Source organism: Pinus tabuliformis, chromosome 5_1 (assembly GCF_031772625.1).
Source record: "Pinus tabuliformis cultivar Carrire ecotype Pingquan chromosome 5_1, CPIR1, whole genome shotgun sequence".
Lineage (NCBI taxonomy): Eukaryota > Viridiplantae > Streptophyta > Pinopsida > Pinales > Pinaceae > Pinus > Pinus tabuliformis.
The window spans coordinates 862,507,012-862,579,100 of NC_142305.1; positions in this window are offsets into that span (position 1 = coordinate 862,507,012).

Consider the following 72,089-nt stretch of genomic DNA (forward strand, 5'->3'; position numbering starts at 1 on the left):
TCCTGAAACCCTCAGCAGAGTTTCAGGAGCTAAACTCTGGTGGAGGTGGATCAAGGAATCGGCAACTCCCTAGGCTAATATTTGGAAACAAAAATATGCCAAGAATTGGCAGGAGAAGGATCATATTAGAATTTCAGGGCATATTAAGGGCTTCCGCACATTTGGAACCTTGCCTGGGAAAATAAAGATATTGTTCAGCAACATATTTTTTGAGATATTCACGCTGGGAACTTAGCATGATTTTGGGAGGATAACTGGCAACAAGAACCCAACTTGTATAAGGATGAATTAGCAGCTCTCAAGAATGACATAGACAACAAAGGTCTACTTATGGTAAATGACTTCTGGGACCAGGTAAGGAACAATGGAAAATGGAGAATTTGGAAGGATCTAGGCCACAGTGAAGAGAGCCCTCTGAAGGCCTAGGCAGACTCTCTTGCTCAGGATCTAGAGCATAGGAGGATTCTGGTATCCTCCTTGCCTGACCAACTAAGATGGGGAAAGAACACCAAAGGAAACTTTAACCTCAAAGAAGCTAAACAGGTAGTAACAGGATTTAACTACCTAAACCCTGATCAAGTTTGGAAGAATCTTTGGCAGAGCCCCCACTACATGAAAATAAAGTTATCTATTTAGCTAGTTCATCAAAGTAAAATTTTAACTTGGGAGAATCTCCTGAAAAGAGGCTTCACTAGACCATCCAAATGTTACTTTTGTGTCTCACAAGAGGAGACGATGGATCACCTTCTCAACCTCTGCCCTTTCACCTCTACCATGTGGGAATGGGTGGCCTCAATCTTTAGGCACATTGATAGGGATAGACACAACATCTCCAACACTTTGAAGAATTGGAGGAAAAACTTCTTAGGGAATGAAATCATTAATAAAGCCTGGACTCTGGTTCTAGGCTTTGTCATCTGAAATGTTTGGAAAGAACACAATAGTCGGATCTTTAAGAACAAAGAAAGCAAGCCCCAACACATAATTGACCAAATTTTAAGGCAGCTCAAAGACACAGTTAGAAGCTTGTTGAGGAAAATTTCTAAGGACCCTCCTCTGCCCCAAGATGCGTATATTCTACTGCATTTGGGTCTCCAATCTATAAGCCCACAGAGCATAATCAAGGGTGTGAGCCAAACAAATGCACATATAAATATTTGGAAGCCTCCTCCACATGGTTTCTTAAAGGTCAATATAGACAGAGCATCTAAGGGCAACCTAGGGTTAGCTGGTTTTGGGGGTGTTATAAGAGATGAACATGGTCAAATAAAGGAGATATTTCATGGCCACTTGGGGAAGGCCACTAATAACATGGTGGAACTCATGGCCTTAGAGCAATGCTTGGAAATCTTGGTGGATTTAAATTCACATGATGTCATCATTGAAGAAGATTTAGATTTCATTATTAGAGCGGCCAAGAAAATATGCAATGGTACATCACCGGATAAAGTGTCGAAACACTGGAGGCTATCGCAGGTCTTTCACTGTATCTATACCCACCTGCAAACCTTAAAAACTGTAAGATTTGTCCATGTGAAAAGAAAAGCTAACATGTTAGCTGATCGTCTGGCGAATGAAGGAGTGATTAATAAGGAAAGGGAAACTCGACACATTTGGGAGTTGTTACCCCCAGGCAAACTGTTAGAAGATTGTCTTTTTCAGGCTACCAAAGATAGGGATCAATGGATTGACAAGATGGATCGAAGAGGCTCAGGAGACAGGCGAGAGGATAGGGAAGCCTAAACTGTTTGCTTGTTGTTTGGCAGCAGTCCGCAGATTGTATTGGCATTAGTATTCCATTGGATTTGAGCGGATGGTTGAGATCAGCGGAGGAAGACCAAGGATGCAATGGCGTGAGGACTGATTCTGGACCTATAGATCTCAGTTGAGATAGATCTATGGTGTTTGGGCGAGGAAGTTACCCAACAGTTAACGAGTAGAAGCGGATTGGAGAAAACCACAAGTGGATTTTGGGTGGAGGAAAGGTCGTAAACGGTATTTCCCTGTTGGCTCCGATTCCACTCACACAGTGACAAGTAGCAGCGAGGTGAGAGAGGGAAACCACTTTTTTTGGGCGGACTTAGAGTGCGCAAGTTAAACGTGTGAAATATGTGTGAGCCATTAGATCTGGGGGAGCGAGATCAACGGTTGACAAATGAGGAAAGTCTCGAAGACGAGAAGTGTTGGGATCGTTGGATCTTGAATAGATCAACGATGGAGAAGTGCCGATGTTTCTTCGGTGGGGCAGATTTCAAACTTTGTTGAGAACTGTGGTTGGTGTTTTCGTCAGGTCTGGGTTGGTAGTAGTGGGTTGGAGAAACCCACGAGTGGATTTCGGGCGGAGGAAAGGCAGTAAGTGGTAATTCCCCATTGGCTCCAATTCCACTCACACAGTGACACGTAGCAGCGAGGTGAGAGAGGGAAACCACTTTTCGGGCGGATTTGGGGTGTGCAAGTTAACCGTGCGAAAAACGTGTGAGTCGTTAGATCTGGTGGACCAAGATCGACGGTTGATAGAAGAGGGCAAGTTTCGAAGTCGAGAAGTGATGGGACCGTTGGATCTTGAAAAGATCAACAACGTAGAAAAGTCGACTTTTTTTAAGAAGGGTGGACTTCAAACTTTTTAACTGAGGTTTGTGTTACCATCGGGTCCGGAGCAATGGTCTAGAGCTTAGCGGATGCCCTTCAGTTGTCTGTGGATGACAGAGAGCCCTTGGGAGTTTACACTCCTTCATGTTTAATAGGTTTTGAAAGTCTGAGGGATTTAGTTTGTTTCTTGTTGTTGGCATTCCCACAACAGGCTATTTCTTGTTTTGGTCTCTGCACTTGCATAGACGTGTAACATATATAATGTACTATTTTGGTTAATAGAAGGCTCCATTCTTACTTGACCAAAAAAAAAGAATTAAAAAACTAAAAAGAAAAATTAAAATTATAAAAAAATAACTAATAAGAAAAAGCATATTTTAAAAAAAATGGAAAAATAAAATTATCTTGTAAACCATAAAAAAATTTGGCAAAAAAAAAAGAAAAAAAAAATATGGAAAAGAATTTATTTTTTTTAAATAAACTATAAAATTTAGTCGGTAAAAATAGAAAATTAAAAAAAAACATTAACAGAAAAAACAAAAAAAAAATTAAAAACTAATAAAATTAAGATTAATTTTTTTTTAAAAACCCTAAAAAAACAAAAATATACTCAAATTAAAAAAAAAAACAATTAAAAAGTAAAAAATATATATGTATTTTCAAATTAAAAAAAAAAAAAAACATTTAAATTTAAAACAAAATATATATTTTTATTAAAAAATAAAAACATTTAAAATTTTTATTTAAAAAAGAAACAATTTAAAAAGCAATATTTTTTTTATTTAAAAAAAAATAATCTATTAACCCTAAATTTTTAAATAAAATTTTAAACTTTTTTGTTTAGAAACAAAAAAATAAATAAATTATTAAGCGTATTTAAAAACAAAAAAATTAAAAATTAATTAAATTTAAACATTTTTTTTTTTTTTTTTTTAAACAATTGACCCTGCCGCTGCCCAGTGGTGGCGCGGCCCTGGGCAGAGGGGTCTACTCGGAATCGCCTCTCCATCGCTTGGTCGCCCGTGGTGGTGCTGCCCTGGGCGGAGAGGTCTACATGTAGACCCCTCCACCCAGGGCCCCGCCACCACTGGCAACCGGGCGACGGAGCATGCAACCCCTCCGCCCAGGGCAGTGCCACCACAGGCGACCAGGCGGCAGTGGGGGTCAAATTTTTATTTTTCTTAAATAAAAAATAATTGTTTAAAAAAAAGTTTAAAAGTTTTTAATTTTAATTTTTTTGTGTTTAAATAAAAAATCTAGGGCCTAATAAAAAATAATTTAAAAAAAAATCAAAAATACATTTCTTTTTTTAACTTTAAATGTTTTTTTATTTTTTATTTTTTTTAATTGGAAAAGATATATATATTTTTAAAATTTTCATATTTTTTGGTTCTTTTTTTTATAATTTGAGTTTATTTTTGGTATTTTAGTTTTTTTTAAATGTTTTTAATATTAATTTTACTAGTTTTTTTATTTTTTATTTTTGTTAGTTTTCTTCTTCTTTTTTTTTTTAAATCTAGTTTGTTTTTAATTTTTTTTTTCTAGTTTTTGTTAATGTTTTTTTAAATTTTTCTATTTTTACTTAATTTTATATTTTTATTTATTTTTTTATTTATTTTTTTAAATTTTGTTTTTTTTTTTTGCCAAATTCTTTTATGGTTTATGAGATAATTTTTATTTTTATTTTTGTCTTTTTTATATATATTTTTTTAAGTAATCAACATTTAAAAAAAGAAAAATAAAACAACTTGAAAATTCGTTAAGTAATCATAATTTCAAAAAAAAATGGACATAATAAATTTTAAAGTGTGAAAAATAAGTCTTTTAAGAAAAAGGTATGCTACATCAACACATTGCATCAACATGTTTCAAAATCAACATGAAAATCACTAACATTTAAAAACAAATATTTATATTTGATATATAAGAAAATTTAAAGTGTCAAACATATGCTCTAAAAAAAGAAGTGTATTCTGCATCACCACTTTTCAAAATCAGGTCACTTTTTTACTACCCCTATGAAACGGGTAATCGTATCGGTTATTTAAAGTGCCAAAAACTATTCTCTAAAAAAATATGTGTGTTCTGCATCGCCCCTTTTCAAAATCGGGTCACTTTTTTACTATCTCTATGAAATGGGTAACAGTATCAGTTCCCGTTTGAAAGTTTACGTTGTTCATCATGTTGTAGCGCAGTGTGGATACTTCGTGCAACCTGTTTTGCCAATGTTCCAATTCTTCATCTGAATCCAAGGTACAGGAACTTTCGCGGTCCCATGCAATCTGTCCATCAGCCATTGGGTTAACCCAATCTTGGTCTCGCGTTGTAATTTTGTAGATTTGATCCAAATCATCGTCACTTTCCTCATAGTCGTGGACTGGTTCGGTATAGCGTGGTCCTTCTGCAGGGTCCAATGGTACTACAACGCAGAGCGATTTTCTTTCAAATGACATCATTTGCTTCTTCAAGTTGATGACCCCATTCATATCAATAGCCCAATCTGTTCCGAGCGTGGGGTGTGAATTGTTTTCATCAACAATTTCTATCACTTCAAAATCAGCCAGCATGCTTGCACCTTTTATATCTATGGTAACTCCTTGCAATTGTCTCATAGGGATAATATTCTGTTGGTTCTCCATCCTCAATTGAATCAGAGACCACTGAAGTGTAGGTATCCCCATTCTCTCCCAGGTCTACTTAGGCAATATGTTCACATCAGACCACAAATTAAAAACCAATTGGTCCAGCTCATAGTCACCTATTTGTGCAGTAAGCCTCATCTCACACCCTATTCTCACTCTATGCTTACCAATATTTTTGACTACGTGGGGTCTATCAGGAGCATTATCCTTACCGGCACACTTGTTTATAAACTCCTGTAGTCCTTTCACAACCTTTCTATCATGCAGTAGTTTCATACAAGTCTCCAAGAAGGTGGTAAGCACAGAGGGGTCAACCTCTGTAGGCACACTGGTGTCTAGCAGTTTGTTCTGACTCCCTGAGGTAGAGGCTTCAACAAAGCTTTTCTTCACTTCCATGAATGTTTCCTTCGCATGCTCCAGATCGAAATAGCCTCCTTTTCTAGGGCCTTGCGGACCCATCCACCTTCTTCAAGCTATTTTCCCTTATTGTCACCAATCGTGATCCCACTTCCCATCACGATATTCACATTCGTGTCCTCTTCGCAGGGCTTAGCCCTTATCATCTCTAAGTTCTGGGTAGGATGTTGAGGCTGCGCCTTCTTCTCCTACATCTTGGCCATTAGCACATGACATTCTTCGATTTTGTGGTCAAACTGAATGTAATTACATGACAAGCGTGTTTGATTCATACACTCCTGTGCATAGTGTCCTAGTATTCTGCAATTGTAGTAATGACCTGCCCACACCCCTTACTAGGTCCTCCTCCTCCTCGGCCTTGTCTGCATCCTTGACATCCTTTGTGTGCTCCCCCGGCACTGTGATCAAGAGGCCAAGTTTCCACTTGCATTCGATACGTAGGTGTCCTCTCCATCATTAATTCATAGCTTCGACAGTTGCACTCATCATGGCCAACTGATTTGCAGAAATCACAGAACAATTGTTGTGGTGTTTGTACAAACTTTTGTAACAAATGACAATTATCTGTGACATGCTTTCTGACCACTTGACAAATAATGCACCATAGTGCAGGCCCCATAACTTGGTCTTGCTAGAGTTTCTTGCCTTAAGGGCATGCCCCCCCCCTGTAATATAGTTTGCAAAGGCAGGGAAATGATCCTTATCATGCCCCTAGCTCTTACACATGAGGCACCAGACTTCTTTGTGCACGTTTGTCCTGGCCTCATTTTATTTTTTCAAGTTCTGCAATTCCAAATAGAGGTTTTGCAATTGTGAGTGAATTTGTTGGACTCCCCAAGACGTGTCCTGAATAGGTGTCTCATGTAATCTCATTGCGATTTCCAGAGCTTCTGCTTGAGTTCCCATATTTTGCTGTGATAAAGAAATCCTTAGGTGGGGCAGGAGCGCGACTATAAACCAATCATGGTGCTAACTATCTGTGAGATTCATATTAGCTTCGCAGATCTCGCACTTTAGTATTTGATCTAGCTCCGAGGGCAGTTCATCGGGCCTCATCATGATTTCCTTAAATCCAATTACTGATTACGAAGTAGACTTAGGCTTACTGAATTCTTTGTTCAAAGAGGTCTAAGTATTGGCTAATGATGCCAATGGATTATCAGTGCAGTACTTAACGTACCATATCAGCGCGTGATCCTACAGAGCGGTAACTAACTATGCCTTCTTTATGTTATCATCTGTAATCTGTTGTGTTGTCCACACAGCCTTCGCAACAAACCAAAACTGATATGGATCCTCACTTCCTAAGCCCTTGAAAACTGGAAACTTCATTGTATTTGACATGTTGACCAGTGGCGGCGGTGGTAGCGATGTGGGCAAAGGTGTATGTTGTGGAGGTGAAGGTGGAGGTGGCATGGATGGATGAGGTATTCGCAGAAAACCCTGCCTTATCAACTGGACAACACTTTGCGGTGAAGCCTATGCTTCTCCCTCGTCGTCACTCACAGGAGGTTCAATCAACAGGCTATATACAGAACCTGTTCTTCCCTTATCCCTCAAGAACTTCCCACTTCAGATAGCTCTAAACATCAAGGAAGTGGCATAACCCATTTCTCACACAACAACATCTTAATCCAAGTATTCAAAGACCTTAGATACTTACCTTGTGGTCCTTTGAAGAAACAGTGCTTTGCTTCATTATAACGGACTGAGGTGTCGACTGTGAACTCTGTAACAAATCCTCCTATAACCCGATCAAGCCAATGGTCAATAGTGCATGCAATCTTATCTTCAGAAGCTTCTAGCCTTCACACTAATTCTGGATTCCACACTATTGGACCATCAAGCTTCCACCTTCCTTGGCCATATGCTAATTTAGTTATCCACTCGTATAGTTCAATCGGGAAGTTACAAAAGAAAATTTCGTGTATTTTTGTGTACAAATATCTGTCCAACCACTATTGTTTTGTCAGGCATGGATTCCTATTTTCATGCACCATGAATTCGTGGATTTTCTATCCAACCACTTCTCAATTTCCTTCTTGGTCGGATTCCAATGATGCAACATCACACATCTCTTTATGCAGATCTCGGTCCCGGCAACAGAACCATTTGTTGGCTTAGGGGGTCTTGACCTAGGTTCAGAGTTAGTTGTGCCAAACAAATCCCTACACTACTGGCCCTTTCAACATCAATCCGCAGTGCATAGACTAAAGTCTTACCCAAAGTAGTATGGGGGGATGCTGGAACCAAGTTTCGACACCCAAAGATTAGTGTGATGCCTTTTTATGACCTAGATGTGCCTTCGTGCAAAGCTCTAAGCCTTTATGGCTTATCATTGTAACCTCCTTTAATCGGCCTCTAGACCTCTGCGAAGGTCTATGACTAGCTTTTTCGGACCCTGAACAGGCCAATTAGTTGTTTACGCTCACCCTAGATTACGCTTAGATCAGTATTTACTCAGATCTACTTAAGCATTTAATAACTTTAACAAAGCGTGTCAGGATCTTCACGTAATCACTTAACATTAATTGCATTCAGATAATAATATGGATAAATTAAAATCGCACATAAATGCATCATTATTTCATAAAGACATCATTCATCACAACATATATCGCAATCATACATAACATAAGTAAAGAGATAAAACACAGGAATTTCTGTAACAATCTTCTTTATTGATCTTCAATATAAGTTTATAGACTCAATATTTCCCTACGCATTCAGTTGCAGGGGTCCGTGCACTCAACTGCGGACACTACTCAAGGCCTCTGCACACTCAACTGCAAAGCTTTTTTCCCCTCTAAGAATTCTATCTCTGCGCTAGGCTTGTTCACTCATACCCATAGACAAACTTAGACTACTACCTTAGACTCTCTAAGACACACCTATTTATACAATCCCATGGTCCACGGACCATGGGTAGATATTCAAAAACTGACTCAAACTTACATAAAGGAGGGTAAAACCCTTTTTGACTCTTAACTAGCTACGCGATCCGCGACCACAATTTGTGGAAACTTTTCATCTTTTTACATCAAAACTTGGGATTTTTTTTCCAAAATTGACCCCACCCCATCCCAACACCTCAGATGTCATGCAGTGAACTGATTTAGTAATTCTTGCACAACACCTTGTAGATACTTCGTGTAGCCTGTTATTCCGATTCTCCAATTCTTCTTCTAAGTCTGATGCACAAGAACTATCATGCTCCCAATTTAACTTGCCTTTTGTAGTAGGGTTAACAAATTCCTATTCCTTTGCTATAAATTGATAGATATTATCTATAATAGCTTCGCAGTACTCTCACTTTGTATACCTTTCTCCTTATGATGGATACAAGGGAACAATTACCTCATATTATTCCCTTCGAATATCGTTTGTCTTTTATTTAGATTAATTATACCCATGTTATCAAATTCCAAATCAAGTATAAGAAATGCAGGATAAGGGTTATTATCATCCACAATTTCTATTACTTCAAAGTCAACAATAGTGCAAACTCCTTCAATGTCCAATATCACACCTGACAGTCTTCCTAAGGGGAAGATCTTCTGCTGATTTGTCATTCTTAGCTGAATACATGACCACTGTAACTTTGGCTTACCCATTAACTCCCATGTCTCATTCGTTACAACATTAACCTGAAATACCAGATCTAAAATAATGTGATCCATCTCATAGTCTCCTATATATGCACTAAGCCTCATTTCTCTTCATGTTCTCTTATGCTGATGCAAATCGTTAACTGCGTGCAACTCACTTCGCTCTATTTCTTTAGATGCACATGAATCTATCAATTACTGAAGTCCTTCTACAACCTTTCGATATCTTAATAAATTCATACAATTTTGCAAAAAAGACTTTAAAATACCTTCTAGGTTTGCTAAATCTTTATCTTGTGTCAAATCTTGTTTCTATGTTGAAGTCGATGCTATGTCATAGTTACTTTTCTGTTTCGGTTGTGCACTAGATGTTGAAGCTCCAACATCCATAAAGCTTTGCTTGGATTCCATAAACACTTCTTTTTCCTTCTAAATATCAAAGACGAGTTTTTTCAATAGTCTTTCCAACCCATGCAGCCTTATATTCCTTCTTTTCATTTAATTTGTCATCACCGGTTGCAGCTCCACTTCTAGTAACAATATTGATTTGAGGATCATCGGTTCTTCTTTCGGAAGTCATCATCTGGATATTCTATGTCGGCTGTTGGTTTCTATTTTCTTGCATTTTTTCCATAAGTACCAGGCATTCTTTAATTACATGGTCAAGATCTTTATCATACTTACATGTCGTAGTGGGATTCTGAAAATTTCTCACAAAGTGTCCTGACTGGCCGCAGTTATAGCAAATGAATTATCCACGTCCTCGACCATCTCTTCCACCTCGACCTATTCCTTGATAAACACCTTGACTACTATGTTATCCATTATCCTCATGTCCATATTCTTCCACTTGCATTATATAAATGTTAGCACCATGCTCCATCATTAGTTCATAAGCTCGACAATGGTTCTCATCATGTGCTATTGATTTACATAACTTGCAATATAAGTTCCTAGGAGTCTGCACATACTTTTGCAATAAATAACAATCTTCTAATCAATGTTCACCTCTATTTTTACATATCTTTCACCATAAGCTGGATCTTACATTTAAAGGATTCATTGCTCTGCCAGTCATGTAATTTCTGAAGAGAGGGCATTGTTCTTTAGAGTGGCCTTCTGATTTTCACTTTGCGCACCACACTTCTTCTCTAAATTCTTTACTTTTCTTCATATCTTGTAATTGCAGAGTGAAATTTGTCTGCTGATTCTGAATTTGTTCCATACCTACATTGGTATCTCCTATAGGCGAAGCTTCTAATTTCATCACCAACTCTAGAGCTTCAGCTTGAGTTTCTATCTTCTATTGTATTAAAGAAAATCTGATATGTGGTAGCAACACAACTATCAACCATTCCTTATGTTGCTGCGGAGCTATGTCGAAGCTCACCTAGTCTAATAATAGCTTGAAGCTCTAGTTAAATTCCCAAACAGACTCAGTAGACCTTTGTTTGATTTCTTTTAACTTTGTGGTACACTGCGATTCAGAGTTTGGCTTTTTAAATTCTTTTACTAGCATTATTTTAATATTTGCGAATGATCTGATCTGATTTCTTGAATATTGCATGTATCATGTCAACGCTATATCTTAGAATGTCATGACAAGTTGCACCTTCTTCATATTTTCATCATGGACCTTCTTCACTGTCCATACTGCTTCGCATAAAAACCAAAATTGTTCTGGATCTTCCGATCTAGTTCCTTTAAAAGCAGGTAGCTTTATATCATCGTCCATATTTTTTCTTGGAGGGGGAGGAGGATGGGGGGTAGGAGGGATAGGGGGATGGGGAAAACCAAAATTACCCTGACTATTACTAGATTCTAGCTTCAACAAACTTTCAAGCTAAAAAGGTGAATATTGTAGAGTTACTTCGGGGTTTTCAATGAGGCTTTCTTCACTTTCAGATTTACTCAAAAGAGGGCTATAGTCAGTTTGTATGAAAGTCTTCAGGTATTGGCCATGAGATCTCTTTCTAGTGTCTAGTTTATATCTTTTTCCACTTCGCGTTGTTCTAGTCTCTTCTTCAGATCTTCTCACAAACATAAGTAAACTAATAATCTGACTACATTCGTAAAATTCCCTTTTCACACAAAAGAATCTTAATCCAGAGTTTTAGAGATCTGAAGTACTTACCTCACGGTCCTTTGAAAAATTGTTTTTCTACTTCACTATAGGCAGGGAAAATTTCAAGGATGAAAATTTGTCTTAAAATTTAGAAAGCTTGGAGAATCTTACTAGTCCCCAAATTCCAAATTATAAAATGTTTGTTGATATATTTGTAAAAACATTCAAATTTATAATAGTTTTATATATAATATTTATACAATTTTGGAAATTTTTAAGGTAAAATAATTTTATACTATAAAATTTGGGCGAATCATTTTTTGAAAAAAAATGGAAATTAACGAATATTTTTTTTGGAAAATCCATGGAAAATTAGCCCACTTGCGAATATTAGCCCCTAAAATTTTCCATGGCTATAGGACATAGTAAGTCTATTGCGAAATCAATAGTGAATCCTCCCAAGATGCTATCAATCCAGAAATAAATAGCTCTTGAAATCCTATTGTCAGTGTTCTTGAGTCGCTATATCAGTTCAAGGGTCCACTCAGGTTCGTGTCCTTTAAAACAATCTTTTCTTTAGGTCAACCTTGATATGCACTTGTAGAACTTGACATGAAATGAACCGAAGAAAATTTCGTATTGATCTTCGAAAATATACTTTTGTAACCACCTTTCAGATGATAGACGAGGGCTTCTATTCTCTTAATCTGCAAATTCTCATTCCTTATGTTTTACCCAATCTTGAATTTCCTTCTTCGACAAATGCCACATAAACATATCTCTCAAACAGATCCCTCTCCCAACAATGAAACCATTTGTTGGCTTTATGTTTGGCTGACCCAGGTTCAAATTTTTTAATGTGCACCAATAAAACCCTCAATCACTGGCCCTTTCAGCAATGACCTGCAAGCAAATCACAGTCTCACCCAAAGTGACTATGGGAGGATGAAGAACCAGGTTTCTGTAGCCTTATGGGATGATGCGATGTGGTACTTTTATGTTTTCTAATACTTAGCATGCACAGATTACTTCGCATTCATACATTACTTCACCACATTACATTCATCACTTTGAAACATATCATATAAACCCTTAATCCATACTGCATTGTAATAAAATGCAATTGTAATAAAACTGCTATGCTACAAAAGATAATAAGAAAAGATACACATGAAGACAGATTTTACTGTGGTTCATCTCAATGTGAGACTACGTTGACAAGAACTGTTTCTTGTAATAGAGAATTTGTACAACAAATAGTTCTTAGCATGCACATTCAGTTGCAGGAAGTCTGTGCACTCAGCTGTAGAATCAGAGCTCTGTGCACTCAGCTGCAGAGCCTTGCCTTCCTTCCAAAGTACATATCAACAAGATACAATCATGACATAGATTTGGATCATAAGATGATGATTCTTGTCTTTATTATTTTACCCTATTATATACTATTACATCGAGGGTCCATCATTACAATACCATGGTCCATATACCATGGAATCCCCTAATACAAGCTACTATGGTAAAAAACCATTCAAAATTTACAAAATAGTATTCTTTTACAAAAAGGGAGGGGCTTCGACCTTCTCCAAAGCCCATATATTGCATGTTATATCTACTGCATAGTCCATTTTGGTGCTCTGTTACTCTACTGCGCAGTCCACTTCATGCTCCATTGCATCTTTTACTTCGCATTCTGCTCCCCAAAATGTGGAGTATTCATCAAAATCTAAGCCAAATTGGGTTGCGACCAACATACGCTGTTGCTCGGAGTTTTTCTACCTCTTGCCTGGTAGACTACAATTTTTGTGCCAGTTGCTCATTCTTAGCTGTCAAATACTGAACATTTGATATTGTTGCTATTGCATAAGCCAAGTTGGCTTCGACAATGGAATTTGGATGCTTCCTATTGTTCGAAAATATCACCCTTTCTCTAATGAATTCAAGTGATGCATGATCATCTGGAAAGTGTTGTCTTTGTGCTTATACAATCCTCTTTTGAAACTCATCGAATGGTAGATTTTACATATCCATGTCTAGATCATCATCAAGGAAAACAAAATCTTCTTTCTCACTCGAGGTTGGTTCTGTTGTTGGGGGTGGTGGAGATTGAGGGATGATCTATGGTTCTCTCAGCATCAAGTCAACATCTTCATGTTGCAGCTCCTATTCAAGCTCCATGTCTATCATTTCAATCAGTTGCTCAATCTGTTGAGAAAGATCCTAATCTAGCATTTTTTCCCTTTCCTCCTTGACTATTAGTTATTCATGTTCCTTCTCTTCAACCTATATTGGATTTGTTTCCTATATCATTGCACCTTGCCTTTAGTCTTCTTTCTGCTTTAGATTCTCTTCTCGCTCTCTCCTTCTTAACTCTTGTTCTCCCTTCAACTTCTTATATTACTCCTGCATCTTCAATTATGCTTCCTGAAACTTACACTTTTCTCTCTTCCTATGCTCTGCTATCTGTATCCTTTGCTTTCTCTTTGCTTTTGCTACCAAAGCTTCCTTCATGAGAAGAGGATCTACTTTCATCTTGTAGTTTTATTCTCCCTCTGGATTATCAACAATCTTCCTCTTTCCATTTTCTTTCATGGGATTATTTCCTTCTACTATTTTTGCTTCTAGAGTTGTTGTTGTCTATGGAGAAGACTATTAATTCCTTTATAAACTAACAGGCTCATTGAGTCTAGAGGCATTGTAGCAGTACCTCCAAGGATCCTCCTCTGGCCAAATGCCCTGCCAATCCACAGAAAGTAAACTATCGTACATTGGTCCTTGAGAATACCATGGGGATCATATGGATTAAAGTCCCTAGTTCCAAATTAAAATTTCACTATCTCCTTAGCCTCGATATTTGTGACTTTCAATCTCTTTATCTCGTATAATCCAATATGCAAAGGAGGAGTGGGCCATGGTTCTTTCTTCTTCCTGTGCAACGCTGTTGACAACCCTGTAGCGAGATGGTATGGTACTTCTTGCATGATCCGTTTATCAGTGGCATACCATGGTAAGACATGCAGAGGCTTCTCTTCGCAAAACACTCTAATGAAGGTGCCACCTGGTGAGGCATACCAATCAATGATGTCTGTTATTATTGGAAATACTGAGAGGGGGAGGGTGAATCAGTGTTCCTTTCAATTAGTATTATTATTAATCTTTCAGAGCATTAGTTAATCTTCAATTATTATCAGTGTTTGTACAATGATAACAATAAACAAAAGGAATTCAAATGCACATAGTTTTTAAGATGGAAACCCCCTCTGAGACAAAAACCACCTAAACTATTTTTTAATAATTCTTTAATCTTCAAATCCAATTGAAAAGAAAGCTCCAACTTACTCGAATCTAGAAAAGCATTCTTCTCCAGCTCCCACTAGATGGACGCTCCAACACTTGAGATTCTTCAGTAGTCAACTGAATGGATGCCCCAACACCTAATCAGCTACAATTCACCCTAGCACCACCCTATCACCCTAAATTTTTCACAGGCTTGAACCTATTGGTGACTTCACGCACCAGCCTAGCACCACCCTACCACCCTATAGAATAATAAAAGAACAATGGAATCCTGTACATATCAGAAAATTATATATTACAGAGCAATGGAACACAAAATATATTGCAGAAATAAAAAACTCAAAAAATGCATAAAACAAGAGAGACACAAATATACGTGGTTCACCCAATTTGGGATATGTCCACAGAGAAACAACCAATCCTTCCTTTTACATTATCCAGCAAAATGAAGAGATACAACCTATAGTAGATCCACTGTAATTCCTTCTTTGCTCTCACACAATCTCCTCTCTCTTTCTCGCTCAAAATACAGATCTACATAGACGCACTACAATTCCCTCATATATAGCGAGGGGTTTCCTTCTAGGGAAAAAAACCATAAATTAAACATAACTTCTAGTGTCAGATATTATGGTAGAAAAAACCCCCCTTGCAGTGCAAATATTACAGGCGGCGTTTCTACCACATTACGAATTGGGGTCCAATGCAGTGATACCTTTGAATAAAGAAGATAATCAAGCTCTACACCCAACAGTACCAGGGAAAATGGTCCACTTTACAATGATATAGAATGATGTAGAAGAAAGAAACACACTAGACCATAACCCCAACTATGACACAACCACCTAATGATGATCCTAGACCTCCTAACACTGCCTCTCTTGGCAGATAGACACTTTTTGTTGGGAGCGAGATCCCCCAAGGGCAGTTTTGGGGCTAAAAGCCCATGTTTGAGTTAAATTTTGTAATAAAATAGTAAAGTATCCGCATTTTGTGGTCACGGAATGCAAAGGTGTTATGTGTCATAAAGGGTAGTCTACCTTTAGTTTTGTAAAGTAAAGTCGACTGTAAGAGTCTACCCATGGTCCATGGACCATGGGATTGTATAAAAAGAGCTAAGCTATAAGTAGTTTTAGGGACACAACATGTAAGAGAGTCATAGCTCTGGAGTAAGAAGTCTAAGTCTTGGGTTGTAGTGTAGGTAGACGCTCTACAGCTGAGTGTGCAGAGGCCTAGGGTAGAAGTCTGCAACTGAGTGTACGAAACTTTGCAGTTGTGTACGTAAGGTGGACAGAGTGTGTAAACACTTGGAAGATATTAATAAGAAAGATATTTTGCAATTCCTGTGTCTTTGTTCTGTTATTGCATTTGATATGTTACATATGAATTTCCTTTATTATGCTTATGTGATGCATGAATGAATGCAATTACGTTCAATAATTGAACACAATTACGAATATTTGTTTACACGGTGTTAACTATAATTGTTTGATAAGATAAGCAAGTCACTCAGATTAATTGGGGAATCTGCACAGCACGCTACAATGGTAGCGCGAATGTACCTAAGGAGCAGGCTAGGGTTGTGCAAAGGTTGATCGTACCTTTTCGCGGAGGTATTAAAGGACAGGATAAGGGGCTCAGCTTGCAAGCGCTAGAGCGAAGCGACGTGCGCGAAGGTAGGGATAGAGCGAATCAAACGATATCACAACCATCTCAGGGTGCAAAAACTTGGTTCCAGCATCCCCCCATATTGCTTTGGGTGAGACTTTGCTCTGCGCTCCGTAGGCTGATGTAGAAAGGGCCAGTAGTGTAGAGATTTGTTTGGCTAATTAACGCTGAACTTGGGTCAGGCCCCTTCAAGCCAACAAATGGTTCTGTTGCTGGGACCGGAATCTGCATAAGGGATGTGTGATGTCATATCACTGGAATCCAACTAAAAAGGAGATCAGAGACTGGTTGGATAGGAAGATCCATGAATTCGTGGCGTAGGAGAATAGAAACCTATGACTGACAAAGGAATAGTGGTTGGACAGATACTTGTATACAAAGATCCACAAGATCTTTTTTTGCTCCTTCCCTATTGAGCTATACGAGTGGATCATGAAGCTAGCAGATAGCCAAGGAAGGTGGAAACTTGATGGTCCTATTGTGTGGACCCCGAAGCTAGTGTGAAGCTTGGAAGCATTTGAGGATAAGATCGCTTGCGTTGTCGATCATTGGCTTGATCGTGTCATAGGATGATTTGTGACAGAATTCGTGGTCGACACCTCAGTCAGCTACAGCGAGGCAGAGGGACACTTTTTCAAAGGACCACAAGGTAAGTACGTAAAATCTTTGAATAACTGGATTAAAATTCTATTGTGTGAAAAACAGGTTATGTAGCTACCTTGATGTTCGGAACTACGCGAAGCGGAAAAACTTACAAGAACGAAGGAAAAAAGGGTCTGGAGTATAGTCCATTGATTTCACCTCCATGAGGTGATGAGGAAGAAATAACAAAGGTTTCTCCACGAAGTGCTATTCAGTTAATAAGACAAGGATTTATGTGAATACCACCTCCACCCGCACCACCTCCAACTTCACCACCATCGCCTCCAACTTCACCCGTACCACCTCCACCTCCACCACAGCTTAGTATGGTAAATACAGTGAAGACGTCTTTGTTCAAAGGCTTTGGAAATGAGGACCCGGACCAATTCTGGTTCGTTGTAAGGGCTGTATGGGAAGCTCAAGGTGTTACAGATGATCATATAAAGAAGGTGATGCTGGTTAGTGCTCTGCAAGATCGCGCGCTAACCTGGTATATGATCCAGGTGGATATTGGTGGCCACCTGCTAAGTCCACTTGGACCCCCACCATTGTTTCTTTCATATTTTCAGTTTCCTTAATTGTAGCACAGTTTACTATTTTTAGCATTTTTTTGGGTCCTAAAATTCTAGAGCCGTTTTGAGGCCCTAAATGACGTTTTTTGGGAAAACTAGGAGCAACATGGGTCCATAGATTGATGTTGCTCTTCCCAAAGTTGTAGTTCTCAGATAGATCTTTCTAACGAGATATTATGCACGTCAAACGGAGATCGTATGCCAAAGTTACGACCTCGGGAAGTTGATGTACCAATTTACCCAAACGGGGCCCACAGTTTGGCATTTCATCTTCTAGTGTTAGGTTCTTCGATGTTTAGGGATTTCCATTGTTTCTTAACAATAAATAGGCCTTCGAGCCTCATTGTAAGACAATGCAGAGGCATGTAGCTGCCACATCTCTTCCCAGAGATAAACTACCATCACCCTAGCTGGTTTATTACCATTTATGTTTGTAAGCATATTTCAGTATTTTACATTAATGAAATGAAGTATTATTTCCACTGCATCTCTGTGTTTATGGTTATCTTTGTAATTTTTTGCGTTCATGTTTAAACCTAGATTAGTGGTATTAGAGGGGTTTTCTTTTTCTTTTTTTTTCTTTGCATGTCCCCAACGAGATCAGGATATAAGGAGTTAGGGCTTGAACTGGTCGAACCTTTACAAGACCAGCCTCGCAAATCCCGACGGCCTCCCATGGTGGATGAAAAGAAAGATGAGGGGGCAAGACATCCTATCAAAATCTTGTTCAAAGAAGCCCTCGAGCAACAAAGGAATGCGATGATGGATAGCTTTGCCAAGATCCTTCAGTGGTTACCCAGGGGCGACGCATCAGCTTCCAATAGCTACTCTGGAAACAACACACCATTTAAGGTATAAGTTAATTTTGAATTCCCCATATTTGAGAATCAGATAAATGCAGATGCCATCGATAAATGGTTAAATCTGCTAGAGGGTTATTTTTCTGTTCATGATTTTTCCAGTCAGGAAAAGATTATTTTCGTTCTTCTCAAAGCAGCCCTCCACATCAAGGACTGGTGGGAAACCTACTGCGAGCAGAAGGATGAAAGTACAGGCTCACTATTTTCAGCCACACCCACTTGGAATTCATTTCGGGATGCCATCAAGGAGCAGTACTACCCTGTCAAAAGCTATGAGGATCAATATATAAAGTGGACCACGCTGCGATAGGGAAGGGGCCAAGACATGCCAGAGTTTACCAATATTTTCCATATCCTTCGCAAAAAGTTGGGTATCAAGGATTCAGAGTAGAATTTGATACTTAAATACCACGACTGCCTGTACAAGTACATCCAGGAAGAAATAGAATTCTTGAACATCTCCTCGCTCAGCACAGCATACCGATATGCCGTCAAGGTCGAGTAAACAAAAGAAGCAAGACTTTGGATCTGCGAATCCAAAGCAAGGGAAAGGTGCCCCCAAACCGTAGAATAAAGGACAAAGCCAAGGTGGGCAGCCCAATACAACCCACCAAATCTGCAAGTAAAGAACAACGCCGCGAAATCAAAAAAGGACACGAGAAAATGGTGTGAGTTCCATAAGAGCTCCACTCACAACACAAGTGAGTGTCGGGCCAAGCAGTCACTAGTGGCCGAGCTAAAGGTTTTAGAATCATATGCATGTTCCGACTCTGAGTCAGAACCCGACACGGGGAATGACAAAGGGAAGCAGATTATTGAGGCGGAGCCCAACACCACCGTTTCCACCACTAAGATCCAGAAGGAGGAATCCAAAGATCCAGAGGAGGAGGAGCGTCTCTTACACTCCCAGATGTGGGTAAAGGGCTCCCCGCTATAGTTCATTGTCGATAGCGGGAGCCAAGAGAACCTCATTTAGGTAGAGGTCGTGAAGCAGTTGGGCTTACCGACCACAACACATCCACAACCGTACACCATCGGGTGGCTTCACCAAGGACGGGATCTTCATGTGAGCTAGCAGTGTCGCCTTCCATACAACATCAAACCCTTCATAGATGAGGTATTGTGTGAAATTGCTCCCATTGAAGTTTGTGATGTATTATTAGGACAACCATACTTGTGGAAGCGACATGCTGTGTATGAATCAAGGCCCCGTGTTGTTATTGTTACTTTGGGAAATAAGTTGTACAGGATACCGGAGGTATCACCGCCTACTGCCATCTCTTTAGTTACTACAAGATAATGTAGTAAGCTCATTTCCAAAACTGGGAAATTTGTTTTCCTTATTATATGCCCTCAAGGAAAGAAGAAGACAATGGCCATGACCTCCAAATAGGGCCCCCTCCGAACGACAACTACAGATGGACAAGGTCGTGGAGGAGTACGAGGACATCTTCACCTCCCCTGCAGGGGTTCCTATGCACTATTAGGTCAAGCACTCCATCGATCTGACCCCAGGTGTGCTGCTTCCTAATGGACCAATCTATCGGTGCTTTGTTCTGGATAACGATGAAATCAAGAGGAAGATTCAGGAGCTGTTGTAGAAAGGTCACATCCGTTCAAGTTCATCACCCTGTGGGAGCCCAATCGTGTTGGTACAGAAGAAGGATGGGACTTGGAGACTCTGTATTGACTATCGGACATGGAACAAGATCATTATCCATAATGGGTACCTGATCCCATGAAATGATGACTTCTTGGACCAATTGAAGGGGGAAAAATATTTCAGCAAGATCGACTTGAAGTCAGGATATCACTAGGTACCAATCGAACCCTCCGATGTGTGGAAGACTGTCTTCAAAGCCAAGGAGGGCCTTTTCGAATGGTTGGTTATGCCTTTCAAATTGACGAATGCTCTTGCAACCTTCATGAGGCTAATGGATGACATCTTATGGCCATTCACCAACTCATTTCTAGTGGTATACTTGGATGACATCCTTATCTCCAGCCAGAGTTGGGAAGAGTATCTCCAGCGATATCGGCATATTGGAATATCGGAGAATAGTCATGTAGGAAATGCCAATATGATTCTTGCGATGGATGATGTAGCTAATCGGTGATCGGCGAACTTTAAGTATTGAATGAAACACAATATGATTCTTGCGATGCCGATATGCGATGAATGACATGGCTAATCGACGATCGGCAATCTTAAGCACATGATGTATCACTTCTTGATATGTCGATATGTGATGAAGAGTGGACCCGATAACTTTATGATGGGATTTTAATAACATATCAGATTTGAGACATCGTTCCTTTTAAAATTATGCTCTTATCACTATTGCGATTGAACGGACGCGATATTTCTTGTGAACTGGATTTAAATTTGATATCGGGTCTTGAATTATGTGGACATCGCAATATTGGTAAGGTCAATTATCGGAGATCAGTGATTCAAGATAATGGGAGTATACTTCAATTGCAAACTTTCGATATGAAAAATGCGATATGGCATATGAGTGAGGAGGTCTCACATCCTCAATTTGTTATCAGAAAAATTGCTAAAATCTACTTCCGATGAAATCTTATGATACAAATGGTTGTGATATTAATGATGCGATATCAGAATGAAATAATTGATGAAGATGAGCGGGATGAAAATATTGCAAATATATTCACTGTAGTATCAACAATATGAAAATCAAGTTGAAATGTTTCTAGTATGAATCCTGTGATATTGCTTGAAATTTCAATTGGGTTTTCTGATAAATGAAATCAAAGTTAAAGAATGCTTCAAATTCTAATGAATCACAAATAAAATTTCCCTGAACCTGTTGCAAATTTGAAATGGGTTTCCTGCTTATTTCAAGTTTTGAAAACAAATGAAAACCTACAAATAAAACCAAACAAGAATAAAAAATAAACTAAGGAAAAGAGAAACTAATAATAGATGAGAACGAACTTGTAAATGCGTACCTGGAAGAAAATTGCCTGTAGATTTTACCTCATGAATCTTCAAATCCCTCTTTGGATTTATCAAAATTGTGACTTCGTTCAATATCATCTCTTTATTTATTTTAAATCAGAGTGTGCAATCGGCCTAAATAAAATTTGTTTATTTCTGTTTAGAAAATTTGAAACTCATAAAATTCACCAGAAATAAATATGAAAATAGGCTTCCCTTTTGAATTGTAACAATAGTTTAATACCTCCACTCATTCCGAATAACTTGAAAAAAAATTGTATTGTTATAGTGATTGTTCAATAATGCCTTTAAATAAATGTGATGCATATTGCAACTAAAGATCAGAATGGGATAAAGCCACTAATTTTGGAAGAATATCAACATAGATTTAAATGTGTATCAGGTGCATACTCTATTAAATTCTGTCAAGACATTATTCGAAATAGGCAGAGATATATTCATGGGTAGAGGTATTGCTGTAAGAAATTTTTGATTTAAAAATGGAAAGTAAGAATTAGAAATTTTTTTATTAGAGGGAAATATTTCCTTGAACATGTATGAGAAGGGCTGATTGCTTTGTTTTATTTTTTTAATCTACAAAACTGTTGAAAACAAATTAACTACATAAAACAAACTAAATAAATTAATTCTACTCCTATTCTAACCATATATATGAAAATGACTAGGTATAGTCATATTTGCAATGTAAGCATTTTCTCATTTTAATTCTTGCATGTATGTATAATTCAAATGTTAGTAATAAAAATACAAATATAACTAAACTAAGGAAGATAAAATTGTCAATAGAATTTACAGTTATTGTTAGCAACTTAATTAAAATCTCATTCTCTTGAAATTTCCTTTCCAATTGAATACCAATTGGATCATAGAAATATGGATGGATTTTTATTAAGGATTGGGAAATGTTCAAATGAAGAGATAATAGGACAGATTGTGGATATGAACTTTTACATTCAAAGACCTGGAAAAAATTGTTAATTTTATGTACAAATGTTAAACTATTAACAATCTTCATTGAAGGAAAAATTTCCAAACAGTTTTCAAATAAGCTAATGAAAAATTGATGGAAATCTTTCAAATAAAATGGAAAATTATTGATTGAATTGGATCGCTGGCCAGATTGTAAAAATAAATTCTCTTGTTGACATTGCTTTTGAGAAGATTAAAGTTTTTGATGAAACATTAGCATTGATTGAAATTGAAATATTAATAGCTTTTGATGTTCATGATTATAATATGAAACTTCAATTTTCCAACAGGTCAATGCATCAATTGAATGTTTGATAGTAAAGTGCTCAATATGCCAGCGTAAAGTATCAAAAATCTGAAAAATAAAATTAGAAATAAAATCTGATTTTAAACAAAATAAATGAGGAAACAAAAATAAAATGAAATCACTATTGTTACAATTAATGTTACAGCACAATTGGGATCGTTTTGAAATAATTCTTTTTTTACAAGGATTGGCTAGAATTATGAAATTTGAGTAATTGCCGATTCCAACTTGTGAATTAGAAAACAAATTATGATTATGAGTAGGAATGAAAGCTTGATCATGATATGAATCATAAATTGGAATGTTTTCTTGAATAGTGAAATCATGAAAATAGTTTGTTGCTTTAGAATGAGGATTAGTTGGAATAATTTCTAAATTGAAATGTCCCTCATTCTCAAATGTTATTTGAATTTTCTCACGAGGATAGTGAGCAACACCCTCAATGTTAGAGTAATTATCATGAACGATTTCACAATATTCTTTAAAATTACCTTCGATCTCATCCAATATATCAAGACAAAGATGAATAAAAATTTCATGTGCATTAATGGTAAAAGAATGATCAATAATTGTTTCTCTATCTTGATAAAAGCTTAATGATAATTCATTAAGATCATCCTCTTTATTTTCTAAAATATCTTTAATACAAAGAAGGAAAAAATTATCATCATTAAAAATATCAGGATAAAGGGAAAAATGTGAATTTGAAACAATGCATTTAAAAATGTCTCTGTTTGAGAACTCTTGTGCATTATGGTTATTGTAAATTTCATATTGCAGATCATTCCTTTGCGTACTTATGTTTTTTTGGAGAATATTGCTTTGCTGCTCTAATTTCGGCATTTGCTTGTCATGAAAAAATTCAGAAATTTGTACAGTAGTTTCCATGTTATTATTTACTTTATTTGTTGCTTATACTTGTTGATTTGCGATCTTATTTTCTAAAATTACCTCAAAGTAGATTTTAGATTCCAAGGCAGCTCTTTCTTCGCAATTGCTGTTGTTGTCTTCTTGCATTTGATAAGAAATATTTTCTGAGCTTTGTGAAACCACTTCATCATAATTTATTTGCACATTTAAATTAGAATTCTTATTTATGTTGGAAGGGGATATAACAAAGCTTGAACTAATTTCATATGGATTGGGAATGGGAGGAAGAAAACAAATATATTCAAACCAATCTAGTGATTCTTCTTCTGTAGGTTTATCTTCGATTTTAAATCTTAAACAATTTAAATGAAATCGAATATTAAAATCAATAACGGACTCATTTTCAAATCTTCGTAGATATTCAATTTCATCACATACCTGTTCATAATCATAGCCGTCAAATTTACAAATGAAAATTGTAACAAATTGATCCCAACTGTGAATTGAGGCAACGAGAAGAGTTCTACACCATTTTCTGGCTTTTGCCACGAATGTAAGAGTAAAAATTCTGCATGAGATGCCTTCATCAATTCCTTGAAAATCATAATTTGAAACATTTTAAATAAATTGAAAGATATGATTAAAAGTAGAAGGATTTTTTTTACCATTTAACTTTACCTAAGACAAGAGTCTTACCACTTCGGGTGGAGTATTGAAAGATACACGTCCATGGATACAACTCCAAATTGGAAGTTTAAGAGGAGCCATCGTAATTAAATAAAATGTTAAAATTGAAAAAAAGTTTCAATAGAAAAAAAAGTCGCAGGCCCTCCTTCTAGCGCCAAAAATGTTTATGCCTCAAAAATCACTACAACAACATTGAGGGACAACCACCCGGTCCAGACCTTAAAGCGGCTCCTTTTCCGTTTGAATTAGTGGCTCCGACTAATTTAACTAGATCCAATTACCTTTTCACTATCGCTATTGGTTTATGATGTATATTTAACCGCCAATAGATAGGGATATCAGATCACTTCTTCTTGTTGATCAGGTAAGAGAATGACCCTTAAGCTAATTTGGGTTCAGCCAAGCCACAACTAAAATTTTGCCTCTTTGAGAAGAGGATTTAAAAGAATGTAGAAATCAATCTAAATGCAAAATTATTCTATAATGCAAGCAAAATAAACTAATCTTAATCTATCTCAATTAGGCGGATATAGATCTAACCCAAATAACAGCAAGATATTTAAAGTATTGGGATTTAAATATGTCTTGTTTATAATGAATATCAAATTAATGAAGTAATTCAATTAACCGACATTATGGACACCAAAAAACATCCTATTGAGACCTCTTAACTGAAATAATCAATCAACAAAATTCGGAAAGAAATTCACAAAAATGATATTGATTGTCAATTAGTAAATCCAATATTTAAACAATAATATGCATAAATAGTTCACAACATATTACTATTTAATAAATCAGTTTTATAAGACAGATTTCTGAGTAAGTAGTTACTTAGAAATCAGAGTTTAATCCATAAGAACAGAGATATATTAATAACAACATTGAGACAAATTACCCATATTGACAAAAGTGCACAAACATGAATAAAATGATCCATTCCTGTTACTATAAAAATGAAACTGATATTTGAAACAGTAGTATTAAAAATACCAATTTATTGCATCCATTTCTCTGTCCCTGGTCTCTAACAGCTCTTTACATTGCTTGAACTTCTATTTTCAAAGTTAAAGCCGCAATAGTGCAAACTTTGCCTTTCATGCATAATTCAAGGCAAAATCCTCAATAATCCCCAGATCTGATATTTTCTCTCCTCCCTTTTACAATTCTAAACTCCTATTACAGAAATGCTTTTAGAAGTCCAAAATTGCAGAGAAGAGCAACCCTTATTACATTCTACAATCTGTTATTTATAATATTTGCAAAGGAATTCTTGAGAGGAAATTTTGTTGAAGAAAAATCTGTCCAATCCAATTTTATTTGCTCAAAGTTCCAATCTTTAATTGCTGAATCATTCTCATTGATTGAGATATTTTTTCCATATCTCTTCTACTATTTTCCTGTCAGGAAAAAATCAAAATAAATTAAAATGCAACAATAAAACCAAAAATGTCATTTCTGGCATTAAAACAAATCCAGTCAAATGCAATTAATTAAATGATTGAAAATAAAATATAAGCTTTCTATTGATGTTTGGAATGATTTAATTGGCTAAGAATATCATTGATGAATGGATCTGTATTCAGAAGAGGCTTGGACAAATGAAATTGCAGAAAATAAAACTCAGAAAATTGATTTTTTTAGAAATTCGGAGTTTGATATTCTGCCTGATTTTTGACTTAATAAGTGACCAAATCTGTTAATGAAACCTCCTCATAAATGTTCTCCTTGATTTTATCTTTCCAATGAACTGTCTTGGGTCTCATTTGGCCAAGTAAAATTCAATCTATGAGCTTCCAAAATTGATGAGTCAAATCTGGCACAATTCTAGAATTTCTATTGTTGGGCTAAAAAAAATCAGATTTTTAATTAAAAATTTAATCATAAATTAGAGTTCTAATTATCTAATAGTTAATTCTAATTTAATTGTTAATTATGAACTAAACTAATTAATTAATAAATTATTATTAATTAATTTTAATTTAACTAATTAATATAATTAACTATTTATAAATTAATTAATACTAATCTAAATAACAATAAATTTTATATATTAATTAAATTAATTAATTTAAAATTTATTATTTTAAATATTAAATAAAACTACTAAAAAATAAATTAATTAACCATCCTTACTTCATATTACATTTTAACTCATTCATTACCTTTTAACTCATTCGTATGAATGAGTTTGAAACTTAAAAACCAAATGAGTTACGAGACTTTGGTTAATCGCTTGAAGTCCTTATCGCAATCGGCAATCGGGAGGTGAGGTCTTCGGGGTTTTCTTAAAATGTTGCGATGAGAAACGCCGATCCGATCTCCCGATTCGACTATATAATAAATTAATATTTTATATTAAATTTTAATTTAATTTAATTAATTATATTTTATATTAATTAATTTAAAAATTTAGTATTAAATTTTATTTTGGTTTTATTTTTTATGAATTTTAGTTTCTAAACGACAGCCATTCCGAAAATAAAAATAAACTACAACCACTTCAATATTTTGGGTTTTCAAGATCAGTAATCAATTTTGGAAATTGGAGTAAATTTCTAAAATCTTGATGTTTCATGATTTCGCTGTATAAGTTAAAAAATGAAAATTTTTAGTAAGAACTAACTAGGGGTTAATATTTAAAATAAATGCATTATTGGATTAATCTATTTACAAAAAAGGGATATTGTACATTTTGCGCATTTTAACCCAGGCTAGATAAATGATCAGACTTCAAGGAGTGTCATTTACAAATCAGTTGTCCAAATGAGGGGAAACAAATATCAATGGGAAGCTTATAAAAAATCGATTTTAACAAAGCAATCGAAACAAGAATCTAAAGAAAATGAAAAATTGACAAAAACGTAAGATAATAAACTTAATAAAAATCCTAAAAAGTGTTTAGCCAAAAATTTTATGCAAAAGGTCCCTATTATTTGAGGTGAACAAGTCAAAAATGGGGTGGTTGTGTTTTACCTCAACAATGGCGACACAGAGGAGAAGAATCAGTTATCTCTATTTAATATGAATGAGGTTTTCCCAAAATTCAAGTAAAAATAATTAAAGAAGAGAGAATTATGTTTGAAATGCTTGACTAGGTTCATTAGTCTGAATAAAAACAATAATCATTTAATTGTAATTTTGCTCAAAATTTCTCATAAATTAAAATATTTCAAAACTCTGTATCAATCCTTAATTAGTTGTAGAGATAAAGCAGGGGTCACTTTACAACTTATAAATAATAGATGAGAACGAACTTATAAATGCGTACTTGGAAGGAAATTGCCTGTAGATTTTACCTCAAGAATCTTCAAACCCCTCCTTGGATTTATCAAAATTGTGACTTTGTTCAACATCATCTCTTTATTTATTTTAAATCGGAGTGTGCAATCAACCTAAATAAAATTTGTTTATTCCTGTTTAGGAAATCTGAAACTCATAAAATTCACCAGAAATAAATATGAAAATAGCCTTCCCTTTTGAATTGTAACAATAGTTTAATACCTCTGCTCATTCGGAATAACTTGAGAAGAATTTGTATTATTATAGTGATTGTTCAATAATGCCTTTAAATAAATGTGATGCATATCGCAACTAAAGATCAGAATGGGATAAAGCCACTAATTTTGGAAGAATATCAACACAGATTTAAATGTGTGTCAAGTGCATACTCTATTAAATTCTGTCAAGACATTATTCGAAATAGGCAGAGATATATTCATGGGTAGAGGTATTGCTGTAAGAATTTTTTTATTTAAAAATGGAAAGTAAGAATTAGAAATTTTCTGATTAGAGGGAAATATTTCCCTGAACATGTATGAGAAGGGATGATTGTTTTGTTTTCTTTTTTTAATCGACAAAACTATTCAAAACAAATTAACTACATAAAACAAACTAACTAAATTAATTCTACTCATATTCTAACCATATACATGAAAATGACTAGGTATAGTCATATTTCCAATGTAACCATTTTCTCATTTTAATTTCTGCATGTATGTACAATTCAAATGTTAGTAATAAAAATACAAATCTAACTAAACTAAGGAAGATAAATTTGTAAATAGAATTTATAGTTATTGTTAGCAACTTAATTAAAATCTCCTTCTCTTGAAATTTCCTTTCCAATTGAATACCAATTGGATCATAGAAATCTGAATGGATTTCTATTAAAGATTGGGAAATGTTCAAACGAAGAGATAACAGGCCAGATTGTAGATATGAACTTCTACATTCAGAGGCCTGGAAAAAATTGTTATTTTTATGTACAAATGTTAAACTATTAACAATCTTCCTTGAAAAAAAAATTTCCAAACAGTTTTCGAATAAGCTAATGAAAAATGGATGGAAATCTTTCAAATAAAATGGAAAATTATTGATTGAATTGGATTGCTGGCCATAATGTAAAAATACATTCTCTTGTTGACATTTCCTTGAGAAGATAGAAGCTTTTGATGAAACATTAGCATTGATTGAAATTGAAATATTAATAGCTTTTGATGCTCATGGTAATAATATGAAACTTCAATTTTCCAATAGGTCAATGCATCAACTGAATGTTTGATAGTAAAGTGCTCAATATGCCAGCGTAAAGTATCAAAAATCTAAAAAATAAAATTAGAAATAAAATATGATTTTCAACAAAAAAAGTGAGTAAACAAAAATAAAATGAAATCACTATTGTTACAACTAATGTTACAGCACAATTGGGATCGTTTTGAAATAAATTTTTTTCACAAGGATTGGCTAGAACTATGAAATTTGAGTAATTGTTAATTCCAACTTGTGAATTAGAAAACGAATTATGATTATGAGTATGAATGAGAGCTTGATCATGATATGAATCATAAATTGGAATGTTTTCTTAAATAGTGAAATCATGAAGATAATTTGCGGCTTTAGAATGAGGATTAGTTGGAATACTTTCTAAATTGAAATGTTCCTCATTCTCAGATGTTATTTGAATTTTCTCATGAAAATAGTAATCAACACCCTCAATGCCAGAGTAATTATCATAAACGACTTCACAATATTCTCTAGAATTACCTTCGATCTCATCCAATATATCAAAACAAAGACAATTAAAATTTTCATGTGCATTACTGGTAAAAGAATGATCAATAATTGTTTCTCTATTTTGATAAAAACTTATTGGTAATTCATTTAGATCATCTTTTTTATTTTATGAAATATCTTTGATACAAAGAGGGGAAAAATTATCATCATTAAAAAATATCAGGATAAAGGGAAAAATGTGAATTTGAAACAATGCATTTAAAAATGTCTCTGTTTGAAAACTCTTGTGCATTATGGTCATTGTAAATTTCAGATTGCAGATCATTCTTTTGCATACTCATGTTTTTTTGGAGAAGATTGCTTTGCTGCTCTCATTTCGGCATTTGCTTGTCATGAAAAAATTCAGAAATTTGTACAGTAATTTCCGTGTTATTATTTACTTTGATTGCTACTTGTACTTGTTGATTTGCGATCCTATTTTCTGAATTTACCTCGAACTAGCTTTCAGATTTCAAGGCAGCTCTTTCTTCGAAATTGCTGCTATTGTCTTCTTGCATTTGATAAGAAATATTTTCTGAGCTTTGTGAAACCACTTCATCATAATTTATTTGCACATCCAAATTGGAATTCTCATTTATGTTGGAAGGGGATGGAACAAAGTTTGAACTAATTTCATATGGATTGGAAATGGGAGGAAGAGAACAAATATATTCAAACCAATCTAGTGATTCTTCTTCTGTAGGTTTATTTTCGATTTAAATCTTAAACAATTCAAACGAAATCGAATATTAAAATCAATAAGAGACTCATTTTCAAATCTTCGTAGATATTCAATTTCATCACATACCCGTTCATAATCATAGCCGTCAAATTTACAAATGAAAATTGTAACAAATTGATTCCAGCTGCGGATTGAGGCAACTTGAAGAGTTCTACACCAGTTTCTGGTTTTTGTCGCGAACGTAAGAGTAAAAATTCTGCATGAGATGCCTTCATCAATTCCTTGAAAATCATAATTTGAAACATTTTGAATAAATTGAAAGACATGATTAAAAGCAGAAGAATTTTTCTTACCATTGAACTTTACCTGAGACAAGAGTCTTACCACTTCAGGTGGAGTATTGAAAGATGCACGTCCATGGATACAACTCCAAATTGGAAGTTTAAGAGGAGCCATTGTGATTAAATAAAATGTTAAAATTGAAAAAAAGCTCCAATAGTAAAAAAAGTCTCAGGCCCTCCTTCTAGTGCCAAAAATGTTGATGCCTCGAAAATCGCTGCAACAACATTAGGGGATAACCACCCAATCTGGACCTTAAAGCAACTCCTTTTCTATTTGAATTAGTAGCTCTAACTGGTTTAACTGGGTCTAGTTACCTTTTCCCTATCACTATCGGTTTATGATATATCTTTAACTACCAATAGACAGTGATATCAGATCACTTCTTCTTGCTGATCAGGCAAGAGAATGACCCTTAAGCTGATTTGAGTTCAGCCAAGTCACAACTAAAATTTTGCTTCTTTGAGAAAATGATTTAAAAGAATGTAGAAATTAATTTAAATGCAAACTTATTTTATAATGCAAGCAAAAGAAACTAATCTTAATTCTATCTCAATTAAACAAATATAGATCTAACCCAACTAAAAGTAAGATATTTAAAGTATTGGGATTTAAATATGTCTTGTTTATAATGAATATCAAATTAATGAAATAATTCAATTAACTGACATTATGGACACCAAAACACATCCTATTGAGACCCATTAACTGAAATAATCAATCAACAACACTCGGGAAGAAATTCACAAAAATGATATTGATTGTCAAATTAGTAAATCCAATAATTAAACAATAATATGCAAAAATAGTTCACAACATATTACTATTTAATAAATCAGTTTTATAAGACATATTTCTATGTAAGTAGTTACTTAGAAATCAAAATTTAATCCATAAGAACAGAGATACATAATAACAACATTGAAATAAATTACCTATATTGACAAAAGTGCACAAACATAAATAAAATGACACATTTCTGTTACTATAAAAATGAAACTGATATTTGAAACAGTAGTACTAAAAATATCAATTTATTGCATCCATTTCTTTGTCCCTGGTTTCCAACAGTTCTTTACATTTCTTGAACTTCTACTTTCAAAGCTAAAGCCATAATAGTGCAAACTTTGCATTTCATGCATAATTCAAGATATAAAGACAAAATCCTCAATAATCCCCAGATCTAAGATTTTCTTTCCTCCCTCCTACAATTCTAAATTCCTATTACAAAAATGCTTTTAGAAGTCCAAAATTGCAGAGAAGAGCAACACTTATTACATTTTGCAATCTGTTATTTATAATATTTGTAAAGGAATTCTTGAGAGGACAGTTTGTTGAAGAAATATCCACCAAATCCAATTTTATTTGCTCAAAATTCCAATATTTAATTGCTGGAGCATTCTCATTGATTGAGATCTTTTTCTCCATATCTCTTCTACTGTTTTTCTGCCAGAAGAAATCAAAATAAATTAAAATGCAACAATAAAACCAAAAATGTCATTTTTGGCATTAAAACAAATCCAATCAAATGCAATTAATTAAATGATTAAAAATAAAATATAAGTTTTCTATTGATGTCTGGGATGATTTAATTGGCCAAGGATATCATTGATGAATGGATCTGCATTCAGAAGAGGCTTGGACAAATGAAAATGCAGAAAATAAAACTCAGAAAATTGATTTTTTTATAGAAATTCGGAGCTTGGTCTTCTACCTGATTTTTGACCCAATTAGTGACCAAATCTGTTAGTGAAACCTCCTCATCAATGTTTTCATTGATTTTATCTTTCCAATGAGCCGTCTTGGGCCTCATTTGGCCCAGTGAAACTCAATCTATGAACTTCCAAAGTTAATGAGTCAAATCTAGCACAATTCTGGAATTTCTGTCGCTAGGCTAAAAAAAATCAAAATTTTAATTAAAAATTTAATCTTAAATTAGAATTCTAATTATCTAATAATTAATTATAATTTAATTGTTAATTATGAACTAAATTAATTAATTAATAAACTGTTATTAATTAATCTTCACCTAACTAATTAATATAATTAACTATTTATAAACTAATTAATATTAATCTAAATAATAATTAAATTTTAATTTAATTAAATTAATTAAATTTATATATTAATTAAATTAATTAATTTAAAATTTATTATTTTAAATACTAAATAAAACTAATAAAAAATAAATTAATTAACCATCCTTACTTCATATTACATTTTAACTCATTCATTACCTTTTAACTCATTCATATGAATGAGTTTAAAACTTAAAAACCAAATGAGTTACGAGACTTTGGTTAATTGTTTGAACTTTTTATCGCAATCGGCAATCGGGAGCTGAGGTCTTCAAGGTTTTCTTAAAATGTTGTGATGAGAAATGCTGATCTGATCTCCCCATCCAACTATATAATAAATTAATATTTTATATTAAATTTTAATTTAATTTAATTTAATTATATTTTATATTAATTAATTTAAAATTTAGTATTAAATTTTATTTTGGTTTTATTTTTTATGAATTTTAGCTTCTAAACTGCAACCATTTCGAAAATAAAAATAAATTACAACCACTTCGATATTCTGGGTTTTCAAGATAGGTAATCAATTTTGGAAATTGGAGTAAATTTCTAAAATCCTGATGTTTCATGATTTGATTGTATAAGTAAAAAAATGAAAATTTTTAGTAAGAACTAACTAGGGGTTAATATTTAAAATAAATGCATTATTGGATTAATTTATTTACAAAAAAGTGATATTGTACATTTTGCGCATTTTAACATAAGCTAGATAAATGATTAGACTTCAAGGAATGCCATTTACAAATCAGTTGTCCAAATGAGGCGAAACAAGTATCAATGGGAAGCTTATAAAAAATAGGTTTTAACAAAGCAATCAAAACAAGAATCTAAAGAAAATGAAAAATTGACAAAAGCGTAGGATAATCAACTTAATAAAAATCTTAAAAAGTGTTTAGCCAAAAATTTTATGGAAAAGGTCCCCATTATTTGAGGTGAACAAGTCAAAAATGGGGGGGTTGTGTTTTACCTCAACAGGTCCTTACACCATTACCAAAGTTATGGGAGACAATGCATTTGAGCTCAGCATTCCCCCATTCCTTGGTCTGCACCCAGTATTCAATGTGGACCGCCTTCGGCCATACTTTCCACCATTACTAGACATAACCGACATTGCAGAACATCTCACATCCACAGAGTTAAATCCAGATTGCATGGAACAAGCTACAACTGATTGGATCATGGACACACAGATCAAGCACATTCACCAGCAAAATATCCAACTATATTGAGTTGTCAAAGTAGGCCAACTCCTTCACCAGGGCAGGTGACTCACTAGAGACCAAGTTCAGCAGAAGTTTCCTCATCTCATGGAGGAACTCAACGCAATGGGTACGATTGCTTCCTAATGGGGGAGGAATGATCCAGGTGGATATTGGTGGCCACCGGCCAAGTCCACTTGGACCCCCACCATTGTTTCTTTCAGCTTTTTAGTTTCCTTAATTGTAGCACAATTTACTATTTTTAGCAGGTTTTTGAGTCCTGAACTTCCGGAGCCATTTTGAGGCCCTAAACGACGTTTTTTGGAAAAACTGGGAGCAACATGGGTTCATGGACCAATGTTTCTCTTCCCAAAGTTGTAGTTCTCGGATACATATTTCTAACGAGATATTGTGCACATCAAACAGAGATCGTATGCCAAATTTATGACCCCGGGAAGTTGATGTACCAATTTACCCAAATGGGGCCCACAGTTTAGCGTTTCATCTTCTAGGGTTAGGTTTTTCGATGTTTAGGGATTTTCATTGTTTCTCAACAATAAATAGGCCTTCGAGCCTCATTGTAAGATAGTTCAGAGTCATGTAGCTGCCACATCGCTTCTCAGAGATAAGCTACCATTGCCCTAACTGGTTTATTACCATTTATGTTTGTAAGCATATTTCAGTATTTTACATTAATGAAATGAAGTATTATTTCCATTGCATCTTTGTGTTTATGGTTATCTCTGTAATTTGTTGCATTCCTGTTTAAATCTAGATTAGTATATTAAGTATTCTAATGATAACTCAAATGCTGGGATGGCAGACATCCAGACAACACTGAATAAAGAATTCAATGGGCCTAAATCTGAGGCACAGTCGATTGTGGGATTCAAAAAAATCACGATGCAACTAGGCGAGACGCCTTGGGAACTAGATTAAAGGTTGAAATGTACAATCTGTGAAGCCAACATGAACCTAACGGACCGACAGCATCGTGAGTGGTTTGTTGCTTTGCTCCTGCCACACTTAAGGGCTACGCTATCGCAATAGAAGATAACCACTCAGGCGGAGGCCTTGAAGATTTCCATGAGACTACATGAAACTCCGATGCAAGATCCAAATCTAGGAGTACAACAGATCCATGCACAGTTGAAGAATCTATGCCTTGATATGTAAAGTCTGAAGCAGGACAGGAGGGTTCAACCAGAGGTGCGCGAGGAGGTATGGTGCTTGAAATGCAAGAGTCAGGGGCATGACAAGGACCATTGCCCGGTCTTTGTGAAATATATTTTAGGTGGGGGACTGATGTCTTTAAGTCCAGAAGCTCAAGCAAGACCTAGTGCGGGGCCTGCATTATGGTGTGTTATTTGTCAGGTAGCAGGAAAACATGCCACAGATAACTATCATTTGCTGCAGAAGTTTGTACAGACATCACAATAGCTGTTCTACAACTTTTGCAGGTTGGTAGGGCATGATGAGCGTACTTGTAGGAGTTGTGAATTGATGATGGATAGAACTCCTGCCTATAGGGTTCAGACCGAAACGTGACCCCTGACCAGAACGCAGGCATGGCGCAGATAGGATTTCAGGGGTGCGGACGAGGCCAAGGCAGAGGAGGACTTGGTAGAGGTTGGGGACAATTGATTTGCTACAATTGTGAAGGGCCAGGAAATTATGCCGGCCACTGCACTAAACCAACACATCCATCGTGCAAGTATTGCACGCTCTTTGATCATGAAACGGAATATTGTCCTGCACTGATAGCTAGGAGACATGACAAAGGGGCGCTACCACCTCTGCTGACTTAGAACTTGCAGATGATGAGGTCTGAGCCGCGTAAAGAGGATCCAAATGTAAATATAGTGCTCAGAAGTGGAATCACGACATGAGATGACAAGGGGAAACAACTAGAAGACAATACATGGGTTTGCAAAGCTTCAACAAAGGAGGTTGAGTTCGATTTAGAGTGCACACATGAAACCTTCATGGAAGCTAAGAAGGGCTTCACTAAGGCCTCCACCTCAGGAAGCAAGGATAAGCTTGAGCAGGAGATGGACCCTTCTATGCTCACAACTTTCCTGGAGACCTGTATGAAGTCAGTACACGATAGTAAGGCTGTGAAAGGGTTACAAGAGCTCATCAAGAGATACGTTGGAACCGCGCCGGGTGAGCCGTGTGTAGTACGAAATATTGGCAAGCATAAAACAAGGACGAGACGGGAGATGATACTGACCGCGCAGATAGGAGAGTATGAGATGGATCAGGTTATTTTGGACTTGGGGTCAAATGCAAATTTTCTACAAAAGCAGACTTGGGAACAGATGGGGAGACTCGCACTGCAATGGTCTCTAATTCAGCTAAGGATGGCGAATCGGCAAAAGATCATTCCAATGGGGCAGTTGCAGGGGGTGAATGTGGATATTGAAGGTGCAAGCGCGCTGGCTGATTGTGAAGTAATAGAGATAGTGGATGACAATAATCCCTATCCCACGCTCTTGGGAATTGACTGGGCTACTGATATGAACAGGGTAATCAATCTGAAGAAGCGAAAGATGATCTTTGAGAAGAAATCGCTACGCCTAATAGTACCTCTAGATCCTGTTGAGGGATCGCACTATACGGAACCAGTCCGTGATTATGAGAGCGATGAAGATTTGGACTATATCTATAACATAACGACGCGAGATCAATATTGGGTGAATCCCACCATGGATGGATGGATTACATGGGATTGCGATAGTCCCTGCACTTCAGACTCCGATGAAGACTTAGAGCGCTAGCAGAACCAGTTACATGAAGTGACTACACTGAACTGCAAAATGATGACCCAATTGTTGCACTATGTGTCCTTGGAGGTAAGAGATCTACCTACTTATGATGGTCTGAATGAGGTAGATATATTTTTGGATGCATTTGAAAGGGAGGTACCAGAAAAGTAGCGCTTCTAGGCGTTGGACTAGGCACTGCACGCTACGCCTGCAAGATGGTGGGGTGCGCACAAGGGAAGATTGATGATTGGAGTGAATGCAAGAGAATGATGAGAACTCGCTTTGGGAAGCTGAAGATGCGAATGATAGACAAGTATGATGGGCAAGATGATCCGCATGTACATTTGGCCAAATGGACCCAGGCTTATGGAGAAAAGCCCCAACCTGAATGGGTGCACTTGTTCTATCACACCCTGGATATTGTCCCGATGAACTGGTATGTAGAAACTGAGCTCTGCCATGGGATAGATGAATGGGATATCCTACACGAGGGATTCATGATGACATTCAGTTTTGAGGATGGGTTTGACAGTATTGATGAAGTGCTACAAGAAGTGAAAGCAGCAATCTTTAGGATACCGCAGGATCCTTTAGACCTGATTCAGCCTGAATGGGCTACTCAGCTGAGTCACATGCTAGAATGTTATAATGTAACTACTAAAGAAGAGGATGAGGATCTGCAGAAGATTAACATTCTAGAAATAGAAGGTCACTAGGAGATTCAAGGACCGCAGATTGAGAACCCTAATATACCCACTCCAGTGAGAACAAAACAAGTAAACATTAGTACGGAGGCAGAACCCAAATTTGCAAAGATTGGAGACTACTGGGACAACGCGATGGTGGATAAGGTCTTTGAATTGCTCCGCGAATACCATGATTTATTCCCTACTAAGTTCACGGATCTAAAGGGGATGATCGGGGACCTAGGAATGATGAAGATTACGTTGAAGCCCGATATGTAGCCGGTTAAGTAAAGACCTTACCATCTCAATCCAAAATATAAGGAGAAGGTCCGCTTAGAGCTAGACAAGATGCTCGCGACAGGCATCATTGAACCCATGGAAGAATCTGATGGGGTAAGTTTAATGGTGGTACAGGAAAAGAAGCAGAAGGATGAAATAAGGATATGCGTGGATCTCAGAAAGCTGAATGGCGCTTGTGTACATCATCCTTTCCCGACTCCATTCACTAATGAAGTGGACAATGAAGGTGGCCAGGAAGTGTATTCCTTCACTGATGGGTTCTCTAGGTACCAACAGATCAAAATAGCACTGGAGGACAAGAGCAAGACAACCTTCGTGACTGAGTGGGGTTGTTTTCAATACACTGTAATGCTGTTCGGATTGAAGAATGCACCTGCGATCTTCTCGCACGTTGTTGTTGTTGCTACGTTCAAGGAATTTATTCATAAGTTCCTGGAGGTATATTTTGATGACTGGACTGTGTTTCGCTGGTTAAGCGACATGTAGAAAGCTTATGCCTGATGCTAGATACCTATCGAAGATACTAGATCGCGTTCAATCTTAAGAAGTGTTTGTTTTGTGTTCCTTTTAGAAACCTATTGGGGCATGTGGTTTGCAGACATGGACTGATGGTAGGCCTTGCGAAGATCGCGGTGATACTAAACTTAGAAGCGTCGTAGAGTGTGAAGCAGTTGTGCACTACTCTAGGACATATGGGATATTACAGAAAGTTTATCAAAGGCTATGCCTAGATCACCGCGCCTATGGAGATATTGTTGAAGAAGGATGTCACATTCTACTGGAACGATGACTGCAAGAAGAGCTTGGATATATTGAAAGAAAAGATGGTCACGGTGCCGATTCTAGTCTTTCCAGAATGGAAGAAAGAGTTTCATGTACATGTCAACGCGTCATGTATAGCACTGGGAGCAGTACTGACACAGGCTGGCAGAGAAGGCTTGGACCATCCTATTGCGTTCGCAATCCGACGATTATCAAAGGAGGAGAAGAACTATTCCACCACTGAGCATGAAGGGCTATCTATGGTGTATGCGCTCCAGCAGTATAGGCACTACTTGCTGGGAGGCCATTTTAAGATGTATACAAATCACTCCGCACTGAAGTACCTACTCAATAAGCTTCTATTGGGGGGGAGAATCTGTAGATGTCTCTTATTGTTCCAAGAGTATGATTTTCAAGTTGTTGTGAAGCCTGGACAATTGAACACAGGACCAAACCATCTGTCATGCATCGAAATAGGAGAAGAACCCACTAACTTGGAAGAGGGATTGCCTGACATGTAGCTATTTGCATTGCATGCTAGGGATGGTCATTTTGAGGATATAATACAGTTTCTAATGACAGGTACTGCACCGGAAGGATACACTGTCCAACAGAAGAAGGAATTAGTGGTCCACGCGGAAGATTTATCTGTCATTGTTGGGCATCTGTATAAGATGGGGATTGATGAGATATTGCAACGGTATGTACCTAAGTTCAAAAGAATCAGAACCCTCATGGACGCTCATGGGGGCGCTGCAGGAGGAGATTATGCAAGGAGAGCGACCACACAAAAGATTCTATGTGCAAGGTTGTGGTGGCCAACCATTCATCAGGACTCAAAAGCATATTGCAAGGCATGCGATGTGTGTCAAAGGACTCACAAACCATCGCTGAGGGAAGAGATTCCTTTGAGTTCACAAATGACGTTGCAACCTTTGAGAAGTGGGAGATAGATTTTGTAGGACCCATTTAGCCACAAGGAAAGACAGGAGCAAGTTACATTATCACCGATACGGAGTATTTGACTCATTGGGTAGAAGCACAGTTGGTGAAGGATTGCACGGACGCGACTGCCGTAAAGTTCCTATTTGAGCATGTACTGATGCGATTTGGATGTCCAAACATCTTGATGGGTAATCGTGGTACGCACTTCCTGAAGGAGACGATCAGCGCGCTAACGGAGGAATTTCAGGTATACTACCAGAAGAGCACACCTTATCACCCGTAGGCTAATGAGACGGTGGAAGCGTTCAATGAAGTGCTTGAAAATACGTTGAACAAGGTTTGTAATGCTTAACGAAGTGATTGGGACCTACACATACCTGCAATATTATGGGCTTATCGAATGACAGGCAAGAAGTTTACTGGAAAAACCCGCTTTAGGCTCGTCTATGGGGTTGAAGTGGTAATTCCTATGGAGTATATTGTGCCTAATCTATGCATAGCAGTGCTCACAGGTATGATGAGTTGTGGAGCCCTAGAGGAGAGGCTTGCACAGTTGGATGAGCTTGAAGAAGAGAGATTTTTGGCTAGATTTCACCAGCAGGTCCAAAAGCAGTGCGAAAAGGCATGGCATGATCAACACATCAAGTTGCGCACATTTAAGGTAAATGACCTGGTTTTGTTATATGATAGTAAGTTTGATAAATTTCTAGGGAAGTTTAGGATGCACTAGCTAGGGCCTTATGTTATTAAGGAGATTACCGATGAAGGAGCAATACAGCTGGTGAAATTGAATGGAGATCCCTTCCCTAGAAAGGTGAATTGCAATCGCTTGAAGCCATACACTGGCGGTCCGGCCATGTGACTAGATGACAGTAGCACAGTCTTAGTGTTCCAGGCAGCTGAAAGGAGGCGTGAGACTATAAACTACACTGCCCGGGTTGGGGAGTTGCGCATTGGGTGAATGGTGCGAAGCAAGGAAGTGTCACTGGGTCCGCGGCAGAGCGGAGGGAGTTGTGCTACCCAAGGATAAATCACGCAGGTCGGTCGGAAAGTGACTATTAAAGTCACCGTTCATGAAAAGACGGTAGAAGTGAGGCCAAATGGAGTGAGCGACTAGCATTTAAGATGAAATTTATGGTTTAGATCCTTGAAAATATGCCACCAATCTGTCATTAATGAACCGATTTTGTGGGGAATGGTCGGATTTGAATTCAAAATGCCCTATAAATTACTAGTGGCTGTCCAGCAAGAAACACTTGGCATTTTGAGAATTGAGTTGTTACGCTCTCAGGTGCACATGAACCGTGAATTCTTTCAAGATCTGATAGTGAGTCCAGCATTTGAACAATTGTCAAAGGAGACACAAGAACTAGTGAATAGCGTCATGTCGACACGCGCTGAAGCTATGGACACCGAAGAAGTGGCACCCAAGGAGAATGTGTAGGATATTGATATGGATGCCGAAGAAGCTGCCCCAAAGGTTGCTGAAGTATTGGAAGAGGTCCCTAAGTCATCGAGAATGCTGAGACCGAAGCCAACCCTAACCAAGGCGACTATGAAGGACAAGAATGGTAAGAAGCCTTCCATACTGGTGCACACCTCACCAAGGTGAAACCCACAAAAACCCATTGCAAAGGTGAAGGGCAAGGCCATAAAATTTGAGGCAGAGGAGGACATCGAAGACATCCTAATGGATGATGAGGATGTGGGGGTTGAAGTAGAGGAGGTTGAAGCCCAGGGTGCAGACCCTATTATGTGGTTTTTGGAGTATGTCCCTCCGCTCAAGCCTAAATCCAAGGTCCCAAAGGACATTGATGAGAGTAAGACTCCCCTGCAAACCCCTCTACTACCGGATGAAATTGCTTTCGATGGTCCGTGTTTGGCATGGGTGCCGATACTGAAGCTTGAAGATTGGGACTTGGCAGACCATGAGAAATTCCCACACCTGGTGACCGAGTAGCTGATGTGCCACATCATAGATACAAATATGGGAATGATAGCACTGGAGCCGTGGAGGTGGCTCAAGGGGGTAGAGAAGGCAGGATTGCTTAACCTTCTCTGTGTGTCGCGCTATAGCCGCACCCCGGTGACATCCTTGGCCATCAAGTAGCTATTGTACTTGGTGTATGATGGGTGTCTGTGGCTGGAGGAGCCGATACCCATCACAGATATGTTGATTCACCACATAACATGCCTATCATATACAGGTGAGAATCCAATGATGATTTTTGGCGGCAAGGGTGGCAAGCAGGCTCTCGCAGAGTCAATGAAGGAAAAATTCAAGCTGGTGAAGAAGCCGCACGGGTACACTATCTCCAGCATCTGTGACCCTACTGTGAAGATAGAAATGTAGATCCTTGTAGGGAAGCTGATGCGAGGTGTCGAGCTGACGAGGTGTCAGCCCCTATCATTGCGCTTGCGCAACAGTGCGTGGAAGGAGTCCAGTTTAACTGGTCAAACTAACTTTGCGGAGAGTTCTTGGCAAACTGTCGTGAAGCATAAGAGAAAAGTAAGACATTCCACTATGTGTGGCTCTTGTTATTGATTGTGCTAGTAGCATGGGAGCTACTAGAGGACAACTAGTTCCCTTCGATCATGCCAGACCTCCCTGAAGTAGCGAAGTACGCTTCGCTGTGGGTGACCAAGGAAGCACAGGGAGTTTGGGACAACAAGATCTTCTAGATCTTGATGGAAATGAATATCAGGATGGTCATCAATCACAAGCCGCGATTGTCACCCACAATGTATGCTAATCTGCATAGCTATGCCGAGTTTAAAGCTGATTTCCATCGAGTATCAATCAGGGTGTGGAAGGACCATGCGCATAAGTGGTACGACTTGCCGTATCTGGCCATGGATGATGCCATCGATGTGGTGCTTGATCAATGGCCGGGGGAGTGGCGCACTACCATGGACTTGGAGATGGGTGGAAGCAAGTCCGCTGCACATAAGAAGAAGGAGGAGGCCAAGCTGAAGATGGCATAGCTGGTCGAGAAGAGGAAAATGGAGGCCGTTGAGAAGGCCCAAGTAGAACAAGCAGAAAAGCAGGCATGTAAGTAGACAGACAGAACAGAGCATGGCTCTGATGAATGCGCACAGTCGCCTTCACTTGTGATAGAAGAAGAAGACATAGAACAACACGACGCAGACCCTCAGTAGACGTCCACCCGCATTAAGCGCCCAAGAGAGCTGGAGAAGGGAGGGCCTAGAAAGAAATCCAAGGTGACCAAGACCTCGCTAGACCCTATCACATTGACTGAGGGTGACTTATGATATCGTTGACACAGTCAGAGATGTCACCGTGGAGGCCCTGCAGTAATTTGAACAGCATTGGTAGATCATATTAGGCATTATCCAAACCGGGTTGCAAGATTTGTAGAACCACGCGTCGCAGGCTGGTATGGTGTCTACCAGCTTGGCCATCGGCACTTCAAAGGTTGCCGATATGCTGCACATGAAGGCTTCCAGTGCGATAGTGATACCAAATGGAGCACTGACCACAGACAATGAGGCTGACAGGCCCATTGTCAGCGCCTTGAAGGGAGTTGGGTTGAACCTAGCAGCGCTTCCGTGTGAAGCACTCCACCTCTTGCAGTATGGAGTAATTGCAGAAATGAGGTCCCAAGAGCACCGCGCCCTTCAGGTGATCAACGAACAACGAATCAATAACGAACAGATGGCCCTATAGAGAAATGTTGCTGTCACCGTTGAAACCAAGGGGACCAACTAGAGCAAGAAGATCATGCAGGTCCTTGAGGAGGCATGCTGAATGGTCCCGGAGTTGGCCATTCCGGAGGAGGAGCCAGTCAAGGTTCGCATCCACAAATTGGCCACAGGGGTGTGTGACACTCGGACTGAGATGGCGCAGGTTCAACTGGAGTTTAACCTACAAATCACTAAGCTAAAGTTGAGGGCCCAGCCCTCCACACCACCAGAAGTAAAGGAACAGCGGGCGACCGCTGTCACAGAAGTAGTGGCGGCAGTGGAAAGCACAGTAGCAGACTGCACATAGTTGTTCAAGCAATCATTTGAGGTCTTGACAAGCTTGTAGGAGGACCCAAATGTATAGAGGCTAGAGATAGAAGTGTGTGAACTACAACAACGGTATGACGAAGTTAAGGGCACAGCGCGAACTATCGCGCTGAAACAGAGGCTAATTAAGTTGCAAGAGGCCAAGCAACTTATGGAACAGGTGGACACAGCACTGAACAAGGAAGCAATACTGAAGGCACGACTAAAGCCCTAGCTAGAGGAAGCTTATGTAGTCACAGAAAACATTGAAGGCAAGCTTGTGAATCTAAAAGCGACGCAACAAAAGCCTCAGACTGACAGCGCAGGGGAAGTGATTAAGAAGACAATGGAAGATGCGAAATAGGTGGCAGCTCAGTGCATGGCCAAGGTAGCGGTCATACTGGTTGAGCTGGATGGGCTTCGTGCAAAGATCTCCGTGCCTACCGAGTGACTCGAGGGTGAGTCATGATGTTTGTGTTGGGGGCATGTTGGGATCGAGATCCCCTAAGGGCAGTTTTGGGGCTAAAAGCCCATGTTTGAGTAAAATTTTGTAATAAAATAGTAAAGTCTCCGCATTTTGTGGTCATGGAGCGCGAATATGTTATGTGTCATAAAGGGTAGTCTGCCATTAGTTTTGTAAAGTAAAGTTGGTTGTAAGAGATCTACCCATGGTCCGCAGGCCATGGGATTGTATAAAAAGAGCTAAGCTCTAAGTAGTTTTAGGGACACAACATGTAAGAGAGTCGTAGCTCTAGAGTAAGAAGTCTAAGTCTTGGGTTGTAGCATAGGTAGAGGCTCTGTGGCTGAGTGCACAGAGGCCTAGGGCAGAAGTCTGCAGCTGAGTGCGTGGACCCCTGTAGTTGTGTGCGCAGGGTGGACAGAGTCTATAAACACTTGGAAGATATTAATAAGAAAGATATTATGCAATTCCTGTGTCTTTTTTCTGTTATTGCATTTGATATGTTACTTATGAATTTACTTTATTATGCTTATGTGATGGGTGAATGAATGCAATTATGTTGAATAATTGAAAGCAATTACGAATATATGTTTACGCGGTGTTAACTATAATTGTTTGATAATATACGCAAGTCACTTAGATTAATTGGGGAATCTACACGACACACTTCCATATCAATGCAAAAGTACCTGAGCAGTAGGTTAGGGTTGCACGAAGGTCGATCGTACCCTTTCGCGAGGTATTAAAGGACAGAATAAAGGGCTCGTCTTGTAAGCCCTAGAGCAAAGTGACCTGCACGAAGGCAGGGATAGAGGGAATCAAATGACATCACAACCATCTTAGGGTGTGAAAATTGGTTCCAGCATCCCCCCATACTGCTTCGGGTGAGACTTCGGTCCGCGCTCCGCGAGCTGATGCTAAAAGGGACAATAGTGTAGGGATTTATTTGGATAATAATGCTGAACCTGGGTTAGGCCCCCTCAATCCAACACATGTACAACTTTTCCAATGATTCTTTTACAATGACTTTGTACAATGATACTTTTACAATGACTATATGCAGTGCTGCCCACTTGAAGACTTCGTGTGGTGAACTTCTTGTTGTTGTTCTACACCTTGATTGCTAGTCTTGTCATGCTGCCCTTTCTCACTATTCAGAACATTAGATTATGCATTGAGTCTTCTCTTGATGAATATATAATACCTGCAAAAATTCTTCAAGGAAATACCATGACATGATAATAGAAAAACTTAACTCATCCTGCAGAGCATATGTCAGTGCTAAACAAGAAAAACAAATTAGAATACAAATAACCTAATGCAATTAAGAGATGAACATGCATATAAAAAAGATACTTACCAGGAGCTTACCTATGCTACATCATTTTGCTGCACCTTGCTCTTTGCTTCCCTATAAAGTCTAGTCCTTTGCACCCCTTGAAAACACTTGATCTATTTTTTTTTCTTGCCCTCTAGGAGCACGATATTGAATCTGATGTATCTCTGTGATTTTAGATCCCCAATATGTGATATTCGGTTCTATAGTAGCCCTCTGATTCTGCTTTCCAATTCCATAGGTTTGAATCGATTTGGATTCTTCAAGGAAACGTTATGCCCAACCTCTCACAATGACCTAATTATGGACTAGTTCAATAGAGCGCACTTGTATGACGTGCCACATGTCGATGTTTCCTCCTTCGGCTCTGAAATTGATATATTGAAAAACACAGTCCTTTCCCTATCCATCACTTTTTACATAATTCCAATCCACTTCTCAGAGAGAGAGTTATGACGATTTTCCCAAGGTCACCTCTTTGAGATGAAATTCGGGAGCCTGGAAACACCCTAACTTCCACAGATCATATCTCCAAAAATATAGCGAACCAAGATCTGGAATTTGGTCACAACGTTCATCATGATTTCGGGTCAAATGGGTTTTAATTTCAGCATCTAAGACTTTGCATAAATAAAGTTATAGTGAAAAAGGCCATGATCACTACTTTTGGAGGATATATGAGATTTCTTTTTATAGAGTTAAGAGGGGCTTTTATAGAGAATGTTGGAGGGATTTTAGGAGCATAAAAAATGATTAATTATTGACTATTAAATGACCAAAATCAATGATAAATTCCATGCCACAACCCCATGGGGTGTTAGCCCACTAATTGGGGTTATTAGCCCAAGGGTCACCCTTGGTGCTGCTTGGGTTGACATCAATGACAACCTTAGATCATCTTTAAATAAAAAATCTCCCCCTTTGGCATTGATGGCAACACAAGTACTCCCCCTGCGATCAGGGCCCCTCTTCCTACTTCCTTCTCTCCCCCTTTGACATCAATGGCAAAGGATAGCTCCCCCTAACACACAACCATCCTGCGGACCTATACACACTTCCACTCCCACTTTATTTTCTGAATAAGGAAAATCTAATGAGAACTTGGGAGAATCCCAAGCTTATGGCGAAGATAGTCAAATGCTTCATGAGGTAAAGGTTTAGTGAATATATCAGTGATTTTTTCTTTTGTGCCAACATATTCAAGTTTGATATTCTTTTCAGCGACTTGTTCTCTAACAAAATGATTTTTGATCGAAATGTGTTTTGTTTTTGAATGCATGACAGGATTCTTGGAGATGTGGATGGAACTGGTGTTATCACAGAATATGGGAATAGGCTCACTAAATTGTACTTGAAGATCTTGAAAATTTTGTTTCATCCAAAGGACTTGAGTACAACAAGCTGCTGCTACAATGTATTTTTCTTCCATTGTAGATAACAAGATTGAGGTTTTCTTTTTGCTCAACCATGATACGAGACAACCACCTAGATAGAATGTTGCTCCACCAGTACTCTTACGATCATCAATGCTTCTTGCCCAGTCTGCATCTGTAAAGGCTTGAATAATGAGATTGTTGCCCTTGGGATACCACAAACCATATTTGTTTGTGCCCTTTAGATATCGAAGAATTCTTTTGACGAAAATAATATGTGATTCTTTTGATGCTGCTTGGGATCTTGCTACTTGTCCAACTGCTTGCATGACATCTGGTCAGGAGGCTGTTACATATAGAAGACTAACAATCATAGATCTATACAACCTCTAATCCACATCCTTAGATGAGTCATCTATGCTCAATTTGCAACCTGTTACCATCGGAGTAAGGATGGGTTTGCAATCTTCCATTTTGAATTTCTTAGGCATTTCCTTGATGTACTTGGCTTGATATATAAATATTCCTTTCTCTTGCTGAGATATTTGAAGCCCTAAGAAGTATGTCAACTCACTAAGTAAAGACATCTCAAACTCACTTTGCATATTTGTAGCAAATTTCTTACTTAGTCAATCATCATTGCTACCAAAGATTATATCATCCACATATACCTCAACAATTGTTAAATTATCTTTATCTATTTGTACGTAAAGATTGCTATCAGCAATACCTTTCTTGAACCCTTGTTGACGTAGATATTCATCAAGACGAGCATACCATGCTCTGGGAGCCTGCTTGAGACCATACATGGCTTTCTTTAACCTGCAAACATAGTCTTCTTTTTCTGATAGTAGAAAACTTTTAGGTTTTTTGATGTAAACTTCTTCTTCTAATTCGCCATTCAGAAATGCTGACTTAACATCCATTTGGTAGACTTTTATTTTTCTTGAACATGCATAGGTGAGAAACATCTGGATGGATTCCATTCTGGAAACTAGTGCAAATGGTTCTTCAAAATCAATTCCTTCCACTTGTGTATATCCTTTGCAAACTAGTCTTGCTTTGTTTCTAGTAACCTGCCCATCTTCATTCAATTTGTTCCAAAACACCCATTTAGTCCCAATGACATTTTTATCTTTTGGTCGTGGGACTAATTCATAGGTGTTATTCTTCTCGATTTGATCCAATTCTTCATTCATAGTTGCTACCCAATGTTCACGCTGGTTGGCTTCCTCAAAACTACTAGGCTCAAAGGTTGCTAGAAAAGCAATGTGAGCTTGTTGTGATGATGGAAGCTATCGACCTTTTCTTGTTCCAATTCCTTCATTTATGTTACCAATGATTTGATTTGATGGATGATTATTTTGAATCCATTCTTTTTTTTCTCTTTGGAGGAGCTTCTTGTTGTTGATCCTGTATATATTGTTGATCATTATTTACTTCTTCCTAGTTGATAGTTGCTTCTTGTTCTAGAATTTTCTCTGTACCTTTTTCAGTCTCTGTCTCAAGTTTCAAAGATTCTAGATCCTCATCATTATTTGTTAGAAAACCATAATTTTCAAATGTAACATTTATGCTCTCGAGTCTCCACTATCTGTTTTCATCTTACATTATAGAATTTATAGGCATTTCTTTTGCGTAACCAACAAAGGTACCTTCATCAACACGTGATTCAAACTTACCCAACTTTTGATCTTCTCTTTTGATACAACATTTTCTTCTGAAGATTCTAGAATATTTTACATTAGCTATTTTTCCTTTCCATAATTCATATGGGGTCTTGTTGAAATTATTTCTGAGAAGACTTTTGTTGATAATGAAGACTGTCATATCAATTGCTTGAATCCATAATTTGTCATCCAATTTTGAGTCCTTCAGTGTTGTTCTACCCATTCCCTATATGGTTTTGTTCTTTCTTTCAACAACTCCATTTTGATGAGGTGTTCGTGTTGTTGAAAATTGTCTTTTTATTCCATTTTCATCACAGTATTTCTGAAATATTTTGGAAGTGAATTCTCCGCCATTATCTGATCTTAGACACTTTATTTTCAAATTAGTTTCATTTTCGACCAACTCCTTGTAGATCTTAAAGCACTCAAATGGTTCAGATTTTTTCTTTAGGAAACTGATGGCTGTCATCCTGCTATAGTCATCTATCATTAACATGAAATATAATTATCCATCTAAACCTTTTGTTCTCATAGGACCACATAGATCAATATGTATCAATTCCAATGAATGTGATGCAAAGTGTTCTTTTGTTTTAAATCTGAATTTTGTCTTCTTGCTGTGCTAACAGGCCTCACATAGTGTGTTGGAAGGTTTTGATATTTTTGGCATTTCTCGCACTTCTTCCATTTTTCTTATCCTGACAAGATTGTTAAATTTTATGTGACCCATTCGTTTGTGCCATAACTAGCTTTCATCTTCTTTAGCTTGTAGACATGCTTTAGTTCCTTCATCCAGAACATATATGTTATTTGGAGCTCGACCTGTTGTAGCCACAATTCTACCATACCTGCCTTTCCTGATTTCACATTTTGTGGAGTTGAATAGCATTGTGTGTCGTTGATCACACATTTGTCCAACATTGAGCAGATTGTGATTCATGTTTTCAACCAATAAAACATTCTTGGCTAGAGAATCTTTGCTTCCGAGACTGACAATACCTGATCCTATATTTTTTGAAGATCCATCATTTCCAAAGGACACGGTTCCATCATTTTTCTCTTTCAGAGATACAAATTTCTTTCTATCTCCAGTCATATGCGTTGAGAAACCACTATCACATACCACACATCTTTGTTGTTTTGAGCCTTGAGAGCAAGAGCACAATTATCAGTCTTCTTATTCTTCCATTTTCATTCGTTCTCTGGCTTCGAAGATTCTTCTAGAGAATTTTCGAGTCTGCAGTCTCTGGCTATGTGTCCAAAGTTTCAACATTTGTAACATTCAATATTATTTCTTAAATGTTCAAATCTATTGGTGTTCCATTGAGCCCTGAGAGGTTCATATTTGACAGATCTCCTAGAATTTTATTGCTTCCTAGGGTATGTGTGACATTCTACAGCTTTATGACCAAATTTTTCACATGAATAAGAATAGCCATGAAACATATGTTGGTACCTGGATGGAAATCTTTGTCGGGGAATTGTCTTCCAAGGCTATTCTTGTGAATCTTATCTAATGAAGTCTACATGCCTGTCAGATCTCATAGGTTTATTGTATTTTGTTGTAGAATGTCCTACTTCTTCTTCTTTGTAACTAAGGCCAGTTCTGCCATTGTAAGATCGTTGATTGTTGATGCATTCTTCCAATGCCCTTGAGCTATTGGCATAGTTTTGGACAATGTTTCCCTTCTTCACTTCCTTATGCAGTGAGACTACTTCGACTTCTAATGCTTCCCTTTCTCGGTTTCTTTCTTCCAACTTCTTTTGAAGTGACTCTTCAATACATTTGTGTTCTTCAACTTCAATTTTGAGACTTTGAACTTTTTCTTCAAGAGTATTGGAACGGATCTTCTCAACCTTGAGCTCTTTTATAAGCTTTATTGTCTCCTTAGAAAATTCTTCTATGTTCAACCCTTCTTTTTTGTTTTTTGATAGCTCTTGTTTATTGTACTTGGAAATAAACAATACTCTCTCATTGGCTTCTTCTTCACTATCACTGTCTTCATTGGATGATGAGCTATCTTCTTTAGAGAGAAAATTCCTTTTGAATCCTTTTTTCTTGCCTTACTTTTTGAATTTCTTAAATCCTTTCTTTTGAGTTTCCATCACTTATGTTCGAACATTTTGCTACGAAATTCCCAACCTCACCAGAATCGAAACATATCAATGGAAGTTTACCTTTGAATTTTCAATTACCAATTTTAAGTTTTCTCACAAAGTAAGCATATTCTCCATCTGAAAAACCTTCTTCATCATCTTCCTCTTCTTCACACTTGCAGGTGCAGGTCTTTTCCTTTGAAGGTTGTTTGTCCTTATTAGTTTTCTTAGATGCAGCGAACACTGTTTCTAGATGCTATTGGCATTATGATGCATGTGTTGTACTTGATGGCAACCCACTTGTAGCAGAACATCTCACTTATATATAACTAGATGAATCTACAGAAGAGATATCAGATGTGACAGAATACATGGGATGTAGGATAGCTCAAAGGAATCAGATGATAGTTCTTAGTACGACAAGTTAGCTTTGCCATCAAGTCCAAAGGGGGAGATTGTTGGCATTATGATACAAGTGTTGTCCTTGATGGCAACTCACATAGATGACAGATCATAGTGTAGCAGGTCAATAGCAAAGAGTTGATGATCAGACTACAAAGAATGAAGAAAGAAGAGTATATACGCAGGTTCACTATATACCAAGTCGCGTACATATGCAGGTTATATGCAAGTTCACTATGTACCAAGTCATGTATATACGGAGGTTCGCTATATACCAATTAGGGTATACACGCAGGTTCACTATATACAAATGCGCATATACACATAGGATTTCTGATCAAAAGTCGCATATACGTATGCACAAACTTTCATGCACGAAAAAGCGTGTACATGTGGGAAAGCTTATTTTTGGGTCTGTGGTATTTAGACCTATGGTTTTGGACCTTGGTATTGCATCCAAAGTATTGAACCCAAGTATTGGGTCCCTAGTATTGGTTCTAAATGGTTTTGGACCATGGTATTGAGTAAGGCCTAAGACTATAAAAGGAGAAGAAGATCATTAGGCAAGGGCATTGAGAAAGTCTTGAATAATTGATGATGTATGAGATCTAGTATACAGGTTATGGGTTCATGATGCTTTGCTTGATCTGAGCTAAGGAGGAATCTTAGCAGTTGATGGAGAACAAGATCTAAGGATAGATTGGGATCAAATGGTTTACAATGAATCATCTCTATATGGTTTGATCATGCTTGTTCTAGATTTGTATACTGACGCATGTAATGTTATGATTTGGGTATAAATTAAGATTGAAATAGCTGCAAAACATGAATGAATATTTACAGATGTATACATGGGTTGACTTTGATAAAGGCACGTACATACACATATTAGATACATCTAAGTAGCGTATACAATATGAACTATGATGTTTGAAGTTATAGATGGTTCTAGTTGATGATGCAAAGTCTGAGTTCTGGTGACTATTTACTGGTGTCAGTGTTCTGCATATTTAGATTGGTTGAATGGGTTTAGCTTTAGTGTTGATGGAAGAGATCTAATCATAATGAATTATCTTTATGTGATCTGATGAACTAGATCTGGTTGCTAACACACGTATTATCCTTGTATATGTAATGATCTGGGTATGTCTGAAGTCAGGAAGTGTAGTGAAGTTATAAGTAAGTATTTGATGACATATACGCTGGTTCGCTTTGGTGAAGTTGTGTATACACACTGGTTCGGCTCTTCCAAGTAGTGTATGCACTTTGATACATGATTTTTGATGATACAGCTAGAGTTCTGTGTTCTGCTCTGTGTTTTGGTGATTGCAGTCTGTTGACAGGGTTTTAGTGATTCAGTATTGGGTGAGTCATAGATTGATGATGCTAGTGTTGATTGATTGTGTGCTTCAATGATATTAATGGGCACAATATGAAAATGGGATGAAACGTGGCCTTAAAATTATGGTGTTGTGCGTCAGGAGTATCCAGTCTGAAAATTTATGAAATGTGGTACCTGGAGGAAGAAAGAGAAGGTTGTAGCCTTCTGTAGGTCAGCACCTACATACTAGTACATCAGCTAGTACAAGAGCTAAGGGTGTGATAGCTCCCTTCCAGTAGCAACTAGAAAATGAGTAAAGGTTGGAGCATTTCAGTAGGTCGGCACCTATGTACTAGTAAATGGATCGACTAGTACAAGAGCTAAGGGGGTTGTAGCTCCCTTCCAAGAGAGTCAGGAGAATGAGAGAAGGTTGTAGCCTTCTGTAGGTCGAAGCCTGCGTACTGGTATAAGACTGCACCAGTACATAACCATTGTAAAATAAGTTTCTTATTAAAAATAAGATTGAGACGACTTGCAGTAGGTGGTTTTCACCCACATTGGGTTTCCACCTTACATCATGGTGTTCATGTGTGCTTCTTGAGTGTGATGATCTATTCTATTTCACTTTTGTTTACTGTTCATATGGTTAATAATGTTCTGATGCATTCATTAAGGATCAACTAACTGAATCATAAGTTTGCTGGATATACGCTTGTTGCATTACACACAATTGCGTATACACGCGGTTTGCCTTAACTCAAGTAACATATATGAATCTTAATATGGAAATGAAAAAGTTATATTAATTTAATAATACTGATTCACCCCCCCCCTCTCAGTATTATTTCCAACATATGCGAAGTACCCTCTTCTTCATCAAGTCTCATTTCATATGCTATGAGAACTCCATGTAATTCCTCTTTGTTGAGTTTGGCCATATTTGCATTGTATTCTAACATCGATACCTTTAGGTTGAATCTTCCTGGTAATGTTCTAAGAATCTTTCGTATACTAGTCTTCTCATCAAAAGGCTCTCTCAATCCTTCCAGAGTGTTGGTTATTTCATCAACGTGTTGGAAGTATACAGCAATGTTGTCATCTTCTTTCATTTCGAGTTGCTCAAATTTTTCTCTGTAGATTTGAAGCTTTGCCTCTTTGACATTTGAGTCACCTACATATATATTCTCAACCTTGTCCCATACATTTTTGGTGGTTTTGTAACCCAACACCTTATGATAAGCAGATTCAATAAGTACACGGATAATAATATTCTTTGCTTTTGCATTGTTTACCAAATTCTTCTTACCTTGTTCATCCGCGGTTGGTGTAAAGCCATTTTGAACAGTGTCCCATACTTTGTAACCTTGTGCTAAGAGATAGACCTCCATTCCTCCTTTCCATAGTGCATAATTATATTCATTGAACAGAGGTACACCATTCTTGGTATGCTCCATGATCTCCTTCCAGTTGTTAAACTGCTATTGAAGGAACAAATCTCTGATACCAATTGTTGGAAACACTAAGGGGGGGGGGGGATGAATCAGGATTCCTTTCAATTAATATTATTATTAATATTTTAGAGCATTATTTAATCTTCAATTATTATCATTGTTTGTACAATGATAGTAGTAAACAAACGGAACACAAATGCACATAGTTTTTAACGTGGAAGCCCCCTCCAGGACAAAAACCACCTAAATGCTTTTCTAATAATTCTTTAATCTTCAACTCCAATTGAAAAGAAATCTCCAACTTCCTGGAATCTAGAAAATCATTCTTCTCCAGCTCCCACTAGATGGACGCTCCAACGCCCGATATTCTTCAGTAGTCAATTGAACGGATGCCCCAACACCCAATGAGCTACAATTCACCCTAGCACCACCCTACCACCCTGAAGTTTTCATAGGCTTGAACCTATTGGTGACTTCATTCACCAGCCTAGCACCACCCGACCACCCTATATAAGAATAAAAGAATAATGGACTCTCATACCAGGGCAAATGGTACACTTTAGAATGATATAGAATGATGTAAAAGAAGAAAACACACTAGACCATAACCCCAACTATGACACAACTACCTAGTGATGATTGTAGACCTCCCAACACTGCCTCTTCAACTCTTGGTAGATAGGACTTGTACAACTTTTACAATGATGATTTTACAATGACTCTATACAATGATACTTTTACAATGACACTTTTACAATGACTGTATGCAGTGTTGCCCACTTGAAGACTTCATGTGGTGAATTTCTTGCTGTTGTTTTGCACCTTGATTGCTGCTCTTGTCATGCTACCCTTTCTCACTCTTTAGAACATTAGATTATGTATTGAATCTTCTCTTTATGAATATATAATACCCGCAAAAAGTCTTCAAGGAAATACAGATGACATGATAATAGCGAAACTTACCTCATCCAGCAGAGCATATGTCAGTGCTAAACAAAAACAACAAATTAGAATACAAAGAACCTAATGAAATTATGAGATGAACATGCATATAAAAAAGATACTTATGAGGAGATTACCTTTGCTGCATCATTTTGCTGCACCTTGCTCTTTGCTGCCCTAGAAAGTCTGGTCCTTTGCACCCCTTGACAACACTTGATCTAGTTTTATTTTCTTGTCTTCTAGGAGCACTATATTGAATCTGATGTATCTCTGTGATTTCAAATCCCCAATATGTGATCTTTGGTTTTGTAGTATCCCTCTAATTCTTCTTTCCAATGCCACAGGTCTGACCCAATTTGGATTCTTCAAGGCAAAATTATTCCCAATCTCTCACAATGACCTAATTATGGACTAGTTCAGTAGAACGAACTTGTAAGGAATGCCACGTGTCACTTTTTCCTCCTCCAGCTCTGAAATTGATACAAAGAAAACTACAGTTTATTCCCAATCTGCCACATCTTACATAATTCCAAGCCGCTTCTTAGAGAGAGAGTTATGACAATTTTCCCAAGGTCACCTCTTTGAGATGAAATATGGGAGCCTACAAAAACCCTAACTTCCACAGATCATATCTCCAAAAATATAGTGAACCAAGATCTGGAATTTCGTCATTATGTTCATTAGGATGTTGGATCAAATGGGTTTTAATTTCAGCATCTAAGACTTCACAGAAATAAAGTTATAGCAAAAAAGGCCACGATCACTACTTTTGGAGGATATATGCGATTTATTTTTATAGAGTTGAGAGGGGCTTCTATAGAGAATGTTGGAAGGATTTTAAGAGCTTAAAAAATGATTAATTATCGACTATTCAATGACCAAAATCAATGATAAATTCCATGCCATAAACCCATGGAGTTTAAGCCCACTAATTCTGGTTACTAACTTTAATCTTGAATAACTTACAAACCGTGAGGAATTACGAGGAGAGCTATATACCTATAGAAAAATATTTTTTAGTAGAGTATTCCTATAATGGTTATGAGACAAGAAACCATGAATGATGATGCCCAATGTGCCATGGAAGTCCAAGGTCATCCTTGGTGTTGCTTGGGTTGACATCAATGACAACCTCAGATCATCTTTAGATCAACAATCTCCCCCTTTGGCATTGATGGAAACACAAGTACTCCCCCTATGATCAGGGCACCTCTTCCTACTGCCTTCTCTCCCCCTTTGACATCAATGGCAAAGGGTAACTACCTCTAACACACAACCATCCAGTGGACCTGTACACACTTCCACTCCCCCTTTAACTTGGGAAAATCCCAAGCTTCTGGCGAAGATAGTCAAATGCTTCACGAGGTAAAGGTTTAGTGAAGATATCAACGATCTGTTCTTTTGTACCAACATATTCAAGTTTGATATTTTTTTCAATTAATTTTTATCTAAAAAAATAATATTTGATCGGAATGTGTTTTATTTTTGAATGAATGACAGGATTCTTGGAGATGTTGATGGCACTAGTGTTATCACAGAAGATGGGAATAGGCTCACTGAATTGTACTTGAAGATCTTGCAAAGTTTGTTTCATCCAAAGGACTTGAGTACAACAAGCTGCTACTCCAATGTATTCTACTTCCGATATAGATAACGTGATTGAGGTTTCTTTTTGCTCAGCCATGATATGAGATAACCACCTAGATAGAATGCTTCTCCACTAGTAATCTTACTATCATCAACGCTTCCTACCCAATCTGCATCTGTAAAGGCTTGAAGAATGAGATTTTTACCCTTGGAATACCGCAAGCCATATTCTTTTGTGCCCTTTAGATATCGAAGAATTCTTTTGACGGTAATAATATATGATTCTTTTGGTGCTGCTTGGAATCTTTCTACTTGTCCAACTGCTTGCATAAGATCTGGTTGGGAGGTTGTTACATATAGAAGACTACCAGTCATAAATCTGTACAACCTCTGATCCACATCCGTAGATGAGTCGTCTATGCTCAATTTGAAACCTATTACCATCGGAGCAAGGATGGGTTTGCAATCTTCCATTTTGAATTTCTTGAGCATTTCATTGATGTACTTGGCTTGCCATATAAATATTCCTTTCTCTTGCTAAGATATTTGAAGCCCTAAGAAGTATGTCAACTCATCAAGTAAAGACATCTCAAACTCACTTTGCATCTTTGTAGCAAAGTTCTTACTTAGTCGATCATCATTGCTACCAAATATTATATCATCCACATATACCTCAACGATTGTTAAATTATCTTTATCCATTTTTACGTAAAGGTTGCTATCAACAGTACCTTTCTTGAACCCTTTTTGACATAGATATCCATCAAGATGAGCATACCATGCTTTGGGAGCCTTCTTTAACCTGAAAACATAGTCTTCTTTTTCTGATAGTAGAAAACCTTCAGGTTGTTTGATGTAAAATTCTTCTTCTAATTTTCCATTCAGAAATGTTGACTTAACATCCATTTGGTAGACTTTTATTTTTATTGAACATGCATAGGTGAGAAACATCTGGATGGATTCCATTCTGGAAACTGGTGCAAATGTTTCATCAAAATCAATTCCTTCCACTTGTGCATAGCCTTTGCAAACCAATCTTTCTTTGTTTCTAGTAACCTGTCCATCTTCATTCAATTTGTTCCTGAACACACATTTATTCCCAATGACATTTTTATCTTTTGGTCATGGAACTAATTCCCAGGTGTTATTCTTATCAATTTGATCGAATTCTTCATTCATAATTGCTACCTAATATTCATTCTGGTTGGCTTCCTCAAAACTACTAGGCTCAAAGGTTGCTAGAAAAGCAATGTGAGCTTGTTGTGATGATCGAAGTTGTCGACCTTTTCTTGTTCCAATTCCTTCATTTATGTCACCAATGATTTGATTTGATGGATGGTTCTTTTTAATCCATTCTTTTGTTCTCTTTGGAGGAGCTTGTTGTTGTTGTTCCTACATATCTTGTTGATCATTATTTACTTCTTCCTAGTCAAAAGTTGCTTCTTGTTCTAGAATTTTCTTTGTACCTTTTTCAGTCTTTGTCTCAAGTTTCAAAGATTCTAGGTCCTCATCATTATTTGTTAGAACACCATCTTCATCAAACGTAACATTTATGTTCTCCACTATCTGTTTTTGTCTTAGATTATAGCATTTATAAGCCTTTGTTTTGTGTGAGTAACCAACAAAGATACCTTTGTCAACACGTGATTCAAACTTACCCAAATTTTAATCTTCTCTTTTAATATAAAATTTGCTTCTGAAGATTCAGAAATATTTTACATTATCGGGTTTTCCTTTCCATAATTCATATGGGGTCTTGTTGCAATTATTTCTGAGAAGACTTATGTTCATAATAAAGAATGTCAAATGAATTGTTGAACCTAGAATTTTTCATCCAATTTTGAGTCCTTTAGCATTGTTCTACCCATTTCCTGTACGGCTTGGTTCTTCCTTTCAGCAACTCCATTTTTCTGAGGTGTTCGTGTTGTTGAAAGTTGTCTTTTTATTCCATTTTCGTCACAGTATTGTCGAAATAATTTGGAAGTGAATTCTCCACCATTATCTGATCTTAGACACTTTATTTTCAAAATAGTTTCATTTTCGACCAACTCGTTGTAGATATTAAAGCACTCAAATGCTTTAGATTTTCTCTTTAGGAAACTGATGGTTGTCATCCTGGTATAGTCATCTATCATTAACATGAAATATATTTCTCCATCTAATCCTTTTGTTCTCATCAGACAACATAGATTAGTATGTATCAATTCCAATGGATGTGATGCAATGTTTTCTTTTGTTTTAAATCCAAATTTTGTCTGCTTGCCATGATGATAGGCCTCACATAGTGTGTTGGAAGGTTTTGAGATTTTTGGCATTTCTTGTACTACTTCCTTTTTTCTTATCATGACAAGATTTTCAAAGTTTATGTGACCCAGTGCCATAACCAGATTTCATCTTCTTTAGCTAGTAGACATGATTTAGTTGCTTCATCCAGAAAATATATGTCGTTTGGAGCTCGACTTGCTGTAGCCAAAATTTTACCATACCTGCCTTTCCTGATTTCACATTTTGTGGAGTTGAATAGCATTGTGTGTCCTTGATCACACATTTGTCCAACACTAGGCAGATTCAAATTCATGTTTTCAACCAATAAAACATTCTTGGCCATAGCATTCTCGCTTCCGAGACTGACGATACCTAATCCTATAACATTTGAAGATCCATCATTTCCAAAGGACACGGTTCCATCCTTCTTCTCTTTCAGAGATACAAATTTCTTTCTATCTCGAGTCATATGCGTTGAGAAATCGTTATCAACATACCACACATATTTTTTTTTTTGAGCGTTGAGAGAGAGAGCACAGTTATCAGTCTTCTTCTTCTTCCATGTGTGTTTGTTCTATGGCTTCGAAGATTATTCTGGAGGATTTTAAAGTTTGCAATCTCTGGCTACGTGTCCAAAGTTTTGACATTTGTATCATTCAATATTATTTCTTAAATGTTCAAATATATTCATGTTTCGTTGAGCCCTGGGAGGTTCATATTTGACAGATCTCCTGGAATTGTATTGGTTCCTAGGGTACGTGCGACATTCTATAGCTTTATGACCAAATATTCCACATGAATAACAATAGCCATGAAAAATATGTTGGTACCTGGATGCAAATCTTTGTCAGGGAATTTTCTTCCAAGGTTGTTCTTGAGAATCTTGTCCAATGAAGTCTACATGCCTATCAGATCTCATAGGTTAACTGTATTTTGTTGTAGAACGTCTGCTTCTTCTTCTTTGTAACCGAGGCCAGTTTTTTCGTTGTAAGATCATTGATTTTTGATGAGTTCTTCCAACACCCTTGAGCTGTTGGCATAGTTTTGGATAGTGTTTCCCTTCTTCATTTCCGTGCATAGCGAGACTACTTCAGCTTCTAATGCTTCCCTTTCTTGATTGCTTTGTTCCAACTTCTTTTGAAGTGACTCTTCAATACATTTGTGTTCTTCAACTTCAATTTTGAGACTTTGAACTTGTTCTTCAAGAGTATTGGAATGGATCTTCTCAGCGTTGAGCTCTTTTATAAGCTTGATTGCCTCCTTAGAAAATTCTTCTATGGTCAACCCTTCTTCTTCGTTATTTGATACCTCTTTTATATTGTGCTTGGCCATAAACAATACTCTCTCATTGGATTCTTCTTCACTATCACTATCATCATCGGATGGTGAGCTATCTTCTTTAGAGAGAAATTTCCTTTTGAATCCTTTCTTCTTTCCTTGCTTGTTGAATTTCTTAAAGCCTTTCTTTCCTTTTGAGTTTCCATCAATTCCGTTCAGACATTTTGCTGCGAAATTCCCAAGCTCACCACAACCAAAACATATCAATGGAAGTTTACCTTTGAATTTTCCCTTACCAATATTTAGTTTTCTCGTAAAGTAAGCATATTCTCCATCTGAAAAACCTTCTTCATCATCTTCCTTTTCTTCACACTTGTAGGTGCAGGGCTTTTCCTTTGAAGGTTTTTTGTCCTTATTAGTTTTATTAGATGCACCGAACGCGGTTTCTAGATGCGAAGTACCCTCTTCTTCATCATGTCTCATTTCATATGCTATGAGAACTCCATGTAATTCCTCTTTGCCAAGTTTGGCCATATTTTCATTGTATTCTAAGACCGATACCTTTGGGTTGAATCTTCTTGGTAATGTTATAAGAATCTTTCGTATAATAGTCTTCTCATCAACAGGATCTCCCAATCCTTCTAGAGTGTTGGTTATTTCATCAACGTGTTGGAAGTATGCAACAATGTTTTCATCTTCTTTCATTCTGTGTTGCTCATTTTTTTCTCTGTAGATTTGAATCTTTGCTTCTTTGACATTTGAGTCACCTACATATATATTCTCAAGCTTGTCCCATACATTTTTGGCGGTTTTACAACCCAACACCCTATGATAAGCAGATTCAATAAGTCCAATGATAATAATATTCTTTTCTTTTGCGTGATTTACCAAATTCTTGTTACCTTGTTCATTCATGGTTTGTGTAAATCCATTTTGAATAGTGTCCCATACTTCGTAACCTTGCACCAAAAGATAGACCTCCATTCTTGCTTTCCAGAATGCATAATTATTTTCATTGAACAGAGGTACACCATTCTTGGTATGCTCCATGATCTCCTTCCAGTTGTTAAACTGTTATTGAAGGAACCAAGCTCCGATACCAATTGTTGGAAATACTGCGGGAGGGGGGGGGTTGAATCAATATTCCTTTCAATTAGTATTATTATTAATCTTTCAGAGCATTAGTTAATATTCAATTATTATCAGTGTTTTTACAATGATATCAGTAAACAAAAGGAACACAAATGCACAAATTTTTTAAGGTGGAAACCCCCTCCAAGACAAAAACCACCTGAACGATTTTCTAATAATTCTTTAATATTAAACTCCAATTGAAAAGAAAGCTCCAACTTCCTAGAATCTAGAAAAACATTCTTCTCCATCTCCCACTGGATGGACACTCTAATGTCCAAGATTATTCAGTAATCAACTGAACGGATGCCCCAACACCCAATGAGCTACAATTCACCCTAGTGCCACCCTACCACCCTGAAGTTTTCATAAGATTGAACCTATTGGTGACTTCATGCACCAGCCTAGCACTACCCTACCACCCTACAGAAGAATAAAAGAATAATGGACTCCCATACTAGGGAAAATGATCCACTTTACAATGATATAGAATGATGTAGAAGAAGAAAAAACACTAGACCATAACCCCAACTATGACACAACCACCTAATGATGATCCTAGACCTATCGACATTGCCTCTTCAACTCTTGGCAGATAGACACTTGTACAAATTTTACAATGATGCTTTTACAATGACTCTGTACAATGATACTTTTGCAATGACTGTATGCAGTGTTGCCCACTTGAAGACTTCATGTGGTGAACTTCTTGTTGTTGTTCTGCACCTTGATTGCTGCTCTTATCATGCTACCCTTTCTCACTCTTTAGAACATTATATTATTCAATGAGTCTTCTCTTGATTAATATATAATACCTGCAAAAAGTCTTCAAGGAAATACCCATGACATGATAATAGAAAAACTTACCTCATCCTACAGAGCATATGCCAGTGCTAAACAAAAACAACAAATTAGAATACAAAGAACCTAATGAAATTAAGAGATGAACATTCATATAAAAAAGATACTTACCTAGAGCTTACCTTTGCTGCATCATTTTTCTGCACCTTGCTCTTTTGTTCCCTAGAAAGTCTAGGCCTTCGCACCCCTTGACAACACTTGATCTAGTTTTTTTTCTTGCCTTCTTGGAGCACAATAGTAAATATGATGTATCTATGTCGTTTTAGATCCCCCAATATGCGATATTTTGTTATGTAGTACCCCTCTAAGTCTTCTTTCCAATGCCATAGGTTTGACCCGATTTGGATTCTTCAAGGCAAAGTTATGCCCAATCTCTCACAATGACCTAATTAGGGACTAGTTTAGTAGAGCTAAACTGTACGGCGTGCCACATGTCACTGTGTCCTCATTCAGATTTGAATTGATACACACAAAACTATAGTCCATGCCCTATCCTCCACGTTTTACATAAGTCCAATCCGCTTCTCAGAGAGAGAGTTATGATGATTCTCCCCAGGTCACCTCTTTGAGATGAAATTCGGGAACCTGCAAAAACCCTAGCTTCCACAGATCATATCTCCGAAAATGTAGTGAACCAAGATTTGAAATTAGGTCACAAAGTTCATCAGGATTTCGACTCAAATGGGTTTTAATTTCAGCATCTAAGACTTCATATAAATAAAGTTATAGCGAACAATGCCACAATCACTACTTTTGGAGGATATATGAGATTTCTTTTTATAGAGTTGAGAGGGATTCTATAGAGAATGTTGGAGGGATTTTAGGAGCTTAAAAAATTATTAATTGTCGACTATTCAATGACCAAAATCAATGATAAATGCCATACCACAACCCCACGGGGTTTTATCCCACTAATTGGGGTTACTAGCTTTAAACTTGAAGAACCTACAAACCGTGAGGAATTACGAGGAGAGCTATATACTGGTAGAAAGATATTTTTGAGTAGAGTATTCCTATAATGGTTATGAGATGAGAAACCATGAATGATGATGCCTAATGTGCCATGGAAGTTTAGGGTCATCCTTGGTTCTGCTTGGGTTGACCTCAATGACAACCTCAGATCATCTTTAGATCAATAGTTATCACCTCCATTGCTTCTCGTGACATGCAAGGTGGATCTTCTTCAAAGATAAGTTTGTACACAGGATGAGGAAGTGGTCAGTAAGTCATGTCATTTCTCCTCGATAACTACATTTTGAAATAAAATTGCAAGATTTTCACAACAGTTTCTCGTTTTTCCATGTCCTCTTCATGCTATGGAACTGTTATTGTGCATAGATTGCATCCAGTAATTATGTAAACATATAGAACCTTGCTCGCTCACCCTTGGGTAGATTTTGAGCCTGTGCTACATGGGACTTTAATTGTTGAGCCAATAGATTTGACCAATTGAATGACCTCCCATCATTCACCAGCTAGTCCAACAAGACTGCCCACCCTTCAGGAAAGGTTTTAGTGCTCTCTTGACCATGGATTTTCCAAGCAAAGATAACCAAGAGTTGGTAAGCCTTCCTGAGGGACTTTTTCTTGTACACATGGGTAGGTGTCTTTCGAAACTTTGATGGCTCTTTCACCCAGCGTTTGACAATTTCTCTTTTGGTCACATAGTTGTGGGTAACATAGAAGAGTGATTCCATGTGCTCTACTAGCTCAGGAAAGTGACACATTTGTTGAGTTTTATTTCCCGGAAGGTGGCGAGATATTGTTCAATGTCATGGTCTTCTCATCAATGTGCGAGACAATCTAGCTAATGACATCTGCACACAGGAAGGCTGGGTACTGCACGCAAACTTATATAACCCTAACTGTTATATGCTGAGATAAGCTTATCGGTCCTCTAAGTCTACCTCAAAGTCTTTTGCAAAAGAATCTTTAATCTACTTCCATTTCAGTGATGATCCCTTCTCTATAAACAAATGAGTATCTACATACACTAGAAAATCAACTGATTTTTGATCAACTGCTTCCCTTGTATTTCTCAGTGGTTTTATTTGGTGCATCTCTCTTAGATATAATGGTAATAATCACTGTTGGAGAGGTGCTCAACAACTGTTGTACCTATGGGGCAGAAAGGACACTCATAGCAGGAAAATGTCAGTTTTAAGAAAAACAACTTACAAGGAAAGTTCAAGCAGCAAACTGGGCATCAGATTGGGAGTATTCTGCAATTTTCTCTGACAAGAGGGACTAGCTTCTTGTGGGAACTATGCAATGTTCAGTCCCAACAGAAAGGATGGAAGATTGATGGTTGAAACTGTGCAATGCACAGTTCAACTTGGGCAAGACTACGCATTACGAAATCTTAGTGGCCAAGGATGGTAGGCTAGCTCCTGGAACTGTGTAGTGTGTAGTTGGAGCCAGGTTGGACTACGCACTATGCAATTCTAGAGGCCAAGCTTGTGGCTTGATCCTTAGGATTGCACAGTGCTAGCGGGGCAAAGTGAGAACTGACCAAGGGAAACCCAGATCTGCTCAAGGGAAGTGTGAAAACAAGCATATCTAAGAGATAGTTCAAAGTTGAGTTTAGATCTGACTAGGTGTAGATAAATTCATGTGAATCAAGTGTAACAATTAATCAAACAAAAGGAAAACGAAGTATGTGAGGAGGTTCACTGTAACGACAATCATTTGTGGAAAAATAGGAAAACTAATGGGACACTTGTGACTTAGTAAAGGCAATCTAAAACTTAGAAAACAACTTCTACAAGTTAAAAAAAGTTAAAATTCCATCAACCATGAAGAGAAGCAAGTGAAACAACACTCACACAAGGCAAACAACAGAAAGAGACAAAAAAAGTGGGAAAAGATGACAAAAGAAAAACTCACTCGGAAAAGTGCCGACGATCACATAGAAGGTTCCTTGATCTCCTTGGGAATGATAGAGATCCAATATTGAATGTGAAAATGAGATCTATAAGTGTCGATTAAATAAATTTTGAAAAAATAGGGTTTATGACATGCATGCGTAAAATCAAGGAAAAAGAAACACCTGGAAGAAGTTTCTAAAAATAATGCAAGTGCCTCCTTTGGGATACTAAAATAGATCCCTATTTTTTAGGGATTATTTTTTGCTTTTTTTTTTTTTTTTTTTCCGGTGAAACTTGCCATACACATTATTGGGAAAGGCTGAGTAGTTCTAGGGAATTGGGAAAAAATTTCGGCTCAGTGCACTACACATTTTCGAAGCTCAGTGAGGGTTGTGCAATTTTCGGGCTCACTGTTGATCTGCCTCCCATGACTATGTAGTTTCTTAGCTCAAGGCTCACAAGTAGTCAGGACTGTACAATTCGCATCATCAAGGTTGCTTGCCCTCAAGGATTGTACAATTTCTAGAGGCATTCCCAGAACTGCTGTGAGACCAAGTTAGGAGATCAGCTTGTGACTTAGAATAATAATCTAAGTTATCAAACTGTTGACGGTGCAGGACCTACCAACAAGTTAGGGGATATCCCGGGTAAGAAGTCCCAATTAGACCTCAGACCATTCGGTGTAGGAATCCCAATAGTGGATCATACGGTATCGCCTTGATCTCGGTTTCACACATAGGCAAGTAAGATGTCCCTGTTGGCAACAAGGGTGTGACAGTTGCGGTAAGTCGAGGAAGGTGCATGAACAGTTCTAACACACAGAAAGTGGGGTGAGTGCACCCCTTGGAAACCTGTGATAGCACACAGCTTGGAAGGGAACACATGAGTGAAGATGCATCACAAACTGGGAAGCAAGTTAGCTAACAATCCAAAGTGATGGTTAAACCAATCAACACATTTTAGTAATATTCATACACACTTATACGGAATAGTCCATATATGCATGCGTAAGCAAACAAATACATCTATCATTTAGAGTAAACAAGATAGCTGGAATACAATACGACATATGCATGAAATGTGTTGGCTCTACTATATTAAGAAATGTAAGTTCCAGTCATACAATACATCCATGTCGAACCACTAGTTTTGATAGCAGAACGTTACATTCACAACCGCCTGCTCCTCCAAAGAGATATACTAGCTCTCCAAAGTGGAGAAGCCAAGGCTCATTACAATACTATCTAAGCTCTCTCTAAGATACTCCTATCGGAAGCTTGGCTGACCAAAAGCCTCTACAATGAGTTATGAGGGACTATATATAGCAAAGGGTGGGGTGGCCCTTGACATTCCACTTTCTGATAGTTCATCTACCATCATGACTCTTCATCTACTCTATGATTGTTACATCCAACTATCGACACTTGAACTTACACTTTACAAGACATTACATACAATCTGCACATGTACCCATGTGAGAAAAAAAAGTCTTGAGTAAGCCATGAGAGACATCACTATGACTCGGACAGTTGTGGGAAGATTAGCTCTTCGACATCCTCATGGTGGTCGACAGTAGCAAACTGATGCCAAGCTCAATAGTTCGCGATGGTGTCTGTGTACTCTAAGGTGACGTCTTCCTGGAAATGAACTCTTGCCTCCATAGCATCCAGGTACACTTCTTGGGCTCGTCTATCCAACTCGTCTGACAGCATGTGCATCATTGCCTTGAGTGTGACCAGACCAACAACATACTTGTGCATGGTGTCTGCACTGATCACCAAGTCTGGGCTGGTGGCTATGCGCATCAACTCGTCAAAGTACGAGTCAAGCTCTAGTTGAACCTATACCTTTGTCTTCACCTAGGTGAGTGTCCCAATAGATGGGATCACATGTGTGCACACAACAATATCCATACTCCTGAATATCCGTGCATGGGAAGCTTGTAGACTAGTGATGAGCTGCAAGAGATCTTCATAGTTTCAGATTTGACTCCGGATGTGTGCCTTTAGCTTGACTGCTCTGTGCTTCATCATCTTAGGCAAGTGTAACTGGGCTCCCTTGTATCTCATTGTCCATGTTTGCATGTAATCAACAACAGCATGCACGTTTGATAAGATACATTCTCTCCTTGCACATCACTGCTACCAACCATTGAGATGGAAAACTGCCTTATGCATAGTGCCAAACTTGGAATACAAAGCCCACATGACTATGTCAAGGGACAATACTTCATCCAGTGTTTCCTTCTTCAACTCTACTTGGGTAGATGCTGTAACCAACTCTTCTCCTTGCTTGGCCGTTTGTAACTCCTTAGCCATTTGCTCATTCTTAGCTATCAAGAAGAGAATGCTCAAGCTAGTGGCTTTGACATATGCTCTGGTAGCATCGGCCAATGATGCTGGATGTTTGCACACGTCAGACACAATCACTCGTTCCTCAAACTGCATAGGAGATGTGTGATCATCCGGAGTCAACTCTCTGTGATATTTCACAACTCTATGTTGGGACTCATCGAATGAGATGTTGTGCATCTCTCCCTCTAGATTGTCTCCAAGGATTTTAGTGTCTCCTTGGTCGCCTCAAACTGCACAGGAGATGTGTGATCATCCGGAGTCAACTCTCTGTGATATTTCACAACTCTATGTTGGGACTCATCGAATGAGATGTTGTGCATCTCTCCCTCCAGATTGTCTCCAAGGATTTTAGTGTCTCCTTGGTCGCTTGGGACTTCCTCTGCTTCTGGATGTGGTGAAGCTTATGGTTCAACCTCTTGGTGATGAGGCATGAGGTCGATATCTTGCTCTAACTCTTATTGCTCCATTTCTGTATCTATTTTCTCAAGTGCTTGTTCAATCTCTCGAGAAAATTCCTCCTACGATTGTTCACCCTGTCTTCCTGGTGCTAGCTATTCAGATGAGTCGACTAATTGTACGGGCTTAGTTTCATCTATCTGTACATGCTTCACCCCCTACTATACATGTTCCTGTTTTGCTTCCTTATCCTATTTGTGCAACTCCTGTTCCTTCCAGAGTTTCTCCTTCAACTCATGCAACTCCTTCTTTGTTTCCTCCATTATTTGTTTTTCCCTTTGCCTTTGTGCGTTCCTCTTGTCACATTGTTGCCTCTTCGCCTCTATTTCCAAAGCTACTTTATTCATAAGTGGGTCTACTTAGAACTTGCAGCTTTGTTCCTCTTCCATGTTGTCGACAATCTTCCTCTTGTCCTTGTCGTGCACTGGTATGTCTACCTTTGTTGCTGGTGCTCTCCAGGATGTTGCTTCTCTAACCATTCCACATCAATGCCGACTGGTTCATTGGGCTTAGAGAAGCTGTGACAATATCTCCATGGGTCCTCCTCCACCCAATGACATGCCCCGTGGATCCACTCAAATTGTCCTCTCGTGCAATGATCTTTTACAATACAATGCGGGTCATACGGGTTGTAGCTTCAGGCATCGAATGGATATTTCTTGATCTCCTCTTCTTTGAGATATGCATGCCTGAAATTCCTTATCTCGTATAACCCGATCGGCGATGAAAGAGCTGACCAAGGTGCCTTCTTCTTCTGATCCAACCTAGCTGTCAATCCTGCTGAGATGTGCTATGATACTTCCTGCATGACGAGCTTGTCCAAGGCCAACTTAGGAAAACACATGCGGAGGCTTCTCTACACTGTACATCCATATGAAGGTGCCGGATGGTGAGGCGTGCCAATCGGCTATATCAATCAATGCCTCCATTGATGCCTTCGACATGTAGGGTGGATCCTGTTCAAATATCATCTTGTACACTGGGGTGACAAAATGATCAGACAGCTGTGTGATAACTCCTCTGAAGCTACATTCGGACAACTTTATACAATAAGTGTTCACAGAGGTCTCTGCTGATGTCCATGTCCACTCAAAGCCCGGGAACTCTTGACAGACACAAATTGCATCCAAGATGTAAGCAGACATGTATATTTCTACTTGCTGACCTTTGGGTAGATGTCAAGCTCTTGTTACCTGTTCCTTCAGTCGGTGAGCCAACCTGTCAGACTAGTTTCATGCTTTTCCTTCACTAGCCAGTTGGTCCAATGCAACCACCTAACTCTGCGGGAAGGTTTTCATGCTCTCTTAGCCATACAAGCGACATGAAAAGATGACCTAGTATTGATGCACCTTCCACAGTATCTTTGTCTTGTATATCTGGTTGGGTGTCATTCTGAATTTGGCCGGCTCCTTTACCCAGTTCTTCAAGATATCTCTGGAGTTGGCATTGTTGTTGGGTATGTTGAAGGGTGTGTCCATGGTGACCACGGGCTTCGAAATATGGTACATCTGTTCATAATCCTGTTCCTTGAAGGTAGTAATCTCTATCCCGCTGACACTACTCAATTTCATCTTCTCAGGATCAGTGTGCGAGACGATCCAATGTATCATGTTCGTGCATGTGAACACTAGATATCTGCATGCAATCTGGTACAAGCCGGACTTGTGGATGTTCACATAGACTTGGCAATCTTTGAGGTCTTCCCCAAATGTTCCTGCAAATACATCATTAACCTCTTGCCATTTCAGCTTGATGTCCTTGTCTACAATCAGTTTGGTGTCACGTAGATTGGCAAACTTGTAGACACTCACTCAACTGCTGCTCCAGTTTCACTTCTGTCAGTGTCCTTTGATCTTGCTCTCTTGGAGGCCATTGATCCTGAACTTTTGAGAGATAGATGAACACCTTCTAGATGTGGAGACATGGTGACATGCATGGCAAGAAATCTGTCAACTAAAACCAAAGAAAACTTGAGGAACAACATGCAACATACCTGGGGATTGACTAGCAAGGATTGCGCAATTTCCCTGGGAGATTGGCTGTCAAAACTACGCAAAAGGTAGTCCAAGATACTGGGAGGCTGGCTGGTAGCTGGAATTGTGCAATGTGAAATCCAGAAAGGCATGCTAGCTACTGGGACTACATAATGCGCAATTCCAGCTAGGAAGGGTTGTAGGCCCAGTGACTGCATTGCGCAATTTTCTGGGCTAGCATTCATTGCCTCTTAGAATTGCGCAATGCAAGACTGGAGGATAGTCACTGGGTAAAAATCCAGATTTTCTGAGAGGAAGGTAGAGCCTTCCCTCTCAAGATTGTGTAATGCTGTCTTGATGAGGCAGAGCCCGGGCTAAGGCTGCCTAGACCTGCCGATGGGCAATTGAAAGCAGATGTGAATGTGAATTCATGGTGATACTGATTGTAAATAGAAGTGAATGATTTTACATTAAAACAGTGATTGAAAGATTCAGAAAATGGAACAACATGCATGTGGGTGAAGTGAGTTGCCAAATCGATGACCGTTCGTGCAAAACAGTGTCATGCATGCAAAAATAGTGAGATGTTAACTAAAAATGAAACAGTACTAGTACAAGCTAATATGAATGCAAATGATAGAAAGAATTCATAGAAATAAAGCAGACAACACTAACACAAGCCAAAACACAAAAATCAACATAAATGTTGCAAAAGAAAAGTTAAGAGAACTTACGTGAAAATAGTTGAGCTGGATGTGTCAAAGACTCCTGGATGTGTTGTGTGATGTCATAGCTCCAAGATCGATGTGAATAAGTGAGCTCGGAAGCATCGAATAAATAAGTTTGAGGGTCATGATGCGCATGCCACTAATATAGGAAAAAGAGACACTTGGAGGAAATATTCTAAAACGATCTTTGCATGTAACCTCAAGCTGGTAAAAATATCTCCCTAAAATATAGGGATGATTTTTTCATGTTTCTTTTTTTCTATTTTGGGAAAAAGCATCCCATGCATGCAAGTCAAGTTTTCTCGATCCCAGGTGGAACCGGTCAACCCACTGCCACATGCAACAACCTGCTTGACTAAAGGGAAAATTTACACATTTCAGGGAGGGAGATGGGCTGGCTGCCCAAAAGGATTGCGCAATTTCTGGACTGATTAGCTAACTGCTGCCCAAAATTGTGCAATTTTTGGGATGAGGAGTCCTGCTAGGACAGATTGCATAGCTTTTCTAGTGAAGGTTGACAGGTAGAATTATGCAATTCTAGATCCTAGTAGGCTACCAAACAAGATTGCACAATTTCTAGAGGGAAGGTTGTTTCCCCTCCAGAATTGTGTAATTTCTTGAGGGAGCTGCTCAGCCTGCAACTAGACCAAGTCTGGGGAAACAACTTGTGAGAGGGATGCAACAAGCTATCATGCACAGGTTGGAAATCTGCTAGAGAATTACTGAAGCGTGTGTATTTGACAGTTCAATACATGTTGCTGAGGATGGCTAGTAAGGAGGCTCCAAAATGAAGCTAAGGAAAAATTTTGGAGGGTTGTTGTAGCCGCTACAACACTTGGCAACATACTGGTAGAACTATAGCTCTCTGAATGGACCTTTTTCGTGAAAAGCAAGTCTAACACCTCAGGAAGTATTGTTCAGTTCTCAGTTCATCATGGTTTCCACACTTGCTTGATTGTAAGATGTAGCATCTGCCAAGCTCTTGTTCGTTTGACATACATTCCAAGCCAAGCCAACACAGTTGTTTTGATTGGGGTCGAGGGGTATATTGGTGCACAAGAAGTATAGTCATTAGAGTCTTAGTTTCATCTTTGGTGTTGCTCCACTGCCAACAAGCCTGGACAATACCCTGATGGAGTTATGCATGAACAAAAGCATCGCTCCGCTGCCAGTGAGCCTAGTCAGTACCTTGGTGGAGTTACTTGCATTACCTCACTACACAGGAAGCCTTTCTCTTCTTTGCCTTATTCATTTTTCATTTTTTTTTTCAAAATTTTTCACTTTTATTTTTTTATTTTTTATAACTGTGCATAACATGTATTCATTTCAGAGGCAGAAGAGGGATTTCGACTTATTGAGAGAAGAAGAGGTTGTTCCTTTAGAGAAGTAGTTTATTATATACCTCTGAAGTGCTTGTTAAGGTTCCCCCCTCACCTTACTCTACTTGACTAAGATGACAAGCATTAACCAAAAAACAACCGACTAGAGTAGGAGACACTAGTTAGTACACAGACATTGTGTTTTCACCAAGGTTCACTTTGAATAGTATGTATTTTCCATCGATGTATCACAGACTGAAGATAACAAGTTCTTACATAAGAGAGCAGACAACAGATAACCAAATGTTGATATATGTACAAGTCCTCTTGTGCTTTACCCAGCTTGTTTCAAGAGTCACACACGGTTTCATGTGAAACTAACCTATGAGCACAAAACAAGAAAACAAACAGAAAGCAAAGAAGAAGTAGAAGTAAATGCGAAAGCAAAGCCAAAAGAAAACAAGCAGGAAGATAAACAAACATGTGAAGTAAGTAAGCAAACAAGCATGCAATAAAAAAACCAAAAGAAAACACCACTCCTACTCCTAAGCTAATGGTGCATGGCACTGATCACGTGAAGTGATACTTCCACTACAACCACCGACACATTGGTTGACCCATGTTGGTGAAGGCATGGTCTGCAAGAAACCTGATTGTGTGAACCAGCAAACAAGAAAGATATAACAATGAAGACAAACACACTCCATGTTTCAATGTGTCCATAGAACATAAGCGAGTGCAAGTACATGACATGTAGTCCGTGGAATTTTCACGGTGTTGTGCGACACTACGTGCAGCTGTGAAGCATATGCATACTCTTGACTGTGACATGGAAGAAAACGAAAGAAACAAATATAACTTGCATCGTCCATGTGTGCTTGCAATGTAAGATTTCTCCAATGCATGAGTGATGGGATTGTGTAGTTTGAGTGGAGGAAGTATGATCTGTGTGTGAGATTGATCTTCAATGCACACAGATGAGTGATGAGGAGCCTTGGGTGTTTCAACAATTTCATGATCAGAAGTGAAACCAGCCTTAGGACAACAAGGTGTTATTGGGAAAACTAGTGTCTATGTAGAGTTGCTAGTCCCACTAAGGCTGGTAGCTACCTTAGAAACAAAAAAACTAAAACCACTTTCGTTTTCCTTTATGAGAAATAGATAAGAGGGGAATAAAGGAGACCAACCTCTGTCTTGCGCTTGGTTCCTTGCTT